The 72089-nt window shown below is 41.8% G+C and overlaps 3 protein-coding genes across 3 annotated transcripts; 2 read left to right on the plus strand and 1 right to left on the minus strand.

The window, feature by feature from the left end:
• Window positions 1–16220: 16220 nt before the first annotated feature.
• LOC311121784 (uncharacterized protein) lies at window positions 16221–27905 on the plus strand. The gene is made up of 9 exons (XM_084196234.1): window positions 16221–16485; window positions 17566–17729; window positions 23812–24142; window positions 24861–25009; window positions 25083–25144; window positions 25503–25658; window positions 25871–25953; window positions 26130–26256; window positions 26387–27905. Exons 1-9 carry the CDS (start codon window positions 16480–16482, stop codon window positions 27343–27345), a joined length of 2037 nt encoding a protein of 678 aa, XP_084052360.1. The 5' UTR covers window positions 16221–16479; the 3' UTR covers window positions 27346–27905.
• Window positions 27906–30335: 2430 nt separating this feature from the next.
• On the minus strand, window positions 30336–32341 carry LOC311121788 (GTPase IMAP family member 4-like). Its single transcript, XM_084196238.1, has 3 exons — window positions 32258–32341; window positions 31965–32036; window positions 30336–31461 (listed from the first exon to the last, which is right to left on the minus strand). The coding sequence occupies exons 1-3, from the start codon at window positions 32265–32267 to the stop codon at window positions 30506–30508; spliced, it is 1038 nt and encodes a 345-aa protein (XP_084052364.1). The 5' UTR covers window positions 32268–32341; the 3' UTR covers window positions 30336–30505.
• A 13598-nt stretch (window positions 32342–45939) lies between these two features.
• On the plus strand, window positions 45940–49478 carry LOC311121808 (GTPase IMAP family member 4-like; the record flags this gene model as incomplete). The annotated part of the gene is made up of 2 exons (XM_084196252.1): window positions 45940–45952; window positions 48523–49478. 2 exons carry the CDS (start codon window positions 45940–45942, stop codon window positions 49476–49478), a joined length of 969 nt encoding a protein of 322 aa, XP_084052378.1.
• Between the last annotated feature and the right edge of the window lie 22611 nt (window positions 49479–72089).

Genomic DNA, 72089 nt, shown 5'->3' on the forward strand with positions numbered 1-72089 from the left:
AGTATTCAGACCCCTTGACTATTTCCACATTTTATTACATTACAGCCTTATTCTATAATGGATTAAATCGTTTTTTCCCCCCTCAGCAATATACACACAATACCCCATAATGACGAAGCGAAAACAGTTTTTCATAATTTTTTGCTAATTAAAAATAAAATAAAAACAGAAATACCTTTTTTACATAAGTATTCAGACCCTTTGCTATGAGACTCAAAATTAAGCTCAGGTGCATCCTGTTTCCATTGATCATCCTTGAGATGTTTCTACAACTTGATTTGAGTCCAGTGGTGGTACGTTCAATTGATTGGACATGATTTGGAAAGGCACACACCTGTCTATATAAGGTTCCACAGTTGACAGTTTGAAGAAATTGTCCATAAAGCTCAGAGACAGGATTGTGTCGAGGCACAGATCTGTGGAAGGGTACCAAAAATTGTCTGCAGCATTGAAGGTCCCCAAGAACACAGTGGCCTCCATCAGTCTGAAATGGAAGAAGTTTGGAACCACCAAGATTCTTCCTAGAGTTGGCAGCCAAACTGAGCAATCGGGAGAGAAGGGCCTTGGTCAGGTAGGTGACCAAGAACCCGATGGTAACTCTGACAGAGCTCCAGAGTTTCTCTGTGGAGATGGGAGAAACTTCCAGAAGAACAACCATCTCTGCAGCACTCCACCAATCAGGCCTTTATGGTAGAGTGGCCAGACGGAAGCCAGTCCTCAGTAAAAGGCACATGACAGCCCGCTTGGAGTTTGCCAAAAGGCACCTAAAGGACTCTCAGACCATGAGAAACAAGATTCTCTGGACTTATGAAATCAAGATTGAACTCTTTGGCCTGAATGCCAAGCGTCACGTCTGGAGGAAACCTGTTACCATCTCTACGGTGAAGCATGGTGGTAGCAGCATCATGCTGTGGGGATCTTTTTCAGCGGCAGGGACTGGGATACTAGTCAGGATCGAGGGAGAGATGAACTGAGCAAAGTACAGAGAGATCCTTGATTAAAACCTGCTCCAGAGCGCTCAGGACCTCAGACTGGGGCGAAGGTTCACCTTCCAAAAGGACAACGACCCTAAGCACACAGCCAAGAAATTCGCAGGAGTGGCTTCAGGACAAGTCTCTGAATGACCTTGAGTGGCCCAGCCAGAGCCCGGACTTGAACCCAATCGAACATCTCTGGAGAGACTTGAAAATAGCTGTGCAGCAACGCTCCTCATCCAACCTGACAAAGCTTGAGAGGATCTGCAGAGAAGAATGGGAGAATCTCCACAAATACAGGTGTGCCAAGCTTGTAGCGTCATACCCAAGAAGACTTGAGGATGTAATTGCTGCCAAAGATGCTTCAACAAAGTACTGAGTAAAGTGTCTGAATACTTATGTAAATGTGAAATATACAGTGGGGAAAAAACGTATTTAGTCAGCCACCAATTGTGCATGTTCTCCCACTTAAAAAGATGAGAGAGGCCTGTAATTTTCATCATAGGTACACGTCAACTATGACAGACAAATTGAGGAAATAAATTCCAGAAAATCACATTGTAGGATTTTTAATGAATTTATTTGCAAATTATGGTGGAAAATAAGTATTTGGTCACCTACAAACAAGCAAGATTTCTGGCTCTCACAGACCTGTAACTTCTTCTTTAAGAGGCTCCTCTGTCCTCCACTCATTACCTGTATTAATGGCACCTGTTTGAACTTGTTATCAGTATAAAAGACACCTGTCCACAACCTCAAACAGTCACACTCCAAACTCCACTATGGCCAAGACCAAAGAGCTGTCAAAGGACACCAGAAACAAAATGGTAGACCTGCATGAGGCTGGGAAGACTGAATCTGCAATAGGTAAGCAGCTTGGTTTGAAGAAATCAACTGTGGGAGCAATTATTAGGAAATGGAAGACATACAAGACCATTGATAATCTCCCTCGATCTGGGGCTCCACGCAAGATCTCACCCCGTGGGGTCAAAATGATCACAAGAACGGTGAGCAAAAATCCCAGAACCACACGGGGGGACCTAGTGAATGACCTGCAGAGAGCTGGGACCAAAGTAACAAAGCCTACCATCAGTAACACACTACGCCGCCAGGGACTCAAATCCTGCAGTGCCAGACGTGTCCCCCTGCTTAAGCCAGTACATGTCCAGGCCCGTCTGAAGTTTGCTAGAGTGCATTTGGATGATCCAAAAGAGGATTGGGAGAATGTCATATGGTCAGATGAAACCAAAATATAACTTTTTGGTAAAAACTCAACTCGTCGTGTTTGGAGGACAAAGAATGCTGAGTTGCATCCAAAGAACACCATACCTACTGTGAAGCATGGGGGTGGAAACATCATGCTTTGGGGCTGTTTTTTCTGCAAAGGGACAAGGACGACTGATCCGTGTAAAGGAAAGAATGAATGGGGCCATGTATCGTGAGATTTTGAGTGAAAACCTCCTTCCATCAGCAAGGGCATTGAAGATGAAACGTGGCTGGGTCTTTCAGCATGACAATGATCCCAAACACACCGCCCGGGCAATGAAGGAGTGGCTTCGTAAGAAGCATTTCAAGGTCCTGGAGTGGCCTAGCCAGTCTCCAGATCTCAACCCCATAGAAAATCTTTGGAGGGAGTTGAAAGTCCGTGTTGCCCAGCGACAGCCCCAAAACATCACTGCTCTAGAGGAGATCTGCATGGAGGAATGGGCCAAAATACCAGCAACAGTGTGTGAAAACCTTGTGAAGACTTACAGAAAATGTTTGACCTGTGTCATTGCCAACAAAGGGTATATAACAAAGTATTGAGAAACTTTTGTTATTGACCAAATACTTATTTTCCACCATAATTTGCAAATAAATTCATAAAAAATCCTACAATGTGATTTTCTGGAGAAAAAAAATCTCATTTTGTCTGTCATAGTTGCCGTGTACCTATGATGAAAGTTACAGGCCTCTCTCATCTTTTTAAGTGGGAGAACTTGCACAATTGGTGGCTGACTAAATACTTTTTTCCCCCACTGTATATATTTTTATATTTTTATAAATTAGCAAAAAATTCTAAAAACGTATTTTTGCTTCGTCATTATGGGGTATTTTGTGTAGATTAATGAGGGGAAAAAACTATTTAATCCATTTTAGAATAAGGTTGTAACGTAACAAAATGTGGAAAAAGTAAATGGATCTGAATACTTTCCGAAGGCATGGTATAGGGTTGACGATTTCATCTTAAATCAGCCAAAAATCCCTTTGTGACAGGGGGAATAGATGCATAATGTGTGCAATTGATTTTTTAAATATAAAATTAGCATAATACTACAAAATCCCCATAAACATCTTCCTGTTTAAGCTAGAGATATCTGTTTCTCAGTACATGGCATCCACAGAGGAAGGTGGCAGAGCTACAGCCTCAAGATACCGACTGGGGTCATTTGAATTCCAGAGGCATATTAGTGATTAAAGGTGGTTTATTCAATTGTTCAAATTTTTCATGAGTTTGTCAATCAACTTGTTCTTAACAAATCTAAATCATTTTTTAGTGTTTCTGTATCAATATGGACTAACTCTGCCTATAGTCATTTGGTAAATAGGACCTTTATTTGACTCTAGGTTTTTTATGTGGAACATTTGTCAATATCAATATCTGTCAATATTTGCGATTATAGGCCAAAGGTGGTTTACTGAATTGTTAAAACTTCCATGACTTTGTCAACAAACTTGTTCTCAACAAATCTAAATAATTGTTTAGCGTTTCTGTATCAAAATTAAAGTCCAAACCAAAACACCTAATTCCGCCCATAGTAATTTGAGAAATAGGACCTTTATTTGAATCTAGGTTTCTCTGGAGACATAACGACTAGTTATCCATACCATCAGAGGGTGGAGGGGACCTGTATCAGTGATTTAGACCAGAGAGACAGATCATCTGCAGAGATATAGTTCCTCATGTACTCACCTAAGATTGTACTTTTCTATACCATGTATCAAATGACTGTGTACAAACAAAAATTACATGTACTCTAAGGTATCCCTCTACCCTCCCTCCCTGGTCTGTGTTCTCCCTCTACCCTCCCCTCCCTCTACCCTCCCTCCCTGGTCTGTGTTCTCCCTCTACCCTCCCCTCCCTCTATCCTCCCTCCCTGGTCTATGTTCTCCCTCTACCCTCCCCTCCCTCTGCCCTCCCTCTACCCTCCCTCTATCCTCCCTCCCTAGTCTATGTTCTCCCTCTATCCTCCCTCCCTGGTCTATGTTCTCCCTCTACCCTCCCTCTACCCTCCCCTCCCTCTGCCCTCCCTCTACCCTCCCTCTACCCTCCCTCTACGCTCCCTCTACGCTCCCTCTACCCTCCCTCTATCCTCCCTCCCTGGTCTATGTTCTCCCTCTACCCTCCCTCCCTGGTCTATGTTCTCCCTCTACCCTCCCTCTACCCTCCCTCCCTGGTCTATGTTCTCCCTCTACCCTCCCCCCTGGTCTATGTTCTCCCTCTACCCTCCCTCTATCCTCCCTCCCTGGCCTGTGTTCTCCCTCTACCCTCCCTCCCTGGTCTATGTTCTCCCTCTACCCTCCATCTACCCTCCCTCCCTGGTCTATGTTCTCCCTCTACCCTCCCTCCCTGGTCTATGTTCTCCCTCTACCCTCCCTCCCTGGTCTGTGTTCTCCCTCTACCCTCCCTCTATCCTCCCTCCCTGGTCTATGTTCTCCCTCTACCCTCCCTCCCTGGTCTGTGTTCTCCCTCTACCCTCCCTCTACCCTCCCTCCCTGGTCTGTGTTCTCCCTATACCCTCCCTCTACCCTCCCTCCCTGGTCTGTGTTCTCCCTCTACCCTCCCTCCCTGGTCTATGTTCTCCCTCTATCCTCCCTCCCTGGTCTGTGTACCCCCTCCCTCCAAACAGAAGATGGCACATCGACAGTACCGATGTTGCCAGTACTGCTTTGCGTATTGTTTATGGTATGTGGTATTATTTCATACTGCAATAAGTGTTTTATTGCATTGGTTGCACAAGTACTTTTGTAGAAGTGGTTTAATTGTTGTATTGGTAAACATAGTATTTTACATGCTTACGCTGCCACAGCGTGTTCCATAGTGGCCTTTATTAAGGTGTTTTATTGCGCTGCCTTGGGCGAGCTTCTAGAGTCATCCCAGAGGGTTCTTGGTGCTTGCTCATGCACAGAGTCATTTAAGGTTCTTTGGCGCCAGGGCAGATCTGAGAAGATCTCAGCCTGGCAGATTCTCACACAGGGCTGGAGAGAGAGGGCGCCATAAATCTTGACCCTTTGTCAATCCAAGTGATTAGTTTCTCTCTCTCTCCAAAAGGTGAATGTTTAAGTTTATGCTTATATTGATGCTGGGTTTATAGCCATTTATAGACATGTTGGAAGTGTGCTGCCATTTGCCATTTATTCATGTATATTGCATAGTTATAACCCTTAACTAATACTGTTTACATGTGTGCATATCTTTGTCTTATAGAACCACAACAATAAGATTCCAAGTCATTTGGATTACCAAAATCATATATAGACGTCTTCAAATGGAAACGGCTGTGTGTGTGTGTGTGTGTGTGTGTGTGTGTGTGTGTGTGTGTGTGTGTGTGGTGGAGACTATCAAGAGTACAGTGATGGGCCTGAACACCATGTTCTAACCAGACAGCACTATAGTGGCTCAGACAGGTGAGGGCATACCAGCCAACCGTTTTTACCAGTGGAGGCTCCTCAGAGGAGGAAGGGGAGGACCATCCTCCTCAGTGAATTTCATAAAAATAAAAATGGCAAAACATCTAAGAAGTTTTCCTTTTTAGATAAAACTATACTAAATATAATCACATCACCAAATAATTGATTAAAACACACTATTTTGCAAAGAAGGTATACAGTAGCCTCAACAGCACTCTGTTGGGTAGCACCATGGTGTAGCCGGAGGACCGCTAGCTTCAGTCCTCCTCTTGGTATATTGACTTCAATACAAAACCTAGGAGGCTCATGGTTCTCAACCGCTTCCGTAGACTTACACAGTAATTATGACAACTTCCGGAGGACGTCCTCCAACCTATCAGAGCTGACATGTTGTCCACCCAATCAAAGGATCAGAGAATTGATCTAGTACTGAAAGCATAAAATACAGCTAGCTAACACTACAGTGCATTAACTGTGGTGAGTAGTTGACTCACAGAGAGAGAAAACAATATTTGAACAGTTTTGAACACATTAATTTATTCCAAAATGAAGAAGCAAGAGAGAAATAGATTTTAACATTTTTTTTCACATTCAGTTTCACCTACTTAGCTAGCAAATGCAGCTAGCTAGTTTAGCCTACTGAAACACCCTGCTCAAACAGAGGGATGCTATGTTAGCTAGCTGGCTATGACTATCCAACACAACACTGGAACTCTTCCAAATCAAGGTAAGCTTTTGGTTTTACAAATGTATTGCCACCGAGGCCCGCCGGTGTAACTGCTTACTGACGGTACACTGTAATGTTACTGCATGATTGTAGGTTTACTAACATGTTCGATTAGCTATGCTGACTATGATGTTACTTTAGCTAATATGGTGACAACGATGTAGGCTGTGCGTAGCGGTTTGGCTTGGAAAGGGTTTTTCGCCTGGTCACATACAGCTGATGTGTTGTGCATTGAAGTCCACAAACGAAAGGAAAAGGTGAGAGGAGGAGAGCACATAGATACAAGAAGGAATACAACGTGGCTGCTATGAATGTGAACTGTGTATGAATTGTTTGGAACTGACAGTGATTTGTAGATAGTATTTCTATGCAGCAGTGATTTTTCTATGAACCAGTGGTTTGTAGATAGTATTTCTATGCACAGGAGGCACCATTCAACTCTTATAACTGAACAAGCTTCATCACTACTGATAACAGGCTATTGGAAATCCAAGGGAAAGTAATACATCATTTAATTTCAACATCATCTGCCATGCCTGAAAAATGCAATTAGATTTTATACAGTCAGTTCTAATACTTTAATAGAGGCCTCCTTCAAGGCAGGTAGACTAGCGATTAAGAGTGTTGGGCCAATAACCGAGAGGTCGCTGGTTGGAATCCCCGAGCAGACTAGCTGGAAAATCTGTAGGTGTGCCTTTGATCATGGCACTTAACCCAAATTGCTCCTGTAAGTCGCTCTGGAAAGAGCGTCTGCTAAATGACTGACCTGTAATATGATTAAAATTTATGTCAGATTAACGACTTCATGTTCTACCAAAACTTGAGTTAATCTTGGTTGAACTGGAATTCCCTCTGTGTTTGACACATGACACAAAGTGTATTTGGTTTTCGCCAGGCATAATGGGACCCATGTCGTCCAAAAAGTTGCCTCAAGTTTGCCAAAAAGCACCTGGAAGCACCTGGATGATCATCAAGACTCTTGGAAGAATGTTCTATGGACAGATGAGTCAAAAGTATAGCTTTTTGGACGAGATGGGTCCCATTGTGCCTGGCAAAAACCAAACACTGCATTCCACAGTAAGAACATCATACCAACAGTCAAGCATGGTGGTGGTGGTGTGATGGTTTGGGGATGCTTTGCTGCCTCAGGACCTGGACGACTTGCCTTAATAAAAGGAACCATGAATTCTGCTCTGTATCAGAGAATTCCTACAGGAGAATGTCAGGCCATCCGTCTGTGAGCTGAAGCTGAAGCGTAGCTGGGGCATGCAGCAAGACAATTATCCAAAACACACAATCAAGTTTACATGAAAATGGCTAAAAAGATGTTGTGGCAGGACTTGAAACGAGCAGTTCTCGCTTGAAAACCCACAAATGTCGCTGAGTTAAAGCAGTTCTGCATGGAAGAGTGGGCCATAATTCTTCCACAGTGACGTGAGAGACTGATCAACAACTACAGGAAGCATTTGGAGTCATTGCAGCTAAAGGTGGCACAACCAGTTATTGAGTGTAAGGGGGCAATTACTTTTTACTTTTCACACAGGGGCATTGGGTGTTGCATAACTTTGTTTATTAAATAAATGAAATAAGTATGTAATTGTTGTGTTATTTGTTCACTCAGATTCCCTTTATCTAATTTTAGGTTTTGGTTGAAGATCTGATAACATTCAGTATCAAAAATATGCAAAAGTCGAGAAAATTTGAAAGGGGGCAAATACTTTTTCCCGGCACTGTACCTCCTGTGAGTCCTGGCCATCACCAGCAGCTAAAATCAAACGCTCTGTGGTGTCACTCGACACGCTCTCTCCTCCTCCACTGACGATACTATCTGCGCCCATCCTGCCTAGCATATCTTTCCTCCGCGGTACACCTTGGAAGGAATCACTTACTAGAGAGAATGGGGTTGGTTAACAGTCAGTGTTAACATCTGAACAAAAATTAATAACAGGACAAATCTGAGGGGGAACGTGCCCTTGTGCCCCCCTATGGGCATGACGCCTCTGCTGGAATTCAAAATGTAAAAATGTTTAATTGGAAAGAGGTACGGAACTTAAGCAGAAAGTATTCTGTCACTAACAATGTCTGTGAAGTGTGAAACTATAAGTAATGTATTATTTGAATGTATTTGCAATAAGATCTTTTGGATGGATCTAGAACATTTATTCTTTAGATCAACTGGTGGCTAGGGTTCGGCTTGATGGTATGGATGTTTTACTTTTGTTTGATAATAGATCAGAGCAAAGTATATATAAAATGAATGTCTTCATTATGTATGGTAAATATTCTATACATAAAGTGGGCAAAAGAAAATACAAGATTCTTAATTTTTTTGTAACTTGAATTTTATTTGAAAATGCTGCATAATGCTGAAAAACGGTAACTCAAAGCGAACCCTAAATGCCTGTGAAGCACAGGAGGTTGGTGGCACCTTAATTGGGGAGGACAGGCTCGTGGTAATGGCTGGAGCAGAATAGGTGGAATGGAATCAAATACATCAAACACATGGTTTCCATTTGTTCCGTTCCAGTCATTATTATGAGCCGTCCTCCCCTCAGCAGCCTCCACTGCTGTGAAGCCTTATGTTTTTTGGTTGAAATGTGTATACCCCTGTGTATAAAGTTTGTCAGTGGTATTTGGTACACTGTTTTGGAAGATATGTTTGTATATTGTGTTTTATTTGCTGTCAAAACAAATGCCATCGACCTTTGATTGCACCTTGGCAATTCCTTATCAGCACATCTGAGAGATAAGTGGGGGAAGTTTCAAAGTTGTTGTTTTTAAAACAGATTTCACGTGAAATTTGATTAACAAAAACTTTAGAGATGGATTTCAGTATGTATCAATGCTTAGGATCAGTGTATTTCTCCACTATGTTGACAAGGACGTATTTTAATCTCTGATGTGTTTAAAAGGGATTGTTCACCCAAAAGGTCTGTGGAAAGTTTTTGTAAGTCTAAAAAACGTATTTCCCTCATTAAAATGCAAATCAATTCATAAAATGTTTTACATGCGTTTTTCTGGATTTTTTTGTTGTTATTCTGTCTCTCACTGTTCAAATAAACCTACCATTAAAATGATAGACTGATCATGTCTTTGTCAGTGGGCAAACGTACAAAATCAGCAGGGGATCAAATACTTTCCCCTCTGACTGTATTGTGTAAATCCTACTTCATACTGTACATGTTAGGGTTATTCTTAGTATTACTGTCTGACTCAGTTCATGTCTTCCAGCATTTATGTAGCTCAGTTGGTAGAACATGGTGTTTGCAACGCCAGGGTTGTGGGTTCGACTCCCACGGGGGGCCAGTATGATTTTTTAATTTTTATTTTATTTTAAATAATGTATGCACTCACTAACTGTAAGTCGCTCTGGATAAGAGCGTCTGCTAAATGACTAAAATGTAAATTTAAATTTAAAAGGTAAACATTCTGTTATTGCAGCAGGAGGAAAACCTTTGTACTGTTTTGTATTGGCAGGTTGGCATATATTGGGATGACTCATGTACTGGAGGAAGCTCTGCAGAGTGGTCACTAGCTGGCACAGCCACAAAGTCATAAAATCACATTTTAAACCTAACCCTAACCACATTGCTAACCCTAATGCCTAACCCTAGCCTTAAATTAGTACCAAAAAGCTTGCATGTCAACTTGCATTTTATTGATACCCTAACATGTTCTGAGACAACCTTTGATTGCTTATTGGAAGTTACTTATCACATCACCTGACACTGGTGAGTGGGGAATCTTTCAAAATTTCAAAATGATTGTTTAACTGATTTTGAGTCCATATTCAATGCAATAGTCTAACTTGCAGGGGAGACCTGACACAGAGAAGTATGGCACCTTCCTCAGTGAAGTCAGTTAACCCACTGGAGTCTTGGTGTTGTCCCTATGACAACTACTACCCTAACACATATCCTATCATAACTGAGTCTTGGTGTTGTCCCTATGACAACTACTACCCTAACACATATCCTAACATAACTGAGTCTTGGTGTTGTCCCTATGACAACTACTACCCTAACACATATCCTAACATAACTGAGTTTTGGTGTTGTCCCTATGACAACTACTACCCTAACACATATCCTAACATAACTGAATGTTGGTGTTGTCCCTATGACAACTACTACCCTAACACATATTATATATATTTAGGGCTGGTTATGCTGCTGTTGACATTAGTATTGTTGTTGGTATTGCATTTTGTACTGGTGCTCTTATCTTTTTTTACTTAGTCAGCAAGTAGTTAACTGCCAAGGAGCCCCATTGGTTCTGTTGTTGAAAGTGAAGGATCATGATGTATGCCATATAACTTTCCCTTGGATATCCACTGGCCTGTTATCAGTAGTGATGGATCTTGTTCACTTATAAGTTATATGATGCCATCTGCTGTAGTTGATGGGACTGTATCATCTTTCAAACCAGTCCTCAACCTTCCTTGTATATGTTTTTCTTTGTTTGATTTATTACTTTTAAAATATATTTATGTTTCATGAATCCAAAAAATCTAGTGTGTGTGTGCTAACAAATCATCAACAATTAGTTTATCTTGTAAGAATAATGTAATGTGTGTTTGTTGTGTTCAAACTATGATACAAATTCTACATGTTATTGTTATACTTGTGTTTGTGTTTTTCTAAATGAAATACGTTTTTTTTTACTATATCTCTTTAGTCACTGGGTCGAAGTTTAAAGGTCAATATCTAAAATAATAGATCACGTTAGTTAAAATCTGTTTTATTATTTGGTTTAATCAGCCCAGAAGATACTGACGTGTTGATGGCCAGAAACAAATCAGTTGAAGTGACACCTGCATTCAACTGATGGTCAATGGGTTACAAAAACATATTATTGAGTCAATGTTCAACTGATCAATAGGGCACTTACAATTATAAATCACACACATTGACAGAGTACGAGTAAAGTACGAGTACACACAGAGATGGCCAGAGATGGAAAGGGGATCTTGGTCACATTGAAATGGGATGAACAAATACAATCTTAGACTAAATAAATATATCCTACAATAAATCACTTTTTCCAAACGTTGTTTACAGTTTAGTCATTTAGCAGACGTTCTTATCCAGAGTGACTTACAAGAGCAATTAGGGTTAAGTGCCTTGCTCAAAGGCACATCGGCAGATTTTTCACCTAGTCGGCTTGGGGATTCAAACCAGCGACCTTTCAGTTACTGGCCCAACGCTCCCAACCGCTAGGCTACCTGCCGCCCCTTTTCATCAACAATGGACACACGCATTTTGGAAAAGTATTTTATTGCAATGTATAACAAATGTACATAACAACGTACAAATCAGTCATTCATTAATTAAATAGTTTTGCAGTTATTCAGTCAAGGTGCTTGTTCTAAAATGAAGGGACGTCCAATCGAACGTTATTTTCCAGTTTGTTGCTTTTCTCATGTACTCACTATCTCTTCTTGTGTTTGTTTGAGAGACCTGTAGTCACATGGTCTATTAATATAATTCTGTTTGAGAGACCTGTAGTCACATGGTCTATTAATATAATTATGTTTGAGAGCTCTGTAGTCACATGGTCTATTAATATAATTATGTTTGAGAGACCTGTAGTCACATGGTCTATTAATATAATTATGTTTGAGAGCTCTGTAGTCACATGGTCTATTAATATAATTATGTTTGAGAGACCTGTAGTCACATGGTATATTAATATCATTCTGTTTGAGAGACCTGTAGTCACATGGTCTATTAATATAATTCAGGAGCATTAGATGGGCGTGTCCTTACAGCTGTTTACCTGGTGTTGTCTTGACAACCGGCACAGGTGATTTTAGATATTGCAAAGGTTCAATTCCTGGAGGTAGGAGACCCAGAAGGGAGGGAGGGTGACATCACATACTTACTACGGCACAGGTCTAGGATGTGTGTTACTACATGTTTTGGTTGACCTTAGAGAGAGAAGGACTGGAGCACACAGCTATAGGAATATTAGGTGAGTGTTTAGTTGACTTGCTGCATGGCTTGCTGATTTACACACACACACACATACAAACGCTATGATCATAGTATTTTGGCAGTGGACACCAGAATTTGCGATTTCCTCATTCAGTAATATTTTTTTCCATAACTTCCTCAGTGTGGTGTGCTAACATTACTTGTTGTGAGAGTCTCCTTAACCCTGGCAGAGCTGAAATGGAAGTGCGTCAGAGAAACGTTTCTGAACTTTTCTTGACTTCCTTATTTCTTAATATTAAACATTACTAAAGATTGAGAAATCACTAAATATCCTGTTGTAGTGCATGCTCAGGCCAAACTCCAATGTGGAGAATGTTACCTAACAGAACAAAAGTCCAATGACTACATTTCCCACCTCATCAGCCAGTGCCACTGGGGAGAACCCAGAGGAGTATCAGCAAAGGATCGTGGGAGATAGAGTCCAGAGACAACTGCTGACTTCCTACAAAGAGGAGCTGGTCAGAGCTGCATAGAGTTCTCCTGTGTTTCAGAGACCTACAGTGGGTGAGTGACTCATCATAAAGCAACATACTCACTTCTATATTGGCCCCATATATAATAATAATAATATGCCATTTAGCAGACGCTTTTATCCAAAGCGACTTAGTCATGCGTGCATACATTTTTGTGTATGGGTGGTCCCAGGGATCGAACCCACTACCCTGGCGTTACAAGCGCCGTGCTCTACCAGCTGAGCTACAGAGGACCACAAATCTGTAAGATATGATTTAGCTATTTAATGGTTTGGTTAGTATTTAGTCAGGGTAATCTGATCCTGGGACAACCATTAGGACCTGTATTAAAGCGATACTGTAGTCCCACCTACCTCTGTGAAAGGCTATGTGGGCATTTCTACCCCTTGATGGCACCTATCCTATCCAATCCTGTCAGGGCTTATTTATAGGCCCAAAACACAAAGCTGACCTCAGATCAGTGTCTAGGGGCTACATCATCTTTCTCCATAGAAATAGCTCATTTTCAGTCTTTTAGTGAAAGCACTCCATCTAGTGGTGATTTGTGAAATACATTGATTAATGATCTGTGCCATTTACTTAATTATACTTATTCACAATAGTTGATAGTTATAATACAGTAGAATACAGTACAGTACAATACAATATAGCATTTAGGCGGTTATTTTTCATACACTTCCCTCAAAGAACATAGATCTATTCCACCTTGGTGACTGTTTTCCCCTGTGAGTAAAGAGGGGTGTGTCTTTCTCTTGGCAGTGCGGTCCAATGAGGTGGAGGAGAGGGAGCGCTACAGATTCCAGTGGAGGAAGGAGGACAGGCAAAGAATCGTCGGTGACAGATTGGAGCTCTTCGTCGCCATAGTGACGGGGTTGTTGATGGGGGTCCTGACAGGTGGTTTTGGGGGTGTTGTCATGGGAGGGTTGACGGGGGCAGTGATATGGTTTACAACAGGACTGGTCAGGAACTGGTGGAGCCCCTGATTCACTGGGAGGCACCATGTGTACTGCATCTTATGGAGGCTTCAAAAAGCATTCATATAGGCTTCATAAGCACTACATAAATCGGTCACAAATCATCTATAATCATTTTTCATGCTCTATAAAAGATGAATAAATGTGAACAAATACATTGATGGTTTTGTCACACAGCTATGCCACATTATGAATCTTTATAGAGCATGATGTACGGTTATAGATTATTTGTGAAGCATTTATGTAGTGCTTATGAAGCCTATATGAAGTCTTTATAAGATGCACTTCAAATAAAGTGGAAACCCTACTTTTAAAAACGATTCTAATGTATATAGATGGAAGGGCTTTGGTGATGGATCATGTTTCTTGATGCAGTTATCAAACTTTAATTATTAATCATTTGGAAATTAATAAAAGCCCAATAAATAAATAAAATATACAGAGCATATATTGATTCTTTTTTAAGATAGATGAAACCCTAATATTCATCACCAGTGCTAGCCTACTTCTGTTAAGTCAGTCCTGATATGGGTCTGAACCTGTTAGTCATCAAGGGATTAAAAGAGAGATTCATCAAGCAATATCTTTCCCTGATTTCATCTGACCAAGTATTCAGAAATTGTGCGACAGGAGTTCAAAATCAAATCAATTTTTATTTGTCACATGCGCCGAATACAACAGGTGTAGACCTTACAGTGAAATGCTTACTTACAACAACAATACATGACCAGTGTTTAAGTTGTAAATCGGGTGGTGACAAAATAATCACCTTTATAATAAAGCATTGCATGCACATCATGCCATTTGCGTAGTGGCATAGAGCAGTACAGTAGAGGATCTTACAGAAGTTGCACACATGGGGGGATTTTACTTGGGTCCGCAAAGAATTTGGCCTTATATAAACACATTTCATGCAATTCTACCTCATTTTATATGACTGGAGACTAGCAGAATCTTTTTTTATACCGCACATATGATCGAAATGACAGGCTACTTTGACACTGACAAACTGAGATCAATAAAACAGACTTGTCTTGAATCCATCAATAGCCCAGGCCTAGGTGTGTGGAGACACATATTGTACAATTACATTTACGTCATTTAGCAGATGCTCTTATCCAGAGTGCATACATATATATAAAAAAAAAAATCATACTGGCCCCACATGGGAATCGAACCCACAACCCTGGCGTTGCAAACACCATGCTCTACCAACTGAGCTACACAGGGCCTACAATATGAGGAGGAAATTATAGTTCTAGAAAACAGTGGAGGCTGCTCATTGGAGGACGGCTCATAATAATGGCTGGAATGGAGCAAATGGAATGGCATCAAACACCTGGAAACCATAGGTTTGATGTATTTGATACCGTTCCACTACTCTGCTCCAGCCATTACCACGAGGCCGTCCTCCCCATTTAAGGTGCCACCAACCTCCTGTGCTAGAAAAGCTTTCCACTTTCACTGACTCACCCAATGATGCACATCTCACTCACTGGTGATGGCCAATACTCTCGTGATGATGGCCAATACTCTCGTGGTGATGGCCAATACTCTCGTGGTGATGGCCAATACTCTCGTGGTGATGGCCAATACTCTCGTGGTGATGGCCAATACTCTCGTGATGATGGCCAATACTCTCGTGATGATGGCCAATACTCTCGTGGTGATGGCAAATACTCTCGTGGTGATGGCCAATACTCACCCAATACTCTCGTGGTGATGGCCAATACTCTCGTGGTGATGGCCAATACTCTCGTGCCCAAAAGCCTATCTCTTTTGTATCACATTGTAAAACAATGTTTGCTCAACAGGCCTATTTAGAAGTTTATACAATATTTTGGTAGCCTACAGTCAGATTAGAGTATTTTCTTTTAAGCAGGAGCCATTTGCTTTCCGACCTGTGTTTTCCTGCGATTGTAGCCTATTTGAAATATTGGGAAAGGCTTGTTCTGGCTGCATGCTGTTCACTGACGGATTTGTAGTTCTGAGAGAGATACAGGCGCGCTTCTCTCTCTCACCGCCCGCAGGAACCGTCACGCGTTGGTCTCAAACATAGTCTATAATGTTGCGCAAAACATAAACCCGGGCCGGCCCAACACGAATTCTAAGAATATCGGGCTGAAAGTCTACATTTTACAATTACGTTTTTTTTTGCAGGAGAATGAGGTAATCAGGAGACAACTCGAATGAACTCTGATAGCTTTTATTATAATTTGTATATTGCAAACAGTGATTTTCTTTCTCATGTAGATGTACGGATCCGGCTCAAATTAAGCACTGCACATGTCTAGATCAACCAAATATACACGATCAAAGAATAATTTGTGTACACAAAAATAGTGAGCCCCAACTGGGGCTCGAAGCCAGATCCAGCGACAACATCTATAGGCTAATATCAGGTCACTACAAATCTCAACAATGTTGTTATTGTTGTTGTCTTAATGTGTAACAGAATCAGTAAATCCTGCATAAATGATATTTAACCAGAAATGACGTAATAGTAAATGCATAAGAGTGGAAATCCCCACTACTCCCGGACACAGGGCAGCCAGACTCATTTTCAATAAACTATCAGTGAGTAATTCATGCTTCGCTACACTGAACCAAGAAGCCTACATCGAATTGCACACGATTGGCAAACAGTTTCAATAAATCACACCAATGCAGGTAGGTGGTTATGTTTCATAATGATTGCTAATAACATTTTCTATCGAGTAACATTTACATTATTCACGTCAAAGAAAATGTCAGATCCTGAAATGTAACTTCCGTATCTTTGTTTTGTACGCTAAGAATGAGTCTAACAGTTTGCATCGTCAAAGACATGAAAACGCGATCATATTAAGATAAATATTCAAACGTATAAGTGTTTCCGGGTTTACTTACCATATGCCGGGTTTCAACGTATTTGACAAAGACAGTACAGTATGGAGCGAGGCAGAAAATGATGACGTCATCGAGTCTAACGCGAGCTGCGCATGTGCAGGGCGTCAAATCAACGGCACTCCTTCGATATCAAGTTTTTTTTACGAAAATGAAAACGTTTCAGTTTGTCACTTTCAGAAGTTGGATTAATAACATGTTCAACTACTTAAAACATTGGCTCGAATCTAGGTTGTGCCTTTAGATTTCAAGAAAATGAATAACTACGGAAGAATCTTTCACTTCTCTAATTGACTTCTCAAACCACAAACCCCGGCCTGGTCTGTTTGTTTTGTTTCGCAAGCGTTCTCGGAAGTCAACTGATATTGCGCCTCTGGGTTTCGAAACTGTGTATTTGACTGCCAAGAAGAAGCGCGAAGCAGAAAAATACATCCGTTTAATTAGAACTACTAACATGAACTACAACTCCCACTAATGTCTCTCTTTCCAAAGTTTGCCGGTCTTAAACAACTCAATTTTTTTCATTTTCTAAATTTATATTCATTCAGACCCCCCCCTTGTGTAATCTAAAACACATAAAACCGTTGGTTGATGCATGCAACAACTGAGCAGGGGAACAAAATCTTTGCGACATGCTACTTCTGTAGCAAAAGGGTTTGTTAATTTCACAGGTTATTGACATACAAATCCCAACAAAGAGTTTAATTGCTTTGTTCATATAAACTAATTTGGCCAAATAACTGAGTTGCGTTAGTCTATTATCTACCTTTTGCGTAAACTCCATATCTTGACTGTAAATGTCTTCATGCAATTTTGATAAGTCTGAGTGAAAGTATTTAACATAAGTGTTTTTTTTAATGAAAGATGGAGCTGCCGCTACCCAGCAGCCCGGCACTGGAGTTGATTGGTAATGACAGTCTGCAGGACTGGGAAGTGATTGGTGGAGGGGGCTTTGGACAGATCCACAAGGCCAGGCATATAAAGTGGAGGTTTGATGTGGCCATCAAGTTGCTGCATTATGATGATGGGTAAATATATGACCATCCCACAGCCGTGCATAAGACAATACTTGAGAGTATGCATGTTGATTCTGTTTGCTCCAGTGCATTCAACATCTCTATTAGGCCCTGGCCAATATGAAAGGAAAACTAATTGAACCGCATTACAATATATACGTTTTTAATTATGTCCACCATTTTGATTAAAGGTGCAATCTGTAACTTTTATCTGGTTTAAAGTGCTGCCCCTACAGTCTTTGTTAAATATTTGTGTTGTTGTGGTTGCTCTTAGGTCAAATGTGTTTACGTCAATGTACCACTAGGGGGAGTAAAGGTTTCAGAATGCAACGTTAAGGCTCTAGTCTAGTCCACGCGTCAAACTCATTCCACGGAGGGCCGAGTGTCTGCGGGTTTTCGCTCCTCCCTTGTACTTGATTGATGAATTAAGGTCACTAATTAGTAAGGAACTCCCCTCACCTGATTGTCTAGGTCTTAATTGAAAGAAGAAGAAGAAAAAAAAACGTGGAGTAACTATGGCCTCCATAGAATGAGTTTGACACCCCTGCTCTAGTTCATGAGCCGGGGGGGGGGGGTCAGACCGGCTCATGTGGCGTGATGATGTCTCATAGTGATTTTTTTTTAAAGGTCTATTTCCCTAGAGTTTGAAAAGTTGTGATAGCAGTGCAGCAATGGAGCTTTCTCTGTGATATCACTCTTATCTTTCATCCCTCCATCACATAGATTTTACCCGAAGGGATTTTACCCCTATGACAAACAATGGCAGTATACAAGAAGTTATTGCTCACGTATACCCTCGTCATTGGAAAGCTAAGATTCACAGCTATCCGTCAGACACATTTTCGGGAATGTTCCGGTCAACAGAAATGTTACCTTTGACCTCTAGGGTACATATCAGAATTACCTGCTTTAAAAAGATAACCCTGATACATTTTAAACTTTGTTTGACAAGTGGTTCTAAAAAGTTAATGAAATTACCTTTCAAATGATATATAATATAACCAACTTTGAAAATACCAGCTACAACTATTTAAAAATTGCCCAAATTGTGCCATTTACATTAGAATGTTGGAAGCGTAGCCATGGCATTCCATGTAGTGGGGCAGCTATGTTTTTGGATTGTGACTTTGGTGATAGAGGCACCAAATTTCACACACACAGCTAGAACAAGGTTTTAAAAAGATTTGTAGATACAGGGCAGAAGGGTCATTCTAGAATATGAGGGAGGGGTGAACCTACACTCTTAGAAATAAGTGTTTGGTTAGGGTACAGTATTTTTCCCTGGGGTACAAAGATATCAAAATACACATATTGTACCTTCAGAGGTACACATATGATCTCACATGGTACTCACATGGTACCCTTTTAGGGTACATCTGCGGATAATCTAGTATAAAATCTAAATATCCAGTATACAACATTTTGAAGGTAATGTCACTCTCAATGTACGGTGAAGGTACATTTCAGTTTCTCAGGGTTCAAATGTATTTTGTGTGCCCTAAATTCTCGATGGTACTGATCTGTACCTTCAGAAAAGCTACAAATAGACAATGTATTGAATAGAGGTACATCTTTGTTCCCACCATAAGGTACAATGACACATTTTTACCACTTTAAAGGAACTAACGGCTTTGTCACTGTGGTGGTACTCTAAAAAGGCACATTTTTACCACAGTCATTATCATATTTCCCAGCATGCTCTACTGCAGGTTTATTTTTAAGAATCGTTTTTAATATCTGTGTTTTTGAATCTTTATTGATTGATTGATTAATATTATGCTACACAAAGATAAATACCTTACATTTTTCCTTAATCCGATCAGTTAGTTAGATTTATTGCACCCGTTAATGAAATGGTTGTTCCAGTTTAAATGGTTTAGGTAGTCTCCTTTATCAATGTTCCTAACCCTGGTTGTCATTCTGAATGCAGGTTGCGGGTGAGTAGAAATTCCAGCTGTTGGATATCTTATCTCTGTCTGTATTCCAATAGGAATTACACATCACTTTGCATGCCAGCATAATGTGACTTGCAAAGTGATGTGGCCTGTAAACCATGAGTTTCAGGCCACTGTATTAGGGTAAAACTAGGCCTCAGAATAAGGCCTTATGATATATGTAATGTATTCTCATAAAGAGTTTAACGTTCACCTAGTAATTCACTTGGTGAAGACCACAGGACTGAAATTGAACGAATTCAACATTCATGTCTAACAAAACACAGTCATGGGTGGTAACTCTATAATTCACTCGAAAAGTCAAGGCACACTGGGAAATTATTTTATTCTGTACAAGATGGCGGCGACAGACATGGTCGCCCTGTTTCTAGCTCCTAGCCAACTGCAGTACTTAGTTTTTTTGTGTGTTATTTCTTACATTATTTGCTCAGAACATTTCTTGCATTATTACCTACAGCCGGAAAAAACTTTTGGATATTAGATTTGAAGATCATGTAGGACCTCAGCCACCCGAGCCGCGGCCTGTTCATAAATTATGCAGACGGCTTATGAAAATGAGTTTATATTGATGTGTGTCAATCTAAATAACATAATACACAAATCCCCATCAAAATCTGTCAGTTTAAGCTAGAGATATCTGTCTCAATCCAACGCATCCACTGTCGGCTTTCCGCATCTTCGGTGGAAGTTGGGCGAGCTACAGCGGTGATTGTCAGACCATGAGACGTTACGAAAATTGGTCTTCTCACGAAAACGTCTTCTCACGAAAACGTCTCCAGCGTCCGAACGGTTTGGCCTATAAAACTATTATGACCACAAGTGTCACGGGAGTCGTCTGAAGGTAACCCATACAAACAAATTGAAGTATGGAGGTAGTTTTGTGCCCCCAAAAATAAGGGGTTAATTATGTGTCCCAAAAAAATAACACAATTGTCAAAGCATTGACAAACTAATGCCGTCATGAAGAACAAGCTGACAATGTATTGACGAAGCACTGACAAACTAATGCCCTTTTGTATACACTGCAAAACCATGAAACATGTGACACATTTATAACCTAAACGTAAGTGTTTAAATTTAAACATTAGGCATTTAGATTTGCCAATAAGAGTTCTCATCTTAAACACAGGCGTTTAGAATGCAAGATTAAACATGATAGTCAGGTTTTTCCCATCAGTTTCCAACCAGGAGAACACCTACAGTGAGGGAAAAAAGTATTTGATCCCCTGCTGATTTTGTACGGTTGCCCACTGACAAAGAAATGATCAGTCTATAATTTTAATGGTAGGTTTATTTGAACAGTGAGAGACAGAATAACAACAACAAAAAATCCAGAAAAACGCATGTCAAAAATGTTATAAATTGATTTGTATTATAATTAGGGAAATAAGTATTTGACCCCCTCTCAATCAGAAAGATTTCTCTCTCCCAGGTGTCTTTTATACAGGTAACGAGCTGAGATTAGGAACACACTCTTAAAGGGAGTGCTCCTAATCTCAGCTTGTTACCTGTATAAAAGACACCTGTCCACAGAAAAACTTACATTTTTCGAAACTAATCCAATCTGTAAAGGGTTGAATTTATTGCACCCGTTACTGAGAAGGTTGTTCCAGTTTAGATGGTGTAGGTTGTCTTTGTTTGTCTAGTCCTTCACCATAGCAGTCATTCTGAGTGCAGGTTGTGGGTCATAAAATATTGAAATAGCTGGATATCCTCCCTCTGGCTGGATTCTGATAGGAATTACTAATCACCACAAACCAGCATACTGTGACTTGCAGGTATGATGTGTCCCATGAGACAGGATTTTCAGCCAACGATGTCGAGGATAACTAGACCATAACTAAAGGCTGAGGATAACTAGGCCATAACTAAATGCTGAGGATAACTTGACCATAACTAAAGGCTGAGGATAACTAGGCCATAACTAAAGACTGAGGATAACTAGACCATAACTGAAGGCTGAGGATAACTAGGCCATAACTAAAGGCCTTGTGACGTGAAATGTGTGGTCATAAAGGGTTTACTTTTAATTGAAACACATTCACTTAGGCAGTCACTTGGTGAAGGCTTCAGCAATAGATGTTATTGAATGCAACAATCTTGTCTCTGTCACTAACAAACACAGTCATGGGTGGGTATCTCTCACATTCAGTCGAAAGGCATGCAGGGATATATGCAAAGACGGCTTTACACCATACAGTGTTAAAACAACATCCTCAGTGTTCAGTGTTTAAAACCTAAACGCTTTGTGCTGAATAAATGTGTTCATGCGTTTGAAAAGTGTTAGAGCGAATGAACATGTTCTGGTGTTTACAATCTAAACACTGTGACGCGTTTTCATTAATGCCTTGACGCGTTTAAAAAGTGTTACAGAAAAGAATTTAGTTGTGTTCAGATCCTAAACACTCAGTTTCACAGTGTAACTGCTAACAGTACAGTGGAACAGCTAACGAAGAGCTACTGAATAAAGTATTGCCGTCCTAAAGAAGTTCCATTTTAGTTTTCTTTGAGTCCACCTGGCCTTCATCCCAGGATTCACGTATTTACCCACAGAAGCCTTTTTCCAATATGGCCGCCAAACAACTGAATGGGGTCTTATTGGATCAACCACATGAAAATATAATACGGTGTACTGGTCCCATGCAGCTCAGTTGGTAGGGTTGTGAGTTTGATTCCCGCAGTGGACCAGTATGAAAATGTAAGTCACTCTGGATAAGAGTGTCTGCCAAATTACTAAAATGTACTATAGTATTCACTGTAGTGTTTTTGCAGAAAAAAAGTCTACATTGAATACTACAGTCAATACAGTAGTATTATACTACAGTAGTATTGACTGTTTCTGTAGAAAGGGTTCTAAATGGAACCCAAAAGTTTTCTACCTGGAACCAAAAAGGGTTCTTCAAAGGGTTCACCTATGGGGACAGCCGAAGAACCATTTAAGGTTCTAGATAGCATTTTTTTTTTTTAAGAGTGTAAACACGGTAGTAAAAGAAACATGTAGTATATACCATAGTAATTAATGTAGTGTTTTTTGCGGATTGTAGTATACTGTAGTATTTACTGGTGTTTTTGCAGACATTACCGTAGTAGTTACTATTTTTATTTTTTTATTTGACATGGAATTGCAGGCTTTCTACATGAGGAAACCGACTGGCACAATATTAAAGTAGCACATTTTCCAAAACCTGTAGGTAGGTAGGACTGGGGTCTGAACGGATAGTTCAGCGCTTCTGCTCTTTTCCATAACCTTTTATGAAAACAGTTAATAGGAAACATTGTATATCATTTGAATAAGCTCACATCCATGACTATTCACTTGTACATATCCATTTTAAATGTTTGAAGATAAAATATTCAGAAGTCAGCAATTCATAGAGCTTTTAGGGCACCTTGTTAACACAATTCTGTGATTAATGTAACATCTTTATACATCTGGGCCATGTGGTCGTGTGTTCTACATCACTATGAACATTTTACGATATTATTGGGCATACTACAATTATACTTCATTCAGGTAAGGTCATGCTAAATTAATCCAATAAGACCCCATTGAGTTGTTTGGCGGCCATATTGGAATAAGGCTTCGGTCGGGCTATCCTGTGATGGCCCTGTATTGGTAAATCCTGTGATGGCCCTGTATTGGTAAATCCTGTGATGGCCCTGTATCTAAAACATATTTTTAAAACCCTGTTCTAGCTGTGTGTGTGAAATTTGGTGCCTCTATCAACAAAGTTACAATCCAAAAACATAGCTTCCCCTCTTCATGGAATTCTATGGCTAAGCTTCCAACATTCTGATGTCAATGGCACAATATGGGTGGTTTTTAAACAATAGTTGTAGCTGGTGCTTTCAAAGATGGTTATCTTATATATAAATTGAAAGGTAATTTCATGACCTTTCAGTACCACTTGTCAAACAAAGTTTTAAAGCAATTTATACAGGTAATTCTAATATGTAACCTAGAGGTCAAAGGTCAAAGTTCTGTTGACCCGAACATTCCCGAAAATGAGTCTGATGGATAGCTGTAATCTTTCAAATTAAATATGATTAAAGGGTATACAGTATGTGAGCAATAACTTGTTGGTCTGTCTTTATCCCCCCCCCCCCGCACACACACACACACACACACCTCATTCCAGTTCTAGCACTTCCCTGCTTAAGGAGGTAAAAAATATGCAGAAGGGAGGGAGCCCCCATGTGCTGAGGATTCTGGGGGTGTACCAGGGGTGCCCTCCATCTCCAGGTAGAGGCCCCTCCACCCAGCTGGGTATTGTGATGGAGTTAATGAAGATAGGCTCACTGGCGACCCTCCAGGCAACCCTCTCTGGCCCCCCACCCTGGCCCCTGTCCTTCCGCCTGGCCCACCAGATCGCTCTGGGAATCAACTTCCTCCACAACCTCCCTCAGCCACTTCTGCATCGCGACCTGAAGCCCAATAACGTGCTGCTGGATGACAACCTTAATGCAAAGGCAAGTCCCAAGATCCTGAGTCTATACTAGTGGTGAGATCAATCTGAACTATATGCAGTCATCACTACCCACTGGCAGTGTAAATATTTACTCAACTGTCATTCTATGTGAATGACATGACTATTTCTTTTTAGTCTATGTGAAGCCCATCTCTCTCTCTCTCTCTCTCTCTCTCTCTCTCTCTCTCTCTCTCTCTTTCTTTTTTTCTCTTTCTCGCTGTCTCTCTCACTCTCGCTGTCTTTCAATTCAATTTAAGGGGCTTTATTGGTATGGGAAAAATATGTTTACATAGTCCCCTGTAGCTCAGTTGGTAGAGCATGGCGCTTGCAACGCCAGGGTTGTGGGTTTGTTTCCCACGGGGGGCCAGTATGAAAACATGTATGCACTCACTAACTGTAAGTCGCTCTGGATAAGAGCATCTGCTAAATGACTCAAATGTAAATTGCCAAAGCAAGTGAAATAGATAAAAAAAATGTACAGTAAACATTAGACTCACAAAAGTTCCAAAAGAATAAAGGCATTTCAAATGTCATATTATGTCTATATACAGTGTTGCAAGGATGTGCAAATGTCTCTCTCTCTCTCTCTCTCTCTCTCTCTCTCTCTCTCTCTCTCTCTCTCTCTCTCTCTCTCTCTCTCTCTCTCGCTCTCTCGCTCTCTCCCTCTCTCTTTCTCGCTGTCTCTCTCACTGTCTCTTTCTCTCTCTCTCTCTCTCTAGCTTACAGATTTTGGCCTTGCCGAAGTCTCCCATAGTGTTTTGAAGACATCCAGAGAGGAGCCTGGGGAGGAAGGAGGCACTCTTAGCTACATGCCCCCTGAGGCTTTTGGATCATCATATGAACCAACTCGAGCCACTGATATCTACAGGTACAACACTGAGAGACAGCAGTCAGAAAGTTCCGTGGACATTTGATTACTCTCTGTATTTCCTCTCTCTCAGCTATGGCATACTGCTGTGGTCCATCTTCACTGGAAAGGAGCCCTATTATGCAGATAACCCTTGTAAGTGGAAATTCAATGTCACTGTTAAGCACACACACACACACACACACACACACACACACACACACACACACACACACACACACACACACATTAACACATACACACACACACATTAACACACACACACACACACATTAACACATACACACACACACACACACACACACACATTAACACGCACACACACACTGACACACACACACATTAACGCACACGTTAACACAAACATCTACCTCTCCGTCTCTGTCATCCATCTCACCTGTCACTACTCACTATTATTTAGATTTCCTGTTGTCTTTATGTCACTCACCTTCTCACTCCCTCCCAAATTCCTCAACCTTTGTCTCTCCTGTAGATCTCCAGTCCAGAATGGTGAGGTTACGGGTCCCCATGGGCGACAGGCCTCCTCTGGAGGCAGTGGACAGGGACCAGGCTGGTGGGCTGGGGGAGATGGTTGACCTCATGGTAAAGTGCTGGGACCAACAGCCCTCTGAGAGACCCCATTTCCTGGGTGAGACTACAGGAAGGTTGTTTTATACTTTGCCCTGTCACTTTATGTGTAACAGGTGTCATTCATCAGATGATTGAACCTGTTTGTGTACCTTGGTATGTTGTTTGGTCGTTCATATTGGGGACCCAGGACCAACTGTTGATTGGACGTTTATGTCAGCAGTCTGTCACAAGGGACTATTTGGTGGTTAACTCTTTTTCCTTATTATTCAGATTGCCTCACTGTGACAGAGAGAACATATGAGAGGCACAAGCAATCAATAAACGAAGTTGTCCATCAAGTGCTCCTTAAACTGGTACTGTACAAGACACTCTGATTCAAAGCCTCTATATGTGTAACATTCACTTATAGCAACGTAACTGAAACACTCCTCATTTTAGCTCCCCATTTCCTCTCTCTCTCTCTCTCTCTCTCGCTCTCTCTCTCTCTCTCTCTCTCTCTCTCTCTCTGTCTCTCATACCATTTCTGTAGGAGGAGGAGAGAGAGAGACAGGAGGAGGAGAGAGAGAGACAGGAGGAGGAGAGAGAGAGACAGGAGGAGGAGAGAGAGAGACAGGAGGAGGAGAGAGAGAGACAGGAGGAGGAGAGAGAGAGACAGAGTAAGTACATTTTTGTTGTTATAATAATCATCAACATTACTATGTACTGTAAATTACATTATTTGAATAATTTACTTGATCATTTATTTAGCATATAATGGTGCCTCTATGTTCTTTTTGTTATTAACAGAAAGTGGTCTAGCTGATCTGAGAATAGTTCTGGTGGGGAAGACTGGAGCAGGGAAGAGCGCAACAGGAAACACCATCCTGGGCAGGGAGGGGTTTAAAGAAGACTCCTCCCCCGTGTCTGTGACTGCTCAGTGTGAGAAACAGAGTGGAGAGGTGGATGGAAGGAAGATCGATGTGATTGACACGCCAGGACTCTTTGACACAACAGTCACTATAGAGAAAATGAAATGTGAACTAGAAAGGTGCTTCTATATGTCAGTCCCAGGACCTCACGCCTTCCTGCTGGTGATCAGACTGGGGGTGAGGTTCACAGAGGAGGAGAGGAACACTGTGAAGTGGATCCAGGAGAACTTTGGAGAAGAGGCGTCAAAGTACACCATGGTGCTGTTCACCGGAGGAGACCAGCTGAGAAAAAAATCTGTTGAGCAGTTTGTAGGAGAAAGTGTTAACCTCCAGGATCTCATCAGCAAATGTGGAGGTGGATATCACTCTGTCATCAATGACAGTGACAGTAACACCAACCCTGACCAAGTACCAGAGCTGCTGAAGAAGATAGAGGAGATGGTGAAGAGGAATGGAGGACAACACTACACCAACGAGATGTACCAGGAGGTCCAGAGAAAGATCGAAGAGGAGGAGGAGAGGAAGAGAGAGGAGGAAAGGAAGAAACAAGAGGAGGCAATCAGGAAACAAGAGGAGGCAATCAGGAAACGGGAAGAGGAGGTGAGGAGAGAGGAGGAAATTAAGAGAGAGGAGGAGTTGAGGAAGATAGAAGAGGAGAGACAGGAGGAGAGGAGGAAGACGGAAGAGGAGAGACAGGAGGAGAGGAAGAAGACAGAAGAGGAGAGGAGGAAGATGGAAGAGGAGATGAGGAAGATGGAAGAGGAGAGGAGGAAGATGAAAGAGGAGAGGAGGAAGCGTAACAGGAGAAATTGGTTCCAGCGGGTTTTAAACCTTTAACCTTGCTGTGGCCAGCACCATGTTCTAACCCACCGAGCGGAACTGTGTGTAGTTTAATCTTTATATACAAATTAACCAGACTTTTAATGTCATAACATGTCATAATCAAACCAATCTTCAACTTTCCTTTCATATTAAATCCCTATTTTTCAATAAATATAAAAACATGCTGATTATTACTTTACTGGGTCATTGATTGTAGACTTTACTATCTGTAGGTAGGTAATTCACTCTGGATAAAAACATATGCTGTCTGTTTCTATGACTGTATATGGCTCAGCTAATGTTAAATACATCCCAACCCTCCCTTGAGCTTAAGTCACCAGCACCATCTCACACCTAAATTCATGTTTTTCTGTTCATTAGTGTCCCACTGTCCACCAATGTTATTAAAGTATGGTTCCCACCTTTTGGTTGATTTCCTGATTTCATGGCTACTTGTGCTTGTCTCCTTATGTTTGTTTGTCAACATCAGACGTGTTTTGTTGGTTTTTACATGTAAGATGTAATTCACTGTCTACCTGCTGACATAATAAGAAATAAAATCATCCATCATTCTATTGAGTTTTCCCCTCTTGTATTTATTGATACTCAGAGAACTACAGATGTACTAGAGATTCAGGACAGCTATGCCCTTTTAAACAACGGGGTGGGTCTAATCCTGAATGCTGATTGGTTAATACCGCATTCCAGCCGGTGTCTATTCCACAAGTTTGCCAGCTCTGAATACTGTCTGTGATTAAGGAATGATGACGCAGGAACATCACAGACAGCCTTTGCGTTTGAATTCATCTCACACACAAACTTCAGGTAGATTTGATTTGATGTTATTGATTTGATTATTAAGCGTCTTCAGAATGCCCAGCCCACATGGGCTTATAAAACACTGTATTCATCATTTGCAATTGCATTTATAGTGTTACTAATCTTGAAAATCCAGAACTAAAATATTGCCTGGTACTTGATTAAGTTCTGGAGGGAGAGGTATGAGAAAATGTAGCAGAAATATAGCTGTGAGCACCAGTGGGGTTTACAGGATCTTTTTGTCAAATATTAAAATCTCAGTTGGTATACTCCACATAAGCATTCCAACAGACAGTACTTCAATACACTCTCACAGCTGTAGTTACGTGACAGTATTTCTGGTCTGATGAAACCAAGATTGAACTCTTTGGCCTGAATGCCAAACGTCACGTCTGGAGGAAACCTGGCACCATCCCTACGGTGAAGCATTGTGGTGGTAGCATCATGCTGTTGGGATGTTTTTCAGCGGCAGGGACTGGGAGGCTATTCAGGATTGAGGTAAAGATGAACGGAGCAAAGTACAGCGAGATCCTTGACTGTGGGGCGAAGGTTCACCTTGCAACAGGACAACGACCCTAAGCACACAGCCAAGACAACGCAGGAGTGGCTTTGGGACAAATCTCTGAATGTCCTTGAGTGGCCCAGCCAGAGCCCGGACTTGAACCCGATCGAACATCTCTGGAGAGACCTGAAAATAGCTGTGCAGCAACTTTCCCCATCCAACCTGACAGAGCTTGAGATGATCTGCAGAGAAGAATGGGAGAAACTCACCAAATACAGGTGTGCCAAGCTTGTGGCGTCATACTCAAGAAGACTCGATGCTGTAATCGCTGCCAAAGGTGCTTCAACAAAGTACTGAGTAAAGGCTGTGAATTCTGATGTAAATCTGATATTTACGTTTTTAATAAATTAGCAAAAGATTCTAAAAACATATTTTTGCTTTGTCATTATATGGTATTGTGTGTAGATTGATGATGGGGAAAAACAATTTAATCAATTTTAGAATAAGACTGTAACACAACAAAATGTGGGAAAAGTCAAGGGGTCTGAATACTTTCCGAAGTCACTGTATATGTTGTGGTATCAATTCATTCCTCCTGCTCTACTCACAGCAGGCTTTATACAGTGCATTCGGAAAGTATTCAGACAACTTGACTTTTTCCACATTTTGTAACATTACAGCCTTTGTGAATACAGGCCCCGGAGTAAAGCTGTTGCCCAATACCTTGCACAGCAGTTGTTTCACCACAGGACCCTAGCGGTATTACAGTCAATGCTTATGAATTGAATACAAGTGAATTTCCATATCAATGACACTAACAAAAGGGTTGAATTGTTCAGCAACATGTGCAGTGAACATGGCTTTGGTAATGAAAGGTACTGTATTTTTAGTCATGCATTCTATAAATGTTGTTCTTTGTCTTTATGGCATGATAATGAATCAAATCATCATCACCTCAATAATAATAACTTATTTTTCTGATTCAGTCAGGACAGCAAGTGGATGTTTGTTTCTGTGTGGGTCTTGGCAGAGCTTGCCCTGGGTGGACCGTGGCTTACTGCTAGGCTATTATAATTCAGGATGTTGGCACCTTATTCCAAGAGAACAGAAAGAAAGTCACTCTGACATAATACTAGGATGTATTTACAGGGAGGAAACATGTTATAAAACATTTCAGAAAAATTTAATAAAAACAGTCAGACCATTTACTTCTCTTTATTAAGTTCATCAATGTTTTCACTTAACATATGATTCAATAAATAGATCACTGGACAGCCAGAAAAATAATTAAGGGATAGGTTTACAACAATGTTTTTATCAAAGTTCCCACGTATAAGGTAACAAAGTGTGAAAAAGGCCAATCAATCAATCAATAAAACCATCTATCTATCAATCAATCAATCATTCAATCCATGTTCCTGTTGTTTGGTCTTGTTCGGCTGCGTTTACATTTACATTTACATTTTAGTCATTTAGCAGACGCTCTTATCCAGAGCGACTTACAGGAGCAATTAGGGTTAAGTGCCTTGCTTAAGGGCACATCGACAGATTTTTCACCTAGTCGGCTCGGGGATTAGAACCAGCGACCTTTCGGTTACTGGCACAACGCTCTTACCCACTAAGCTACCTGCCGCCCTAGTTTACACGGGCAGCCAAATTCTGATCTTTACACAGGCAGCCAAATTCTGATCTTTACACAGGCAGACAAATTCTAATCTTTACACAGGCAGAAAAATTTTGATATTTTGCCCAATTATTGACAAGAGATCGGATTGATCAAAAGACCAATTAGTGGCAAAAGATCAGAATGGGGTTGCCTGTGTAAACACAGCCTTAATGAGGTAGATGTGATTGTTACACGGCTACGGAGACCGGTGTTTTAGCTCCACACCTTCCTCTCTTCAGGCAGACAGCCGTTATTCCACTGGCTGCTCCCAGCAGCAGTACCAGTGGAGCTAGAGCCAGGGCTACCGTAGTATCAGCAGCTGTTGCTATGATCACCCCTACTACTACACACACAGCTGTTACTGCTAATGAGATGTGGAGATTCCTCTTTTTATCCCCCTTTCCCCTTCTCTCTTCCTCCTTTTCCTTTTCTATCTCCACCTTCACCTCTTCTTTTAATTTTCTCTCCTCCTCCTCCTTCCTTCTCTTCTCCTCCTCCCTCCTCCGCTCCTCCGCCTCTCTGATCTTCCTCTGAGCCTTCTGGTACATCTCGTTGGTGTAGTGCTCTCCTCCGTTCAGCTCCACCATCTCTTTGATCTTGTCCAGCAGCTGTGCGACCTGGGTCGGGTCGTCTTTCGCGTCGTTGTTGAACGAGTGATACCCGCCACCTAAAGTGATGGAGAGTCTCCGTAGCTCTTTGCACATCTTCAGAGAATCTGCCACCTGTTTCCCCTTCAGCTGATCTTTACAGGTGAACAGCAAGATGGTGTACATGGAGGCGTCCTCGCCAAAATTCTCCTGGATCCACCTCACGGCGTTCCTCTCCTCCTCTGTGAACCTCACCCCCAGCCTGATCACCAGCAGGAACGCGTGGGGGCCCGGGACGGACATGTTAACGCACTCCTCTATTTTCTCTTTCACTTCTTCGCCCGACCTGGCTGTGTCGAAGAGGCCTGGTGTGTCAACCACATGCACCTTTGTCCCGTTGACCTCTCCACTCTGCCTCTCACACTGTCCGGTCACTGACGCAGGGGAAGAGTCGACTTTAAATACATTCTTCCCCAGGATGGTGTTTCCTGTTGCGCTCTTCCCTGCTCCAGTCTTCCCCAGCAACACAATCCTCAGGTCAGTGGTCAAACCTGACCCTGTAAAAACCACACAGATAAAGTCAATGTAGCTCCCAGTGATTATAACAACAACAACAAAACATTAAAAGTAATTCAACTATCACACTGTGAAATAGAGCTAATGTATGTTATTGATTATTTCAATTCATTCAATGATTCATTCAATGATTCATTCAAAGATTCATTCAATGATTCATTCAACGATTATTTGAACCATAACCATCCTGCTCAAAGTTACTAGTAAGTTAGTATTATAAGTTGCCCAGCTGTAATGTGTGGTGTGTCATGTTTTGACTCAACCATGAGAGACCATAATGTCACAGTCCAAACAGAGTACATACCATCATGATTTGACTCAACCATGAGAGACCATAACATCTCAGTCCAAACAGAGTACATACCATCATGATTTGATCCAACCATGAGAGACCATAACGTCTCAGTCCAAACAGAGTACATACCATCATGATTTGATCCAACCATGAGAGACCTTAACATCACAGTCCAAACAGAGTACATACCGTCATAATTTGTTGAACCACACCCATCAGACTCAGGCAGCAGTTTCAGCTCCGTCTCTCTGAGTGGTACAGCTGGTAGGATAACATAACAAGTATACTTCAGTTCAATGTAAAACCATTTTGTATTAGCTTAATTTTAACTACAGAATCATTGTGATAGCTACACATGTTCCAGGTTTACACGTGTTCCAGGTTTAATGAACAGTTCAGTCTGCAACATCCTTCTCAAACAGTAAACGTATATGGTATTTCATTATATAATATAAGATATTAAAACAAATATTTAGTTATACCTTCAGCCATGGTTCTGTCCCTCTTCGCCAATATATTGTTAAATATCACCACAAACAGCTCTTTCAGGTCCCCTGCCTGCGTTGAACCAGCAGTCTGAGTACGGAAGTTCTCTCACAAACAAAGGAAGGAATATCCTGTGCATCTGGCAGAATGAAGGGGTGGTTCTTGCTTCCCTGCATTGTGTACAGTTCTGGAAAACATGGGCAGCGTCCCAAATGTCACTCCATTCCCCATATAGTGCACTACTTTAGAACAGGGCCCTGGTCAAAAGTAGTGCACTATGTAGGAAACAGGCTGCCATTTGGGACGAAGCACGTGGACTGTTTCTAGAAACAATCCCTTAGCCCAGACATCTCCTAGCCCCAACTCCCAGGGACTAGATCTGGAAGGCTTGGGCAGGTATCAGCAATATGGCGGCCAGTTCTACCTAACCTATCAGAAGGCAAGGCAGAGCCACTACCATGTTGCTTGTTCCTGTCCAACTCCTCCAGATAGACATGATGTATTTAGGCTGTAGAGGCCAGGCTAGGGGTTGGTTGTAAAGGGGCCAGGCTGTAGGGGGCAGGCTAAGGGGCCAGGCTAGGAGTTGGTTGTAAAGGGGCCAGGCTGTAGGGGGCAGGCTAAGGGGCCAGGCTAGGAGTTGGTTGAATCTGGACCGGGCCTGGAGACCCAAGAGGGCAGGTAGTTATAATGTACGCCAAGTTCTGAAGAATGAATGAATGAATTGATTGATGAATGAATGAATTAGTTTTATTTGACACATTTTAAATACATATAGAGTTGCTTCCGTCGAGTACAACAATACATACAGGTGTAGGATCTTAATTTGATCCGTAGTTTGTTGCTGAGAATTTTCCTGCTTTGGGATTTACATAGATTACTGAAAACCAGCACTAACACACGGTCATATTAACAGTATTGCCCTTTTCACGAAGCCTACGGTACGTTTGTCCAGCTAATAGCCAAACCACCGATTAAACAACATTATCGACTAAACTTTCAAATCTTGTTGCCGCAGTGTTATGTTGCTACAACAATATTGGTCAAATAACCTGTAAGGGAAGTAGCTATACATGTGTTCTAAAACTCTCTCTCTCTCCCTCCCTTCCTCTCCCTCTCTCTCTGTCACACCCTGGCTCTGGGACTCTATATGTTGAGCCAGGGTGTGTTCATTCTATGTGTTGTGTTTCTATGTCGGGAGTTCTAGTTGTTGTATTTCTATGTTGGCCAGAGTGGCTCCCAATCAGAGGCAACGAGTGTAAAAAAAAATGCTTTTCTTTCGTAAACAAGGACATTTCTAAGTGACCCCAAACTTTTGAACGGTAATGTATATATGGAAACTGTTTAGTACAAAAAATAAACGGGTTAAATACACTTCAGAACAAACTTCCTTTAGATTTTTGGGGGGGACTTTCTGTTGTTCCATGTAGTGAATCTGTTTTTCAATGCGTTTGTATGGGCTAATAATTATTTATATTTTTTGGGGATACTTCAAGGGGTTAAAATTCAAAATCAAATAGCTAAATCATCCTGGGTATGAAAACATTTCCATATATCTTAGTAGAATCCAGTAGCGGTGCGTGGGTAAAATCACTGGGGAAACCAGAAAAAAGCCATATTACAACCTGGGTTGTAATAATTGCGTTGTTTACTCTATAACCTGTTAGTTCATATGCCTTGCCACCGTGATATATATACAGGCCTAAAGGCCGAGACAATAAGAATAAATTCAACCACACCTTTGTTTCATCCCAAAACCGGAGAGCAACCTCTGTCTGGTGAAGTCCACCAAGCATATTTATATGTAACAGGCAGTTACATGACCTACAGCATGGTCAAACAAGTTAATGTTTCCGACATATTCGGACCACTAAACAGCTATTGATTTAGAACCACAGAGAGTTACCGCAAGTCGCAAATAAAACAGGAGCTGCCTCCCTCCACTATTCCAGCACCATTTCAACTTCAACATTTCAACATCATCAAATCACCTATGCTTAGTCTAATACAGTGACAACCAAAAGATTCCAAAAACTATTTTAGTCCAATCAACGTAAGCTAAATATGATGTGGCTGTCCATGGTTCTGATTTCTGTGTGTGTGCGTGTGCGCGTGCATGCGCGTTCGTGTAAATAGAACAAATATGTTGACTCACCCTACTTATAGAGAAACGCCAATCCCATCCTCCTCTCTTTCATGTAGCCAAAACGCTCTATCACTCTGTCATACGGTACACACTTTTAGTTTTTGTATTCCTAGCCTACCTGGCTAAAATGTTTGCTCGCTAGCCTAACTTCCATTCATGGGCAACGTTAGCTAGTTAACATTAGCCTTCTACATCTAGCTGCATATTGAACTTCCACCCACTCAGGCCAGGGGCACAACAATGAATGAATTAATGGTTTGATCAGAATCGCCGTTATAATTATTGGCCAGTACGGAGAATTAAGTAAAACCACAAGTCCAAGTCCCTATCTCCATCCATGGCTAATTTAGGAAAGGGGCAATTTTAGCTAGCTAACTAGCCACCGGAGGACAACAACACAATTCAAGTTGTTTCTGTCAATGACGTACGTTCTCAATGCGATTTGATAGGAGTGACGCCAGAATCCAAGCTGGCTTGCCTTGACCCTTTTTTTTGGTGCGCCAGAATCATTCACAGTTCAGCTCACTCAGTTTAGCTCAACGCTGATTGGCTAATTTTGTATACTTTTTTTTATCAAGGGAGGCCAAATGCTCGCAGGCTTCCCTTGCATTCCATTCAATGCTACGGGCGGCAACAATGTCATACTCGTTTGGTCCAGACAGCATCAGATAGATGGCCTACACATAGAGAAACAGAGGGGCGCTGACCGATGTTGGCACAAGATGGAGGGAATGTTTGAACGAAATTACAGTCAATGGAAATGTACGCTTAATCCAGTATAAACGAATGTATAGAATTATTTATACAAGAGACACATTTCACAAATTCTACAGCACAACGACAGAGTCATGTCTTAAGTATAAAACTAACAACGACTCAATAATCCATGCCTTCTGGGAACGCTGTAAAGTCCAAAAGTTATCGGCGATGCTAGAAAGTTGCCTGTCAGAAGTATTACAATATAAACATCACTCATATTGAAAAAAGGTATGCAAAAAAACCTGGAAAAGAATTAATCAATTATTGAAATATTGAAATAGAATGGGTAACTGAGAAAAACGAATTGGTACAATTTAAGGCCAAGTGGCAAACAACAATGCAGGCAGTGGGGATGGAGGTGTGAGTATGCAGGTCAGGGCAGATGAGATGTAGTCATTGTTTGTGTACGTCTGTAAGTTGTTGATCGTACATATGTATGTTTTTAATTGGTTTGAACAAAAAATAACATGACAAAAAAAAGGAATACTACTGTTAGTATACTGTTATTATGAATAATACTGTTATTATACTGTTATTATGAATACTACTGTTATTATACTGTTATTATGAATAATACTGTTATTATACTGTTAATATGAATAATACTGTTATTATACTGTTATTATGAATACTACTGTTATTATACTGTTATTATGAATACTACTGTTATTATACTGTTATTATGAATACTACTGTTATTATACTGTTAATATGAATAATACTGTTATTATACTGTTATTATGAATAATACTGTTATTATACTGTTATTATGAATACTACTGTTATTATACTGTTATTATGAATACTACTGTTATTATACTGTTAATATGAATACTACTGTTATTATACTGTTATTATGAATACTACTGTTATTATGAATACTACTGTTATTATACTGTTAATATGAATAATACTGTTATTATACTGTTATTATGAATAATACTGTTATTATACTGTTATTATGAATACTACTGTTATTATACTGTTATTATGAATACTACTGTTATTATACTGTTAATATTAATAATACTGTTATTATACTGTTAATATGAATACTACTGTTATTATACTGTTAATATGAATACTACTGTTATTATACTGTTATTATGAATACTACTGTTATTATACTGTTAATATGAATAATACTGTTATTATACTGTTATTATGAATACTACTGTTATTATGAATACTACTGTTATTATACTGTTAATATGAATAATACTGTTATTATACTGTTAATATGAATACTACTGTTATTATACTGTTAATATGAATACTACTGTTATCATACTGTTATTATGAATACTACTGTTATTATACTGTTATTATGAATACTACTGTTATTATACTGTTAATATGAATAATACTGTTATTATACTGTTATTATGAATACTACTGTTATTATGAATACTACTGTTATTATACTGTTAATATGAATAATACTGTTATTATACTGTTATTATGAATACTACTGTTATTATACTGTTAATATGAATAATACTGTTATTATACTGTTATTATGAATACTACTGTTATTATGAATACTACTGTTATTATACTGTTAATATGAATAATACTGTTATTATACTGTTATTATGAATACTACTGTTATTATACTGTTAATATGAATAATACTGTTATTATACTGTTAATATGAATAATACTGTTATTATACTGTTATTATGAATACTACTGTTATTATGAATACTACTGTTATTATACTGTTATTATGAATACTACTGTTATTATACTGTTAATATGAATAATACTGTTATTATACTGTTATTATGAATACTACTGTTATTATACTGTTAATATGAATAATACTGTTATTATACTGTTATTATGAATACTACTGTTATTATACTGTTATTATGAATACTACTGTTATTATACTGTTAATATGAATACTACTGTTATTATACTGTTATTATGAATACTACTGTTATTATGAATACTACTGTTATTATACTGTTAATATGAATAATACTGTTATTATACTGTTATTATGAATAATACTGTTATTATACTGTTATTATGAATACTACTGTTATTATACTGTTATTATGAATACTACTGTTATTATACTGTTAATATTAATAATACTGTTATTATACTGTTAATATGAATACTACTGTTATTATACTGTTAATATGAATACTACTGTTATTATACTGTTATTATGAATACTACTGTTATTATACTGTTAATATGAATAATACTGTTATTATACTGTTATTATGAATACTACTGTTATTATGAATACTACTGTTATTATACTGTTAATATGAATAATACTGTTATTATACTGTTAATATGAATACTACTGTTATTATACTGTTAATATGAATACTACTGTTATCATACTGTTATTATGAATACTACTGTTATTATACTGTTATTATGAATACTACTGTTATTATACTGTTAATATGAATAATACTGTTATTATACTGTTATTATGAATACTACTGTTATTATGAATACTACTGTTATTATACTGTTAATATGAATAATACTGTTATTATACTGTTATTATGAATACTACTGTTATTATACTGTTAATATGAATAATACTGTTATTATACTGTTATTATGAATACTACTGTTATTATGAATACTACTGTTATTATACTGTTAATATGAATAATACTGTTATTATACTGTTATTATGAATACTACTGTTATTATACTGTTAATATGAATAATACTGTTATTATACTGTTAATATGAATAATACTGTTATTATACTGTTATTATGAATACTACTGTTATTATGAATACTACTGTTATTATACTGTTATTATGAATACTACTGTTATTATACTGTTAATATGAATAATACTGTTATTATACTGTTATTATGAATACTACTGTTATTATACTGTTAATATGAATAATACTGTTATTATACTGTTATTATGAATACTACTGTTATTATACTGTTATTATGAATACTACTGTTATTATACTGTTAATATGAATAATACTGTTATTATACTGTTATTATGAATACTACTGTTATTATGAATACTACTGTTATTATACTGTTAATATGAATAATACTGTTATTATACTGTTATTATGAATACTACTGTTATTATACTGTTAATATGAATAATACTGTTATTATACTGTTATTATGAATACTACTGTTATTATACTGTTATTATGAATACTACTGTTATTATACTGTTATTATGAATACTACTGTTATTATGAATACTACTGTTATTATGAATAATAGTGTTATTATACTGTTAATATGAATATTGGAGTTGCTACTTTTGTGAGAAGCAACATTGTTTATTAGGGGTATTGACTTTCAGCTTGTTGATGGGTTTTGGTTAATGGGTCTGGGTGATACATATACAGTATTTATGTAACAAAAACAACAATATAATGCTAATAGAATATAACATGAGAGAAATAATGTTTTTATGTCAAATTATTTTCTAATCACAATACTTCTACTATGGGGTTATTCATGTTTTCTATATTTTTTCACCAGAACCTTCTCTGTCATCAACCATTCTTTTGTGGGTTGAAAAGAACGATCAATCAATGATTATAAGAAATAAACAGTTTGATACATAATGTTGTCTCCAGTATTTTGTTGAGCATTCTGCACTTTAACACTGAGAGGTCAGGGGTCAGGGCCCTAAAGGTCAAAGGCTGAAATGGTCTTGATCACTGTCACTGGTCTCTCCTCATAGATAGTTAGTATCCTGACAGACAGTGGTCTCTCCTCATAGATAGTTAGTATCCAGACAGACAGTGGTCTCTCTCATAGATAGTATCCAGACAGACAGTGGTCTCTCCTCATAGATAGTTAGTGTCCAGACAGTCAGTGGTCTCTCTATCCTCATAGATAGTTAGTGTCCAGACAGTCAGTGGTCTCTCCTCATATATAGTTAGTATCCAGACAGACAGTGGTCTCTCCTTATAGATAGTTAGTATCCTGACAGACAGTGGTATTTCCTCTTAGATAGTATCCAGACAGACAGTGGTCTCTCCTCATGGATAGTATCCAGACAGACAGTGGTCTCTCCTCATGGATAGTATCCAGACAGACAGTGGTCTCTCCTCTAAGATAGTTAGTGTCCAGACAGTATTCTCTCCTCATAGATAGTTAGTGTCCAGACAGTCAGTGATCTCTCCTCATAGTTAGTTAGTATCCAGACAGACAGTGGTCTCTCCTCATAGATAGTTAGTATCCAGACAGACAGTGGTCTCCCCTCATAGATAGTTAGTATCCAGACAGTGGTCTCTCCTCATAGATAGTTAGTATCCAGACAGACAGTGGTCTCTCCTCATAGATAGTTAGTATCCTGACAGACAGTGGTCTCTCCTCATAGATAGTTAGTGTCCAGACAGTCAGTGGTCTCTCCTCATAGATAGATAGTATCCAGACAGACAGTGGTCTCTCCTCATATATAGTTAGTATCCAGACAGACAGTGGTCTCTCCTCATAGATAGTTAGTATCCTGACAGTGGTCTCTCCTCATAGATAGTTAGTATCCAGACAGACAGTGGTCTCTCCTCATAGATAGTTAGTATCCAGACATACAGTGGTCTCTCCTCATAGATAGTTAGTATCCAGACAGACAGTGGTCTCTCCTCATAGATAGTCTCCGGACAGACAGTGGTCTCTCCTCATAGATAGTATCCAGACAGACAGTGGTCTCTCCTCATAGATAGTTAGTGTCCAGACAGTCAGTGATCTCTCCTCATAGATAGTTAGTATCCAGACAGACAGTGATCTCTCCTCATAGTTAGTTAGTATCCAGACAGACAGTGGTCTCTCCTCATAGATAGTTAGTATCCAGACAGACAGTGGTCTCCCCTCATAGATAGTTAGTATCCAGACAGTGGTCTCTCCTAATAGATAGTTAGTATCCAGACAGACAGTGGTCTCTCCTCATAGATAGTTAGTATCCTGACAGACAGTGGTCTCTCCTCATAGATAGTTAGTGTCCAGACAGACAGTGGTCTCCCCTCATAGATAGTTAGTATCCAGACAGTGGTCTCTCCTAATAGATAGTTAGTATCCAGACAGACAGTGGTCTCTCCTCATAGATAGTTAGTATCCTGACAGACAGTGGTCTCTCCTCATAGATAGTTAGTATCCTGACAGACAGTGGTCTCTCCTCATAGATAGTTAGTGTCCAGACAGTCAGTGGTCTCTCCTCATAGATAGATAGTATCCAGACAGACAGTGGTCTCTCCTCATATATAGTTAGTATCCAGACAGACAGTGGTCTCTCCTCATAGATAGTTAGTATCCAGACAGACAGTGGTCTCTCCTCATAGAGAGTTAGTATCCTGACAGTGGTCTCTCCTCATAGATAGTTAGTATCCAGACAGACAGTGGTCTCTCCTCATAGATAGTTAGTATCCAGACAGACAGTGGTCTCCCCTCATAGATAGTTAGTATCCAGACAGTGGTCTCTCCTCATAGATAGTTAGTATCCAGACAGACAGTGGTCTCTCCTCATAGATAGTTAGTATCCTGACAGACAGTGGTCTCTCCTCATAGATAGTTAGTGTCCAGACAGTCAGTGGTCTCTCCTCATAGATAGATAGTATCCAGACAGACAGTGGTCTCTCCTCATATATAGTTAGTATCCAGACAGACAGTGGTCTCTCCTCATAGATAGTTAGTATCCTGACAGTGGTCTCTCCTCATAGATAGTTAGTATCCAGACAGACAGTGGTCTCTCCTCATAGATAGTTAGTATCCAGACATACAGTGGTCTCTCCTCATAGATAGTTAGTATCCAGACAGACAGTGGTCTCTCCTCATAGATAGTCTCCGGACAGACAGTGGTCTCTCCTCATAGATAGTATCCAGACAGACAGTGGTCTCTCCTCATAGATAGTTAGTGTCCAGACAGTCAGTGATCTCTCCTCATAGATAGTTAGTATCCAGACAGACAGTGGTCTCTCCTCATAGATAGTTAGTGTCCAGACAGTCAGTGATCTCTCCTCATAGATAGTTAGTATCCAGACAGACAGTGATCTCTCCTCATAGATAGTTAGTATCCAGACAGACAGTGATCTCTCCTCATAGTTAGTTAGTATCCAGACAGACAGTGGTCTCTCCTCATAGATAGTTAGTATCCAGACAGACAGTGGTCTCCCCTCATAGATAGTTAGTATCCAGACAGTGGTCTCTCCTAATAGATAGTTAGTATCCAGACAGACAGTGGTCTCTCCTCATAGATAGTTAGTATCCTGACAGACAGTGGTCTCTCCTCATAGATAGTTAGTGTCCAGACAGTCAGTGGTCTCTCCTCATAGATAGATAGTATCCAGACAGACAGTGGTCTCTCCTCATATATAGTTAGTATCCAGACAGACAGTGGTCTCTCCTCATAGATAGTTAGTATCCAGACAGACAGTGGTCTCTCCTCATAGAGAGTTAGTATCCTGACAGTGGTCTCTCCTCATAGATAGTTAGTATCCAGACAGACAGTGGTCTCTCCTCATAGATAGTCTCCGGACAGACAGTGGTCTCTCCTCATAGATAGTTAGTATCCAGACAGACAGTGGTCTCTCCTCATAGATAGTTAGTATCCAGACAGTGGTCTCTCCTCATAGTTAGTATCCAGACAGACAGTGGTCTCTCCTCATAGATAGTTAGTATCCAGACATACAGAGGTCTTTCCTCATAGATAGTTAGTATCCAGACAGACAGTGGTCTCTCCTCATAGATAGTTAGTATCCAGACATACAGAGGTCTTTCCTCATAGATAGTTAGTATCCAGACAGACAGTGGTCTCTCCTCATAGATAGTTAGTATCCAGACAGTGGTCTCTCCTCATAGTTAGTATCCAGACAGACAGTGGTCTCTCCTCATAGTTAGTATCCAGACAGACAGTGGTCTCTCCTCATAGATAGTTAGTATCCAGACAGTGGTCTCTCCTCATAGATAGTTAGTATCCTGACAGAGAGTGGTCTCTCCTCATACAGTGGGGGAAAAAAGTATTTAGTCAGCCACCAGTTGTGCAAGTTCTCCCACTTAAAAAGATGAGAGAGGCCTGTAATTTTCATCATAGGTACACATCAACTATGACAGACAAATTGAGATTTTTTTTCTCCAGAAAATCACATTGTAGGATTTTTAATGAATTTATTTGCAAATTATGGTGGAAAATAAGTATTTGGTCACCTACAAACAAGCAAGATTTCTGGCTCTCACAGACCTGTAACTTCTTCTTTAAGAGGCTCCTCTGTCCTCCACTCGTTACCTGTATTAATGGCACCTGTTTGAACTTGTTATCAGTATAAAAGACACCTGTCCACAACCTCAAACAGTCACACTCCAAACTCCACTATGGCTAAAACCAAAGAGCTGTCAAAGGACACCAGAAACAAAATTGTAGACCTGCACCAGGCTGGGAAGACTGAATCTGCAATAGGTAAGCAGCTTGGTTTGAAGAAATCAACTGTGGGAGCAATTATTAGGAAATGGAAGACATACAAGACCACTGATAATCTCCCTCGATCTGGGGCTCCACGCAAGATCTCACCCCGTGGGGTCAAAATGATCACAAGAACGGTGAGCAAAAATCCCAGAACCACACGGGGGGACCTAGTGAATGACCTGCAGAGAGCTGGGACCAAAGTAACAAAGCCTACCATCAGTAACACACTACGCCGCCAGGGACTCAAATCCTGCAGTGCCAGACATGTCCCCCTGCTTAAGCCAGTACATCCGTCTGAAGTTTGCTAGAGTGCATTTGGATGATCCAGAAGAGGATTGGGAGAATGTCATATGGTCAGATGAAACCAAAATAGAACTTTTTGGTAAAAACTCAACTCGTCGTGTTTAGAGGACAAAGAATGCTGAGTTGCATCCAAAGAACACCATACCTACTGTGAAGCATGGGGGTGGAAACATCATGCTTTGGGGCTGTTTTTCTGCAAAGGGACCAGGACGACTGATCAGTGTAAAGGAAAGAATGAATGGGGCCATGTATCGTGAGATTTTGAGTGAAAACCTCCTTCCATCAGCAAGGGCATTGAAGATGAAACGTGGCTGGGTCTTTCAGCATGACAATGATCCCAAACACACCGCCCGGGCAACGAAGGAGTGGCTTCGTAAGAAGCATTTCAAGGTCCTGGAGAGGCCTAGCCAGTCTCCAGATCTCAACCCCATAGAAAATCTTTGGAGGGAGTTAAAAGTCTGTGTTGCCCAGCGATAGCCCCAAAACATCTGCATGGAGGAATGGGCCAAAATACCAGCAACAGTGTGTGAAAACCTTGTGAAGACTTACAGAAAACGTTTGACCTGTGTCATTGCCAACAAAGGGTATATAACAAAGTATTGAGAAACTTTTGTTATTGACCAAATACTTATTTTCCACCATAATTTGCAAATCAATTCATTAAAAATCCTACAATGTGATTTTCTGGAAAAAAAATTCTCATTTTGTCTGTCATAATTGACGTGTACCTATGATGAAAATTACAGGCCTCTCTCATCTTTTTAAGTGTGAGAACTTGCACAATTGGTGGCTGACTAAATACTTTTTTCCCCCACTGTAGATCTGTCATTTTAATCACGTACTCATAGCCCTCCTTCTCAAAACCCACTGGATGAGAAGGTCAGAGGGGAGGGACCTGTAACCTTCTCATCCAATGGGTTTTTCTCCCTTAGCAGTGATGGAATTAGATTATCTGGCTCCGGTGGAAGGAGTTATCACCGGGTGAAAAGTGATTGATTGCATTTGTTTTGGAACCTTCCTCCTCTCTTCTCTTTCCCCTATTCTGTCCACCACCTCCCTCCTCCTCTCTTCTCTTTCCCCTATTCTGTCCACCACCTCCTTCCTCCTCCTCTTCTCTTCCTCCTATTCTGTCCACCACCTCCTTCCTCCTCCTCTTCTCTTCCTCCTATTCTGTCCACCACCTCCTTCCTCCTCCTCTTCTCTTCCTCCTATTCTGTCCACCACCTCCTCCCTCCTCCTCTTCTCTTCCTCCTATTCTGTCCACCACCTCCCTCCTCCTCTCTTCTCTTCTTCTGCATCACCACCATCTACAGGACAGTAAGTAATACTGCAGGGAAGTTATGTTTTCCTTTTCTATTATTGATTGTTGTAAAAAAAAAAATACAATGACGGTAGAACTATTCAATACAGCTTCATTTAACAACACTGTCAGTGTTGAATGTTGACAACACAAAAGGGAAACTACTCAGTGCTCTAGCAAGACGTGGTTGGCCACAGACACGTCTTGTTGAAGCATGTAGTATACCTCCCACTTCATAAACAAACACTGTTTATGACGTGTGAGTGAGACACGGTCGTGTACTTCAGCGTTACCTCAAACCTCTGAAATATTATCGTCATTCTACACAGACGAGGAATAAAGAAGCATTAAGAAAGAAAGACGATCAAAGTGAGCCACAATGACCTCATAAAGTAACGTTTTTTTCAAATTAAGTGTTTAACCCATAAGAGACTAGGCCCTGTCTAAGCTAGGGGGATTCTAGAGACTAGGCCCTGTCTAAACTGGGGAGGGGGGGGGGGGGGGGGGGGGGGTTCTAGAGACTAGGCCCTGTCTAAGCTGGGGGGGTTCTACTAGTGGGGGGGCGGTTCTAGAGACTAGGCCCTGTCTAAGCTGGGGGGGTTCTAGAGACTAGGCCCTGTCTAAACTGGGGGAGTTCTAGAGACTAGGCCCTGTCTAAGCCGGGAGGGTTCTACTAGTGGGGGGGGGCGGTTCTAGAGACTAGGCCCTGTCTAAGCTGGGGGGGTTCTAGAGACTAGGCCCTGTCTATGCTGGGGGGGTTCTAGAGACTAGGCCCTGTCTAAGCTGGGGGGATTCTAGAGACTAGGCCCTGTCTAAGCTGGGGGGGGGGGGGGGTTCTAGAGACTAGGCCCTGTCTAAGCTGGTGGGGGGTGGGTTCTAGAGACTAGGCCCTGTCTAAGCTGGTGGGGGGTGGGTTCTAGAGACTAGGCCCTCTCTAAGCTGGGGGGGGGTTCTACTAGTGGCTAGGCTTCCCTCCCCCAAAAATTAACAAGAACAAAATAAAAAGTAAACATAAAATAATTTATATTTAGTCTCTCTGTGTTTCATAATTGTCCTTCAATTCGCAAGAGGCTGAATGTATCTCACCGGAGAAAGCATCCGAGCGACCTAAACAGCGCCCCTCTGTCTCTCTATGTGTAGGCCATCTATCTGATGCTGTCTGTTTCAAACGAGTATGACATTGTTGCCGCCCGGAGCATTGAATGGAATGCAAGGGAAGCCTGCGAGCATTTGGCCTCCCTTGATTTAAAAAAAGTATAACAAATTAGACAATCAGCGTTGAGCTAAACTGAGCGAGCTCAACTGTGAATGGTCCTATCGCACCAAAAAAAAGGGTCAAGGCAAGCCAGCTTGGATTTTGGCGTCACTCCTATCAAATCGCATTGAGAGCATACATAATTTATACTAACAACTTGAATTGTTGCATCTCGTTGCATTGTTGTTCTCCGGTGGCTAGCTAGCTAAAATTGCCCCTTTCCTAAATTAGCCATGGATGGAGATAGGGATTTGGACTTGTTGTTTTACTTAATTCTCGGTACTGGCCAATAATTATGACAGCGATTCTGATCAAACCATTAATTCATACATTGTCCCCTGGCCTGAGAGGATGGATGTTCAATATGCAGCTAGATGTAGAAGGCTGATGTTAACTAGCTAACGTTGCCCATGAATGGAAGTTTGGCTGATCTGTACTCCCTGACCATCAAATCATGATGGTATGTACTCTCTTTGGACTGAGACGTAATGGTCTCTCATGGTTGGATCAAATCATGATGGTATGTACTCTGTTTGGACTGAGACGTAATGGTCTTTCATGGTTGGATCAAATCATGATGGTATGTACTCTGTTTGGACTGAGACGTAATTTTCTCTCATGGTTGGATCAAATCATGATGGTATGTACTCTGTTTGGACTGAGACGTAATGGTCTCTCATGGTTGAATCAAATCATGATGGTATGTACTCTGTTTGGACTGAGACGTAATGGTCTCTCATGGTTGAATCAAATCATGTTGGTATGTACTCTGTTTGGACTGAGACGTAATGGTCTCTCATGGTTCAGTCAAATCATGATGGTATGTACTCTGTTTGGACTGAGACGTAATGGTCTCTCATGGTTCAGTCAAATCATGATGGTATGTACTCTGTTTGGACTGAGATGTAATGGTCTCATTGTTGAATCAAATCATGATGGTATGTACTCTGTTTGGACTGAGACGTAATGGTCTCTCATGGTTCAGTCAAATAATGATGGTATGTACTCTGTTTGGACTGAGACATAATGGTCTCTCATGGTTGAATCAAATCATGATGGTATGTACTCTGTTTGGACTGAGACGTAATGGTCTCTCATGGTTCAGTCAAATCATGATGGAATCTACTCTGTTTGGACTGAGATGTAATGGTCTCTCATGGTTGAATCAAATCATGATGGTATGTACTCTGTTTGGACTGTGACATTATGGTCTCTCATGGTTGAGTCAAATCATGATGGTATGTACTCTGTTTGGACTGAGACGTTATGGTCTCTCATTGTTGAGTCAAAACATGACACACCACACATTACAGCTGGGCAACTTATAATACTAACTTACTAGTAACTTTGAGCAGGATGGTTATGGTTCAAATAATCGTTGAATGAATCATTGAATGAATCTTTGAACTAATCATTGAATTAATTAAATTAATCGATAACATACACTGCTCAAAAAAATAAAGGGAACACTAAAATAACACATCCTAGATCTGAATGAATGAAATAATCTTATTAAATACTTTTTTCTTTACATAGTTGAATGTGCTGACAACAAAATCACACAAAAATTATCAATGGAAATCAAATGTATCAACCCATGGAGGTCTGGATTTGGAGTCACCCTCAACATTAAAGTGGAAAACCACACTACAGGCTGATCCAACTTTGATGTAATGTCCTTAAAACAAGTCAAAATGAGGCTCAATAGTGTGTGTGGCCTTCACGTGCCTGTATGACCTCCCTACAACGCCTGGGCATGCTCCTGATGAGGTGGCGGATGGTCTCCTGAGGGATCTCCTCCCAGACCTGGACTAAAGCATCCGCCAACTCCTGGACAGTCTGTGGTGCAACGTGGCGTTGATGGATGGAGCGAGACATGATGTCCCAGATGTGCTCAATTGGATTCAGGTCTGGGGAACGGGCGGGCCAGTCCATAGCATCAATGCCTTCCTCTTGCAGGAACTGCTGACACACTCCAGCCACATGAGGTCTAGCATTGTCTTGCATTAGGAGGAACCCAGGGCCAACCGCACCAGCATATGGTCTCACAAGGGGTCTGAGGATCTCATCTCGGTACCTAATGGCAGTCAGGCTACCTCTGGCGAGCACATGAAGGGCTGTGCGGCCCCCCAAATAAATGCCACCCCACACCATGACTGACCCACTGCCAAACCGGTCATGCTGGAGGATGTTGCAGGCAGCAGAACGTTCTCCACGGCGTCTCCAGACTCTGTCACGTCTGTCACGTGCTCAGTGTGAACCTGCTTTCATCTGTGAAGAGCACAGGGCGCCAGTGGCGAATTTGCCAATATTGGTGTTCTCTGGCAAATGCCAAACGTCCTGCACGGTGTTGGGCTGTAAGCACAACCCCCACCTGTGGACGTCGGGCCCTCATACCACCCTCATGGAGTCTGTTTCTGATCGTTTGAGCAGACACATGCACATTTGTGGCCTGCTGGAGGTCATTTTGCAGGGCTCTGGCAGTGCTCCTCCTGCTCCTCCTTGCACAAAGGCGGAGGTAGCAGTCCTGCTGCTGGGTTGTTGCCCTCCTACGGCCTCCTCCACGTCTCCTGATGTACTGGCCTGTCTCCTGGTAGCGCCTCCATGCCATCCTGGATGAGCTGCACTACCTGAGCCACTTGTGTGGGTTGGTGACTCTGTCTCATGCTACCACTAGAGTGAAAGCACCGCCAACATTCAAAAGTGACCAAAACATCAGCCAGGAAGCATAGGAACTTAGAAGTGATCTGTGGTCACCACCTGCAGAACCACTCCTTTATTGGGGGTGTCTTGCTAATTGCCTATAATTTCCACCTGTTGTCTATTCCATTTGCACAACAGCATGTGAAATTAATTGTCAATCAGTGTTGCTTCCTAAGTGGACAGTTTGATTTCACAGAAGTGTGATTGACTTGGAGTTATATTGTGTTGTTTAAGTGTTCCCTTTATTTTTTTGAGCAGTGTATATTATCTCTATTTTACAATGTGATAGTTGAATTACTTTTAATGTTTTGTTGTTGTTGTTATAATCACTGGGAGCTACATTGACTTTATCTGTGTGGTTTTTACAGGGTCAGGTTTGACCACTGACCTGAGGATTGTGTTGCTGGGGAAGACTGGAGCAGGGAAGAGCGCAACAGGAAACACCATCCTGGGGAAGAATGTATTTAAAGTCGACTCTTCCCCTGCGTCAGTGACCGGACAGTGTGAGAGGCAGAGTGGAGTGGTCAACGGGACAAAGGTGTATGTGGTTGACACACCAGGCCTCTTCGACACAGCCAGGTCGGACGAAGAAGTGAAAGAGAAAATAGAGGAGTGCGTTAACATGTCCGTCCCGGGCCCCCACGCCTTCCTGCTGGTGATCAGGCTGGGGGTGAGGTTCACAGAGGAGGAGAGGAACGCCGTGAGGTGGATCCAGGAGAACTTTGGCGAGGACGCCTCCATGTACACCATCTTGCTGTTCACCTGTGAAGATCAGCTGAAGGGGAAACAGGTGGCAGATTCTCTGAAGATGTGCAAAGAGCTACGGAGAATCTCCATCACTTTAGGTTTCGGGTATCACTCGTTCAACAACGACGCGAAAGACGACCCGACCCAGGTCGCACAGCTGCTGGACAAGATCAAAGAGATGGTGGAGCTGAACGGAGGAGAGCACTACACCAACGAGATGTACCAGAAGGCTCAGAGGAAGATCAGAGAGGCGGAGGAGCGGAGGAGGGAGGAGGAGAAGAGAAGGAAGGAGGAGGAGGAGAGAAAATTAAAAGAAGAGGTGAAGGTAGAGATAGAAAAGGAAAAGGAGGAAGAGAGAAGGGGAAAGGGGGATAAAAAGAGGAATCTCCACATCTCATTAGCAGTAACAGCTGTGTGTGTAGTAGTAGGGGTGATCATAGCAACATCTGCTGATACTACGGTAGCCCTGGCTCTAGCTCCGCTGGTACTGCTGCTGGGAGCAGCCAGTGGAATAACGGCTGTCTGCCTGAAGAGAGGAAGGTGTGGAGCTAAAACACCGCTCTCCGTAGCTGTGTAACAATCACATCTACCTCATTAAGGCTGTGTTCACACAGGCAACCCCATTCTGATCTTTTGCCACTAATTGGTCTTTTGATCAATCCGATCTCTTGTCAATAATTGGGCAAAATATCAAAATGTGTCTGCCTATGTAAAGATTAGAATTTGTCTGCCTGTGTAAAGATCAGAATTTGGCTGCCTGTGTAAAGATCAGAATTAGGCTGCCTGTGTAAAGATCAGAATTAGGCTGCCTGTGTAAAGATCAGAATTAGGCTGCCTGTGTAAACGCAGCCGAACAAGACCAAACAACAGGAACATGGATTGAATGATTGATTGATTGATAGATAGATGGTTTCATTGATTTATTGATTGATTGATTGGCCTTTTTCACACTTTGTTACCTTATATGTGGGAACTGTGATTTAAAAAAAATAAAAAATCTATCCCTTAATTATTTTTCTGGCTGTCCAGTGATCTATTTATTGAATCATATGTTAAGTGAAAACATTTACGAACTTAATAAAGAGAAGTAAATGGTCTGACTGTTCTTATTACATTTTTCTGAAATGTTTTATAACATGTTTCCTCCCTGTAAATACATCCTAGTATTATGTCAGAGTGACTTTCTTTCTGTTCTCTTGGAATAACGTGCCTACATCCTGAATTATAATAGCCTACCAGTCAGCCACGGTCCACCTAGGGCAAGCTATGCCAAGACCCACATAGAAACAAACATCCACTTGCTGTCCTGACTGAATCAGAAAAATAAGTTATTATTATTGAGGTGATGAGGATTTTATTAATCATCATGCCATAAAGACAAAGAACAACATATATAGAATCCATGACTAAACATAGAGTACCTTTCAGTACCAAAGCCATCTTCACTGCACATGTTGCTGAACAATTCAACCTTTCTGTTAATGTCATTGATATGGAAATTCACATACAAATATTCAGTTCATAAGCATTGACTGTAATCCCGCTAGGGTCCTGTGGTGAAACAACTGCTGTGCAAGGTATTGGGCAACAGCTTTACTCCGGGGCCTGTATTCACAAAGGCTGTAATGTTACAAAATGTTTAATTTATTAAAAATTTAAAACTGAAATATCACATTTCATTTACATAAGTATTCAGACCCTTTACTCAGTACTTTGTTGAAGCACCTTTGGCAGCGATTACAGCCTTGAGTCTTCTTGGGTATGACGCTACAAGCTTGGCACACCTGTATTTGGTGAGTTTCTCCCATTCTCTCTGTCAGGTTGGATGGGGACAGTTGCTGCACAGCTATTTCCAGGTCTCTCCAGAGATGTTCGATCAGGTTCAAGTCCGGGCTCTGGCTGGGCCACTCAAGGACATTCAGAGACTTGTCCCGAAGCCACTCCTGCGTTGTCTTGTCTGTGTGCTTAGGGTTGTTGTCCTGTTGGAAGGTGAACCTTCGCCCCCAGTCAAGGATCTCTCTGTACTTTGCTCCATTCATCTTTACCTCAATCCTGAATAGTCTCCCAGTCCCTGCTGCTGAAAAACATCCCCACAGCATGATGCTGCCACCACCATGCTTCACTGTAGGGATGGTGCCAGGTTTCCTACAGATGTGATGTTTGGCATTCAGGCCAAAGAGTTCAATCCTGGTTTCATCAGACTAGAGAATCTTGTTTTTCGTGGTTTGAGAGTCTTTAGGTGCCTTTTGGCAAACTCCAAGCGGGCTGTCATGTGCCTTTTACTGAGGAGTGGTTTCCGTCTGGCCACTCTACCATAATGGCCTGATTGGTGGAGTGCTGCAGAGATGGTTGTCCTTCTGGAAGGTTCTTCCATCTCCACATAGGAACTCTAGAGCTCTGTCAGAGTGAACATTGGGTTCTTGGTCACCTCCCTGACCTAGGAAGAGTCTTGGTGGTTCCAAACTTCTTCCATTTAAGAATGATAGAGGCCACTGTGCTCTTGGGGACCTTCAATGCTGCAGACATTTTTGGTACCCTTCCCCAGATAAGTGGTCATCACAATCCTGTGTCGAAGCTTATATAGACAGGTGTGTGCCTTTCCAAATCATGTCCTATCAATTGAATTTACCACAGGTGGACTCCAATCAAGTTGTAGAAACATCCCAAGGGTGATCAATGGAAACAGGATGTACCTGAGCTCAATTTCGAGTCTCATAGCAAAGGCTCTGAATGCTTATGTAAATAAGGTATTTCTGTTATTTATTTTTAATACATTTGCAAAGATTTCTAAAAACCTGTTTTCGCTTTGTCATTATGGGGTATTGTGTGTAGATTGCTGAGGATTTGTTTTATTTAATCAATTTTAGAATAAGGCTGTAATGTAACAAAATGTGGAAAAAGTCAAGGGGTCTGAAAACTTCCCGAAGGCACTGCATAGCCTGCTATGAGTCCAACAGGAGGAATGAATGGATATCACAACATATACAGTGCCTTGCGAAAGTATTCATCCCCCTTGGCGTTTTTCCTATTTTGTTGCATTACAACCTGTAATTTAAATTGATTTTTATTTGGATTTAATGTAATGGACATACACAAAATTGTCCAAATTGGTGAAGTGAAATGAAAAAAATAACTTGTTTCAAAAAATTCTAAAAAATAAATAACGGAAAAGTGGTGCGTGCATATGTATTCACCCCCTTTGCTATGAAGCCCCTAAATAAGATCTGGTGCAACCAATTACCTTCAGAAGTCACATAATTAGTTAAATAAAGTCCACCTGTGTGCAATCTAAGTGTCACATGATCTGTCACATGATCTCAGTATATATTAAAGTACTGATCAGGTTTTTTGATGTGCTGCTTTAGAGTTCCAGAACACTCTCATGGGGATAGGGGGACGGACTGTCTGGGAGACTTTTACAGGAAGGAGAGAGCATGAGTTTGAGTGAGTACATTCAATCCAATCCACGAAAATGACGCGCACGCATCGATGTGGCCGGAAGAGGTGCGTTGTTGTGATTCTGAACGGTCATTAACAAACAACTGATGATGCAATATGAAAATAAATGGGTGGAGGAGATTAATCATAAACCCAAACCTTTTGTTTGATTAAGGGTGAATTGGTGTGTGAGATATATTATGTATAACCTACCTAAAAGCAAGAGATCACTATGTGCACAGGTAAGATCAGGGATATTGAACCTGTGTATTGAATCAGGTCGGTATTGTGGTGAAATGGAAGAGGAAAGGCTATGTAACTATGTAACTGTTACGAATGTTGTATTGTCAATTTATTTTCTACTGTATTTAAATGCCACTTTAAATGTGTACGTGATACTGCAACAAAATGTCCCCATGGGGACAATAAAGTCAGTAAAGTATGTAACCTCAGAGAGATAGAGAATGAAATACATTTTCTCCTCTACTGTCCTTTCTACCGCAATATACAATGTGAATTATCGTGATTAGTATATCTGTATAATCACATATTGTTTCCCTATTGTACAGTCTGAACATAGTGAAAAGTGGATCTTTTGGGGGACAATTTGAAACCAGAAGTCCTGCCGCTTGCGCACGTAACTACAGCTGTGAGAGTGTATTGAAGTACTGTCTGTTGGAATGCTTATGTGGAGTGTACCAACTGAGATTGTAATATTTGACAAAAATATCCTGTAAACCCCATTGGTGCTCACAGCTATATTTCTGCTACATTTTCTCATACCTCTCCCTCCACAACAAACGTTGTATAAAAGGGCATAGCTGTCCTGAATCTCTAGTACATCTGTAGTTTTCTGAGTCTCAATAAAGACAAGAGGGGAAAACTCAATAGAATGATGGATGATTTTATTTCCGGGCCGGACTGGGAACACGCACCACTGGCCTGGTGCGGGGTGCAGGAACGGGCCGGACTGGGCTGATGACGCGCACCACTGGCTTGGTGCGGGGAGCAGGAACGGGCCGGACTGGGCTGGGAACACCCACCACTGGCTTAGTGCGGGAATCAGGAACGGGCCGGACCGGACTGGCGACACGCACCACTTGATTGGTGCGAGAAGCGGGACTGGGTTCCTTCATTAACCCCCGCTCCTTCTGCTGCCTAACCAGCTCCTCTCGCCGTGCCTCTACACTTTCCTTCTGCTCCCTCTGCACCAATGACCCCCTTAATCTGGCGGCCTCCTCTGCTAAACGGCTGAACCGCTCTATCGCGGCCTCCTGCTGCCTCGTCGTCCACGCCGTGAGCCCCCCCCTAAAATTTTTTTGGGCTTGTCTCTCTTTAGGGTGATCATGGCCTCCATCCCTCTTGCCAGACTCTCGCTCATCTCCTCCCAAGTCCATCCTCTCTCCTCGTCACGCTGCTTGATCCAGGCTTGGTGGGATCTTCTGTCACGATCGTTCATTAACGAGAAGGACCAAGGCGCAGCGTGATATGCATTCATATTTATTTCCGTACTGAACACACGACAAACGAACAAACGAAACGTGAAGTCCAAGGTAGACAAATAACATACCTCTACGGAACAAGATCCCACAACTGACTGGTGCCAAAAGGCTGCCTAAGTATGGTCCCCGATCAGAGACAACGAGCTACAGCTGCCTCTGATTGGGAACCACCCTGGCCAACATAGATCTAAATGATCCAGAAACTAACATAGACAAACACAACATCGAAACTACACACCCTGGCTCAACATTTAAGAGTCCCCAGAGCCAGGGCGTGACACAAACATAAGGAGACAAGCACATGAAATCAGGAAATCAACCAGAAGGTGGGAACCATACTTTAATAACATTGGTGGACAGTGGACACTAATGAACAGAATAACATTAATTTAGGTGTGAGATGGTGCTGGTGACTTAAGCTAAAGGGAGGGTTAGGATGTACTTAACATTAGCTGAGCCATATACAGTCATAGAAACAGACAGCATATTTTTTTATCCAGAGTGAATTACCTACTGTAACACCCTGGCTCTGGGACTCTATATGTTGAGCCAGGGTGTGTTCTTTATATGTGGTGTATTTCTATGTTGGGAGTTCTAGTTTGTTTATTTCTATGTTGGCCTGAGTGACTCCCAATCAGAGGCAACGAGTGTCAGCTGTGGCTGGTTGTCTCTGATTGGGAGCCATATTTAAACTGTCTGTTTTTCCCTTTGTGTTTGAGGGTTCTTGTTCCGTGTTGGTCTATGTTACCTAGGACGTTACGAGTCGTTTTTGTTTACTGTCCGTGTTTATCGCTAATGATAAATAAACATGTTCGTTCATCACGCTGCGCCTTGGTCCTCCTCTCTTAACGACGATCGTGACACCTACCTGCAGCTAGTAAAGTCTACAATCAACGACCCAGTAAAGTAATAATCAGCATGTTTTTATATTTATTGAAAAATAGGGATTTAATATGCAAGGAAAATTGAAGATTGGTTTGATTATGACATGTTATGACGTTAAAAGTCTGGTTAATTTGTATATAAAGATTAAACTACACACAGTTCGGCTCGGTGGGTTAGAACATGGTGCTGGCCACAACAAGGTTAAAGGTTTAAAACCATCCATCCACCTCTCCACTCTGTTTCTCACAGTGAGCAGTCACAGACTCAGGGAAGAGGTCTTCTTTAAACACCTCTCTCCCCATGATGGTGTTTGCTGTTGCACTCTTCCTGCTCCAGTCTTCCACACCAGAATGATCCTCAGGTCAGAAACTGAAAGAGACAAAGTTACAGACAACAAGCTTTAAAATACACAATTGTATTATATTTAAATAAATAAAATATAGTAGCTACTAAATATAAACGTTTGGAAAAATAGGCATATCTAATTAATTTCCCTTGATTATCAGTGACGTTCACGCAATGAAAAATGCATTTTCCCTGACTGCAGACTTGTGTGTGTGCGTGAGTGAAAAGGAGAGAGCACTGCTTAATCCATACTTACTATTGGGAGGTTCTGACATGCTATCTCTCCTATGCCCTGTTGAAAATGTAAGCCAGTCTGTATAAGGTATAAAGAACAACAAGAAGAATAATTCAATAATTCAATTTCAATTCAGGGGGTTGAAACGTGCCCTATTATTATTATTTTAGTTTTATCTTTGAATGGGAATTTACCCCCAATCATAATAAATGACACCAATTAAAATGCAACATGGCAAATATACAGTTGATTCTCTAGTGACAAAACAAAAGACTGTTCTCTGATAGTTGTCAATGTTTTTTGGTTTGTTTTATAATATTTCTGATTTTGTTATTTCTGTAATGCACGATTGCCTGCTGAGATCTCTTACATAAACGGTTATTGGTAGCACTACTTTTAATAAAATAATAGTATGACGAATGCCCCAATTACTGTGCATGCTTTGGCCAAGGTGCTCCTAATTGATTGTTTGTTAATTAAGTGATAAATGTAATATTGTGATTGTCTCTGTGTGTTTTCCTGCCCGTTATCACACTTTGTTTGAGGTGTGTGAGAGAGGGAAGTTACTTTTGTTTGAGGTGTGGGAGAGAGGGAAGTTACTTTTGTTTGAGGTGTGGGAGAGAGGGAAGTTACTTTTGTTTGAGGTGTGGGAGAGAGGGAAGTTACTTTTGTTTGAGGTGTAGGAGAGAGGGAAGCTACTTTTGTTTGAGGTGTGTGAGAGGGGGAAGTTACTTTTGTTTGAAGCTGTGGCAGAGCTCCTTTGAAGCCTTGGTTTTGCAAAGATAATTATTAGCTTGAAGAAATTATGACATAAGTTCAAGTACAGTGGGGAAAAAAAGTATTTAGTCAGCCACCAATTGTGCAAGTTCTCCCACTTAAAAAGATGAGAGAGGCCTGTAATTTTCATCATAGGTACACGTCAACTATGACAGACAAAATGAGGGAAAAAAAATCCAGAAAATCACATTGTAGGATTTTTAATGAATTTATTTGCAAATTATGGTGGCCATGAAATGCTTTGAAAGGCAGGTCATGGCTCACATCAACATCATCATCCCAGACACCCTGGACCCACTCCAATTTGCATACCGCACAGATACACAGATGAGGCAATCTCTATTGCACTGCACATTGCCCTTTCCCACCTGGACAAAAGGAATGCCTTTCATTGAGTACAACTCAGCGTTCAACACCTTAGTGCCCTACAAGCTCATCACTAAGCTAAGGACTGGGATTAAACACCTCCCTCTGCAATTGGATACTGGACTTTCTGACAAAAAGTCCCCAGGTGGTGAGGGTAGGCAACAACACATCCGCCACGCTGACCCTCAACACCGAGGCCCCTCAGAGATGAGTGCTTAGTCCCTTCCGGTACTCCCTGTTCACCCACGACTACAACACCATAATTACATTTGCCAACTACACAACTGTGATAGGCCTGATCACCGACGACGATGAGACAGCCTACAGGGAGGAGGTCAGAGACCTGGCAGTGTGATGCCAGGACAACAACCTCTCACTCAACGTCAACAAGACAAAGAAGCTGATTGTGGACTACAGGAAACGGAGGGCCAAGCACGCCCCCATTCACATTGACAGGGCTGAAGTGGAGACGGTAGATAGCTTCAAGTTCCTCGGTGTCCACATCACTAAGGACTTATCATGGTCCAAACACACCAACACAGTCATGAAGAGGGCATGACAATGCCTCTTCCCCCTCAGAGGAGCCTGAAACTAATTGGCATGGGCCCTCATAACCTCAAAAAGTTATATAGATGCACCATCGAGAGCATCTTGACTGGCTGCATCACCGCTTGGTATGGCAACTGCTCGGCATCCGACAGCAAGGTGCTACAGAGGGTAGTGCGTACGGCCCAGTACATCACTGGGGTCAAACTCCCTGTCATCCAGGACCTCTATGGCAGGCGGTGTCAGAGGAAGGCCCTAAAAATTCGTTAAAGACTCCAGCCACCCAAGTCACAGTCTGTTCTCTCGGATACCGCACGGCAAGCGGTACCGGAGCGCCAAGTCCGGTACCAAAAGGCTCCTGAACAGCTTATACCCCAAAGCCATAAGACTGCTGAACAGTTCATTAAACGGCTACCAGGACTTTCTACTTTTCACCACTAGCTAAATGTACATAGTACTTCAATCAATCACCTAGGCTGCCGGCCCAGACGGCATCCCTAGCCGCGTCGTCAGAGCATGCGCAGACCAGCTGGGTGGTGTGTTTACGGACATATTAAATCTCTCCCTATCCCAGTCTGCTTTCCCCACATGCTTCAAGATGGCCACCATTGTTCCTGGACCCAAGAAAGCAAAGGTAACTGAACTAAATCACCCCGTAGCACTCACATCTGTCATCATGAAGTACTTTGAGAGAGACTAGTCAAGGATCATATCATCTCTACCTTACCTGTCACCCTTGACCCACTTCAATTTGCTTACCGTCCCAATAGATCCACAGACGATGCAATCGCCATCACACTGCCCTATCCCATCTGGACAAGAGGAACACCTATGTAAGAATGCTGTTCATGGACTATAGCTCAGCATTCAACACCATAGTACCCTCCAAGCTCATCATTAAGCTCGAGGCCCTGGGTCTGAACCCGCCCTGTGCAACTGGGTCCTGGACTTCCTGACGGGCCACCCCCAGGTGGTGAAGGTAGGAAACAACACCTGCACTTCGCTGATCCTCAACACTGGGGCCCCACAAGGGTGCGTCCTCAGCCCACTCCTGCACTCCGTGTTCACCCATGACTGCGTGGTCAAGCACGCCTCCAACTCAATCATCAAGTTTGCAGACAAGTTTACCAACAATGACGAGACAGCCTACAGGGAGGAGGTGAGGGCTCTTGGAGTGTGGTGCCAAGAAAATAACCTCTCACTCAACAAAGCAAAGGAGATGATCGTGGACTTTAGGAAACAGCAGAGAGTGCACCCCCCTATCCACATCAACGGGACCACTGTGGAGAAGGTAGAAAGCTTCAAGTTCCTTGGTGTACACATCACTGACAAACTGAAATGGTCCACCCACACACACAGAGTGGTGAAGAAGGCGCAATAGAGCCTCTTCAACCTCAGGAGGCTGAAGAAATTTGGCTTGGCACCTAAAACCCTCACAAACTTTAACAAATGCACAATTGAGAGGATCCTGTCGGGCTGTATCACCGCCTGGTACGGCAACTGCACCACCCGCAACTGCAGGGCTCTCCAGAGGGTAGTGCGGTCCACCCAACGCATTATCAGGGGCAAACTTCCAGCCCTCCAGGACACCTACAGCACCCAATGTCACAGGAAGGCCAAAAAGATCATCAAGGACAACAACCAACCGAGCCACTGCCTGTTCACCCCGCTATCATCCAGAAGGCGAGGTGAATGCAGGTGCATCAAAGCTGGGACTGAGAGAATGAAAAACAGCTTCTATCTCAAGGCCATCAGACTGTTAAATAGCCATCAGTAGCACATTAGAGGCTGCTGCCTATAGACATAGGCTAGAAATCACTGGCCACATTAAGAAATGGAACAATAGTCACTTTAATAATGTTTACATATCTTGCATTACTCATCTCATTTGTATATAATGTATTCTATACTATTCTACTGTATTTTAGTCCATGCCGCTCTGACATTGCTCGTCAATATACAATACCAGTCAAAAGTTTGGACACACCTACTCATTCCAGGCTTTTTCTTTATTTTTACTATTTTCTACATTGTAGAATAATAGTGAAGACATCAAAATGATGAAATAACACATATGGAATCATGTAGTAACCAAGAAAGTGTTAAACAAATCAAAATATATTTTATATTTGAGATTCTTAAAATAGCCACCCTTTGCCTTGATGACAGCTTTGCACACTCTTGGCATTCTCTCAACCAGCTTCATGAGGTAGTCACCTGGAATGAATTTCAATTAACAGGTGTGCCTTCTTAAAAGCTAATTTGTGGAATGTATTTTCTTCTTAATGCATTTGAGCCAATCAGTTGTGTTGTGACAAGGTAGCCCTATTTGGTAAAAGACCAAGTCCATATTATGTCAAGAACAGCTCAAATAAGCAAAGAGAAACGACAGTCCATCATTACTTTAAGACATGAAGGTCAGTCAATACGGAAAATGTCAAGAACTTTGAAAGTTTCTTCAAGTGCAGTCACAAAAACCATCAAGCGCTATGATGAAACTGGCTCTCATGAGGACCACGACAGGAATGGAAGACCCACTTGGTAATTTTGTAAATATATATATTATTTTCTGGAACTACTACATGTACCCATCTCATTGTTATTAAATTATTAGAGATACACAAATTGTTTTTTCACCCACCATGCGTCATGTCCGCAATGGTCATGTGAGGTGAAATGTGTATATTTTTGGTCATGTGAGGTGAAATGTGTATATTTTGGGAAGTGAGCACTCAGTTTGTTCGACCTGATGAAGATCCATTTCGGATCTAAACGTTGTCAACAAAGCGGTGAACTGGGAGCTTTAACAGTGCGGGCCTTCCTGTTCTACTCTAGTGTTCTTTATTAGCCCAGCACCTATGTTTTTAAGGATGTGCGTATGACCACAAACTTTTCTATAGATAATGAATGGAGTCAGGTGTGTTAGGCATAAGTATTATTGTGTTCCCCTGAACAGGTGTTGCCAATAGTTGCGTGCCACGTCATCAACTGTGCCGTTGGGCACCAGATTGCTATAACATATGATGTGGTTAGCTGATATATAAAATATCTATACAGGCGTTGTAAGATCTGTTATGCGTCAGCAATGCAGTCAGGTAGGAACGCACTCAACGTCACCAATCACGCCCCAGTTGACTGGAGTTGCCCATCCCTGCTGTACACTGTGGTATAATGGCCTGTCCCTCAGTACCAAGAAACCTGCAGGTGTCCCTCAGTACCAAGAAACCTGCTGGTGTGTCCCTCAGTACCAAGAAACATACAGGTGTGTCCCTCTCAGCAACCTGCTATGTGTTGACTCAAGATTGGCCCACTTCAATAAGACACAGTATAGGCTACTTAATATGGAACCCCGTTTGGGTCTTTGCGTGTAAAAAAAGATACACGTCAAATAACACTATTTGACGTGTCAAATAAGCTTGTTGACCAATCAGGACCTGAATATGACTGCACATCACATAATAATTTAACACGTTCATTAATTTTTTACATAGTTATTACACATTGATTACACTATCACTCGTATTTCATTTGTCACAACGATTCATCGATACGTATGCTATGATGCTGGTAAAGTTGTGTCTCGCGCACCTACAGTGCTGGTCATTAAAAAGCTAGCTAGCTGATGGATGCAAACAATGTTCTTCCCCAAAAGCATAGCAAAAACGACCAAATCTGTTTCAGTAGCTATAGTTAGCTAGCTAACTATCTATCTAGGTGTCATCATTTAAAATAACCCTAATTTATAAGACAGTTCTTATTTGATTAATGGTGGTCGGACCCATCTATGTGACGCTAGCCACAATAAGGATTAGCCACAATAGTGGAACTTTTGCGGTTAGCCTTCAAAATAAAAGTGTAATGTTGACAGGATGCAAATGAACACAAATAGTAGAATTATGCCATAATTGAATAGATAATGCTAAACGAGGTTGGAATGTTGTTATATAAAATCCACAAAATACAATAATTTGTTAATTTGACAAATCTGTTGTAATCACACTGGATGTATTAGACTTTAGAATTGCATTGGGGGCATACTTATTTCACTATACAGCCTTACCTATGGATTGTGGATCAATGACATGGGGTATCAGCAGGGCCGGCCCTCCCATTAGGCAAGATTAGGCGGTTGCCTACGGCGGCACTTGAATTTGGGGCGGCATTTGGAAATTGGCTGCCACCCTCTGTTGCCCCTGATCAGCTACTGCACCGACTGCCGCGCCCCAGCCACCAGATCAGCCGTTGATGCAGTTCCCGCCCCCACCCCATTCCCGCTTCTCCCCGAAATTCATTCCCACTATCATTGGTAGCTATGGTGATATGTGTGTGTTTTTACGGGATTATCCTATTGTGAAACATGAAGAAAAAAATCTGCGCACACCCAAACATTTTATGGGCCTAATCATAGAATTGCATATAGAATTGGAGCCTATTTATTCCTATGCAAAACGTGGTTGACAAACACAATTATGCTATCAATAGATGTAGGTATAGCCAAATCCTTAAATACCTCTGTGTCTGGGAAGGGTTTGGTGTGTTTGGACGTTTGGGCTCGAATTGAGTATCCCACACCCTTCGTTAAAGAAAATGGCAAAAAATATACCTATTGTTAGCTTTATATTTATATTTTGAAATAAATACATAAAAAGTATCCAGATTATATAAAGCGTTCTATAACAATACTTAACTCCGTGATGCCTTATGGAAGAAACAAGCTCTAAAATGCCTGCGAAAGACGTGACTCCGATGCATATGGGGATATATTGATTCCTCTCTATGACATTCTGAAGCTGAGCTGCACCCTATAATATTCAAGGAGACAAACAAATTGACTTTGCTATTCTGTCCCTATTAATTGAGATTTTCACTTTCTGAAAAGAGAAGATGTTTGTTTAAACCCAGGCAGCTTTTAGGGAAGCACTTCTGTTGTTGGGTTATGCAATGGAGGAGTAGCCAGCAGTTGAAGCTTACATTTTTCTGCTTCGGTAGAACGTCTGTCTGTGTTGGAAAGGTAACTTTTGAAAGTGCCATGCTTAGATTCACAAGGTTTAATTATTTGCAAACAGCTGTTGCAAACAAGACACTGGAAGGCACTGTGAATTGTCAAAGACTCCAGCCACCCTAGTCTTGGACTGTTCTCTCTGCTACCGAACGGCAAGCGGTACCGGAGCGCCAAGTCTAGGTCCAAAAGGCTTCTTAACAGCTTCTACCCCCAAGCCATAAGACTCCTGAACAGCTAATCATGGCTACCCATACTATTTGCACTGTCCTATTTTTTTTACTTCACTTATTTTTCTTAAAACTGCATTCTTGGTTAAGGGCTTGTAAGTACGCATTTCACTGTAAGGTCTACACCTGTTGTATTCGGCACATGTGGCAAATACAATTTGATTTGATTTTGATTTGACATTGGAAAAATATGGTAAGAATGCCTATTTCTCTGTCCATTCTTCCCTGAAACTTCTATTTCATTATCAACCTTGCTTTTGAGACTTTTTCAGCCCAACATTTTATTTTGATTGCAAGATGTTATTTCCCAATCAACACACATAGAAATATAAAAAACTAATTTAATAGAGACATTGGTGATTTTATCAATGTAATCAGATTGAAAATATTAGGCTATGTTATTGACGTTGTACTTATTATATAGCCTACTAACCAGATGTGTAATTTTTCATTTTTATTTGTAGCATAGGCATATGGATTGGGCTGCTATTATGTTCTGTTCCTCCAATTTTTTGCCGAGAAAAAAATTGGCCCAAGGCCAAACCTTTTGCCGACCCCTGCTGTACATAGTTTAGCGGGGATAGGAGGGGGGCGGCAGTTTGTTGTCTTGCTATCAGTCTACTCGGTGACACCCAGAGAACATTAGCGTTATAACTCTTATTGTGGGACTCTGAAACAACTGTGAATTGAGCCACATGTATTATCAACCTGCTATGTGTATTGAACACTATTCCAGAAGAAAAACATTCCAGCGTGGATATTTTGGAGTCTGATAACTCAGAGGAGGACGTTGGGAAAAAAGCACTTGGGTACTGAGTAGACTGATACCCCATTTTATTGATCCCCAATCCTTAGGTAAGTCTGTACAGTGCAATATTAATGTCAATACGTACAATAGGCTGACTGGAGAGGTGATTTCCCATGGTTACAGTCCCGCGATAAGAGCTACAACACTAATATTTGCGTAAACTCTTCACAGTTGTGTTCTGTGGGTGTCACCAAGTAGACTGATACCCCATTTCATTGCTCCACATTCCAACCTTGTCTAACATTATCTCGTCTAAATATGGCACCAATTGTAACCTTCTACATCACTTTCAAATCGGTACTTTTATTTTGAAGGCGATCCGCAAATTCCACTATTGTGCCTAATCCTTATTGTGGCTAGTTTCACAACATTAAACCCAGTCCGGTCGAGCCTCACTAGCCAGATGAAGCTAGCTGGTTGCTTATAACGTTAGCTTTGGGCAAAAGGGTTAAGTCGCTGGCTAGCTATTTATTTTCAAGAACTGGAGTTCAATTTCAATAGGCGAACAACAAGTGGTTACCTAGCTAATACTTACTCACAAGGATTCCTAATCATTGCTAAGATTATTGAAAATGACTGCAGTTTCTACTCGTCATTGTTTTCAGACTGGTTGCATTGGCGCTAGCGAGGTAGCTACCCCAGAAGTTGCGGTCGAACAAATAGCACCTTATTACCAACGCTGTATTGTAAACACATCGTTCGTGTGCGGTGTGTGCATATTTTTTTCTTTTTGTACAGCTTTGACAGTGCTACTGATCATAGTGGTGGCGCTTGGCTTGCACGTGCAAATTCAGCACACACAACATTCTATAATATAATTGTATTATTTAACGTGTGAGATGAAAAGCTTATTTAAGGCGTCAAATAGTGTTATTTGATGTGTACCTTTTTTGACACGCATAGACCCAACCGGCGTTCCATAACTTAACCCTTGAACTCTCTTAGGTAAATATCATATACATTTACATTTTTATCATTTAGCAGACGCTCTTATCCAGAGCGACTTACAGTTAGTGAGTGCATATATTTATATTTTTCATACTGGCCCCCCGTGGGAATCGAACCCACAACCCTGGCGTTGCAAACGCCATGCTCTACCAACTGAGCTACATCCCTGCCGGCCATTCCCTCCCCTACCCTGGACGACGCTGGGCCAATTGTACGCCGCCCCATGGGTCTATACCTGGACCTGTGCTACATTACCGTGTCCTAGACCCTCTAGTTTCTATTCAATTAAACAATATGAATGTTTCTGGTTGTCCTTTCATTGTTATACAATGTATATATGTCACACCTTAATCGTTCTAGTCCTCCCGGTTCTGACCATTCTGCCCGCCCTGAGCCTGCTAGCCGTTCTGTCCCTTATTCACGCTGCCTTGGATTACAGACCTCTGCCTGCACTTGACCTGCAGTTTGCCTGCCCCCTGTTTTGAAATAAATATCTGAGATTCAAACGGTCTGCCTCCTGTGTCTGCATCTGGGTCGTGTTAGTGTAACAGGTCAAAGAATTACAGATTTTTGCAACCGTTCATTTTCTATTTTTTATTTTATTTTGTGAGTTGATTTCACCAAAATATTGTATTGTTCAGCATTTCGTGTAGTCTACAGATATTGGGAGAGTTAGTTGTGTAAGTGCGCCCTCTAGAGTTGGTTTGGTTATATGCGGAGGGAGGTCATGCTTTTCTCAGTCTGCATTGTACTCGGCTGGGAGAGGTATGTATTCACTTCGGCGTGATATAAACTTGATATACCTGTTAAAACTAAAACGTTTCAGTGCACATAGTAACTTGTATGTATATTATATGATGAGTGTACGTACATTTAATCAAGCTGTGTCGTGAATTTAGCCATTTTTGAGAGTTGAGAAATTGCTAACTTAGCTAACCTCGTGTTCTGTTTAGCTGTAAGTTAGCAATCATCATTCTATCCTCTTGTATGAAGCTCACGTTGTTCTTTTTATGTTAGGCGGATTCTGGTCGAGGGTAGAGTTTTGAACATTTTCTCTCTTTGATGTTGAACAGGTATGTATTCCCTATATCAGGTTAAAAATATGTGTTCATTTAAAATGTTTTCATGTATTGATTAGTGTTTAATGGCACTGAAAAGCTCAAATGTGAAGGATGACATGTTGCTTCGTGCATATTACTGTATGTATTACCTATTTCAAAGATGGTTTATGTCATGTTGCACAGTATTAATGTAAAGGCTAAAAGCTCAGAGTTTTTGGCAGAGATAACATGAATATGACACATACATAAGATATACACCAGATGCAATGTTTATTTTCCAATGATGTTGTATTTTATTCCTTGTATTTTTGAATGTGATTATACTGAGTCTGCATTGTACTCGGCTGGGAGAGGCGGATTCTGGTCGAGGGTAGAGTTTTGAACATTTTCTCTCTTTGATGTTGAACAGATTGAGAGGGTTGTACACAATAAAGTGCCTTCAAGTACGCCAGTGTCTTGTCTTCAGTGCACCGGAACACAACGCAGTAGTCGGCAACGAGCAGACCGAGCCGGCTACATTGGTGCCGTGACCCGGATTATCTTCGCTTCAGATCATCGCCAGGGTGATCGCCGGTGGTTGCTGTGACGAGTAGGAACATCTTCGGAACGTTACAAGTATAAGGGCAAACATTAATGTGTAAATTGTAGCTCTTAATTGCTTACCTCAGCTACTTCTATCATTGTACAATTTTTTTTTCATATTCACATGTTCTGGTGATTCACATATCATTACCATAGTCTATTACAACTTTCTATTTAAAAAAAAAAAAAAAAAAAATGACTGATGGTAAGGATGCGCAGACACCATTTAGTGTTGGAGATGCTGCAGGGGTAAGCCTGGGGAGGGGCAGGTTTATGAGTATGGTGGAGAGCACGCCGGTTAGGGGTGCTGGTATACTAGGCAGACCTGTACTCTCGTCCACACGCTTACGCACTGATGAATATTCCCCCGCACCACACATGCGTAGCTTAGGAGATGCTCCAGACATTGCAAGCAGCGTTAGTTCAGTGGGCCGTCCTGCATTTTCATACACTCACACCCAAACGGATGAACATTCTCCACGTCAGCCAGTGTCTAGTTCACATGTGAGTTCTGCAGACCTAGGGAGTCTCATCACACAGTTAGCTCATGAAATAGGAAAGAACATTGCTAGCCAATTACAGAGATCTGTTGGTAGTGCAGATAACCAAACCACTCCTACGCCTAGCCTGAACTTAGGATATGGACAGTCTGATTTGAACATGACAGGAGTAAAGTTAGTCATGAAGACAGATGTCAAAGAGCCGCCGTACTTCAGGGGTGATGGAACAGACAAACACACAGTGCATGAGTGGGAAGAGATTATGAGCGTTTACCTGAATAAGAGGGGTGTACACCCGCAAGAGCACTCCCAGGAGATAATGTCAAGACTAATGGGAAAGGCTAGAGACATTGTTAAAGTTACCCTGCGCAGTATGCCATCGCTGCAGCCAGCTGAGAACTCCAAGCTCGTCTTTGATATTCTGAAACAACATTTCAGTGAGTTAACCTACTCCTCTATGCCTTTAGCAGATTTCTATAACACACTTCCTCTGGCTGGAGAAAGTCCCATGGACTATTGGATACGCTTGAACAAGGCTGTGGATGTCGCAGATGAGTGTCTGAGAAGGCAGGGGCGAAACATTGAGGACCCCTCTCACGAAGTCACAATGATGCTGGTGAAACACTGTCCCGACCCCGCTCTTGCAAGTGTCCTAAAGTGCAAAACAGCTGAAAAGTGGACAGCAAATGAGATTCATGAACACCTCGTTGAACATCAGAGAGAGGCTAGAACAATGTGTCAAGCCAAATCTTATCGGCCAAAGAACATTGGTGCACATGCTCAGGCATTAACCACAGAGACAGTCGCTGCTGAAAACCCAACAGACCTTACTGGTTACCCAAAGGCAATGGGGCTTCCATCCTCTCCTCAGACAGAGAGCATCTGCATGCAGTCTCTCATTGGCTTGCTGGACCGTGTGCTAGAGCAGACGGCACACACAACAGCAGTCGTGCCACCAAGCAGGGGGCCAGCAGCCATTGTTCAGAGTAGATGTAAAGTCTGTCAGTCTGCCGAACATTCAACTACTGCACACTGTAGACAGGCGAACCTCTGTATGGGCTGTTACAAGCCCGGCCACTGGAAGAGAGAATGCCAACAGCGCCGGCCAAGAATTAACGCTCAGCCACAGTTAGCGCACACACCACCTAACTCTGAGCAAGTTGGAGCCAGTTTAAACTAGATAGCTCACATACGGAAAGGGGATGTGTGAGCGTTGAAGATTCAACCCTTGAAGAAAGTGAAGAATTGAAGGAGATGTATGTCAATGTCTGTAAAGCAATGTCTGATAATTGCACGGTAATTGTTCAGAATATTCACAGAGTTGAGACGTTCAGTGAGTTATTTCACGCACCGGTGACAGTTAATGGCTGTGCTCAGTTGCAAGGGCTCCTCGATACAGGCTCAATGGCCTGCACGATAAGTGAAGAGGCAGAGCAGAGACTACTATCGGATAGCGTCTTGACCCCACATCAAGAACTCTCACAGCAAATCATCCTTGTTGGCTGTGGAGGAGTACAAGTGCGCCCCAAGTGCATGTATGACATGGAACTAAGTCTGTATGGGGTAAAGTGCATGGTCCCAGTTCTGGTGATCGCTGGTCAGAAAGACGACATAATAGTAGGCACCAACATGTTGAAACGTGTACTGCATCAGCTGAAAAACGAGAACAGTTATTGGACACTTATCTCGAGCAACACAAAAGGGTCTCCAGATGGCGAACAGTTTCTAGAAATGATGACCAGTCTCACAAGATGGAGGGGTGAAGATGTCCCAGGAAAAGTAGGGACAGTGAAGCTAACTCAGGCGGTGACTCTCCTTCCCAAACAAGAGTACCTGCTGTGGGGAAGACTGCCAAGTAATATACCCAAGTCACCTGGGAGTACAGTTATGGTGGAGCCTACAACCTCCAGGTGTGTGCCTCGGGGGATTATGGTGGGGAGAGTGGTAACACCGCTATGGGGAGATGGCTGGACTCCCATGAAAGTCACTAATATCTCAGACAACCCACTCACACTGAAAAGGAACAGCAAGCTTGCGGACGTCTCTACTTGTGTTGCAGCTGAAGATCTCACACTGTTCCAGGGTTCCTGTCAGAGTGATGCTGGCTCTGTTGGAGTGACTCATGTGAAACAGGACGACAACGGTGACCTGAAAGACAGACTGCAGAAGTCTGGTCTAGGAAATGTCGATATTGATCATTGTGAAGCGAGCCCCTCCACCAAGCTCCAACTTGTGACATTGCTGGAGAAATATCAGGATATATTTTCAAAGCATAATCTTGACTGTGGAGAAGCCAAGGGCTTTGCCCATAGGATCCGCCTCACTGACGACCGTCCCTTCCGTCTTCCATATCGCAGAGTGCCGCCAGCCCATTATCAAAAGCTGCGCCAAGTTCTCACCGAGATGGAGGAACAGGAAATCATACGGAAATCAATGAGTGAATATGCTTCTCCACTCGTGATGGTTTGGAAGAAAAATGGCGACCTCCGGATATGCACAGACTTTCGATGGCTGAATGCAAGAACTATCAAGGATGCTCATCCTTTGCCCCATCAATCGGACTGCTTGGCTGCCCTTGGCGGTAATGCTGTCTTCAGCACCATGGACCTCACGTCTGGATTTTATAACTTGCCCATGCATGAGGAGGACAAAAAGTATACCGCCTTCACAACACCATTAGGCCTGCACGAGTATAACAGAATGCCACAGGGGCTTTGCAACAGTCCAGCGTCCTTCATGAGGATGATGATGAGTATCTTTGGCGATCTTAACTTCAGCAGTCTCTTGTGCTACCTAGATGATCTCTTGATATTTGCCCCCAATGAACAGCAGGCCCTCAGCAGATTAGAGGTTGTTTTCCAGAGGCTACGGGAGCACAATCTGAAGTTGAGTCCAAAAAAATGCCATCTGTTGCGGAGATCTGTGAAGTTTCTCGGACACATCGTTGACAGTGACGGTGTTGCTGTTGACCCAGAGAAGGTCGAGGTCATCACCAAAATGTCAAAGAGGGACTTGATGGAAGATGATGGCTGCACTCCTTCAGTTCGCAGAGTGAAGTCGTTCCTGGGGATGGTATTTTATTACCAACACTACATACCAAATTGCTCCTCCATCGCAAAACCCCTGTTTGCTCTCACAGCTGGCCAGAAACGGAGAGGAAAGGCCGGGAAGTATAGTCAGAATGCGGGAGTCTACAGAAAGCTCAAACCTGCGGATTGGACCCTTGACTGCGATTCCGCTTTCGCCAGCCTTAAGGAGAAGCTCCTGAATTGTGTGGTCCTTAGCCATCCAGACTTTACTAAGCCCTTGGTTTTGTCCATTGATGCGTCTCTTGATGGCCTTGGGGCAGTTCTGTCCCAGATACCAGAAGGAGAAACGAAGGCACGCCCGATCGCCTTTGCCAGCAAGACCCTCACTGGCTCACAAAAGAGGTATCCTGCTCACCGACTGGAGTTCTTGGCGCTCAAATGGAGTGTTTGTGAAAAATTCAGCCACTGGTTGAAAGGCCACACTTTTACAGTGTGGACCGACAATAATCCTTTGACCTATATAATGACCAAACCAAAACTTGACGCTTGCGAACAGAGGTGGGTGGCAAAGCTTTCCCCCTACACCTTCAGTATCAAACACATTCCTGGGGTAAAGAACATTGTGGCAGATGCCCTGAGTAGAGATCCGTTTGCTAAATCAGTGAGCCAAAGGTTGATCAGTGAGCCCTATGGAAGTCTTTTGGCCGAGGCGGAGGGAACCAAAGAGGAGAAAGTCCAAGATCTCTTCCGGAGTAAGACCCAGTGTCTCCAGGCACTTGATGCAGGGTGCTGTGTAACTATGGACCCCACTCAAGACAGGCTGGCCAGCAGTCAAGAACCCTCTCATGTGAAATCTGCTTGTGAAGCTCATGTAGAGTGGGAAAGGGGAGCAGAGATAAGAGCAACACAGTTTCTCAATGTTCTTCCCCAGGCGGTGCCCTCAGAACAAGACATACTTCCAGCCCTCTCCATCGGCGAGCTGAGGCACAGCCAGGAAATAGATCCAGTTATCAGGGAAGTCCTGCCACTCATTCAGAGGGGTGAGCCACCACCTAGGCGAGGGAGGAGGAGGTTAGCTCTTACGACCCAGACACTGTGCAAGCAGTGGCATCATCTAAAAGTCCAGGACGGAGTCCTATATAGGGTAACCAAAGACCCATTAAGCAGAGAGAAGAGGTATCAGTTTGTGCTGCCTGCTAGCTTGAAGGCCAAAGCTCTCGCTGGTGTGCATGATTTCGCTGGGCATCAAGGGCAGGCTAGAACAGCACACCTCGCCCGACAGCGTTTCTTCTGGCCGCAAATGGGAAGAGACATCAAGGAATATGTGAAATGCTGCCAACGCTGTATCCTTGCAAAGACCCCTGAACCAGCTGCCCGAGCTCCCTTGGAGAGCATTCGCACTTCGGCACCCATGGAGCTGGTGTGCATTGATTTTTGGAGTGCTGAGGACTGTAAGCAAAGATCTGTCGATGTGTTAGTCATAACAGACCACTTTACAAAATTGGCTCATGCCTTTCCCTGCGTAAACCAAACTGCAAAGCAAATAGCAAAGAAGTTATGGGATAACGTATTCTGCATCTACGGTTTCCCAGAGCGAATACATTCTGATCAAGGGGCCAATTTTGAAAGCAAACTCATAGCTGAACTCCTCAGCCTCACAGGGATTAAGAAAACACACACAACAGCATACCATCCCATGGGAAATGGGCAAACCGAAAGGTTCAATAGGACACTTGGCAGTATGTTGCGTGCCCTACCCCTGACAGCTAAGCAACACTGGGCCCAACAGATACAGACTTTGACTTTTGCGTATAATGCCACCACTCATGAAACAACTGGATATCCTCCATTCTATTTGATGTATGGTCGAGTGCCCAGACTCCCAGTAGACATGGTCTTCAAACAAGTCTTGAGGGATCCAGTCGTGGTGAATTATAAGACCTATGCAGAGAAACTGATGGCGAACCTCCATGTGGCTGCCGACATAGCTCAGCAGCATGCGAGGAAAGGACAGCAACATCAAGCTGATGGCTACAACAAGAGAGTTCGTGGAACCCACTTGAACGTTGGCGACCGAGTTTTGTTAGCTAATAAAGCAGAGAGAGGGAAGAGGAAGTTAGCGGATAAGTGGGAAGCCACTATGTATACCATCATAGACCGGAACCCTCAGACTCACGTTTACAAAGTCAGAGACGAAAGTGGGAAAACAAAAGTTGTTCATCGGAATTTGATGTTGGACGTGAGCTTCTTGCCCATGCCAGAACTAAGCGATGAAGAGACGAATGGAGCTGCCTCGGATGTGGCCAGTGAGTTTCAGCCTCCTTCTGTTGATGCTTTGAGTGGCCTAGCAGTAGATGCTTCTGAGGACCGTACATGTTCGTGGTTAAACGCATCCTCTGACTCTGAGTCTATTGGAGAAGCTGATGAGTCTGAGATGGAGAATGAGATGCCCCACTCTCTGTCCAGGAAGTCTGTTCAACTGACACCCACTAGAGCCCAGTCTAAAGAGGTCAGAGGCCAAGGGGAAAATGAATACTCACCTGTGAGAGACTTGTCGGATTCCAGTGACCCCCCTGATTTGCACATGACTGACACTGACTCTGTTGCCCCAATTGATGTTCCTGACTTAGATGAGACAGGGTCTTCGGACGTCAATTCACCTGTTACACTGATTGATAGTCAGATACCCTCCCAAGTACAAGGGTTTGAAAGTCAGGTTGTCAGAACACGTACTGGCAGGGTTGTTAAGGCAGTCGATCGCTTGATAGAGAACATGGTGCAAAAACCACTCACCAAGGGTTTTGTTACAGGAGTCAGAAGGTCACTGTCTTTCCGTTCTTTATTTTAGATACATTTTTGAGATTGAGATATTTTTCTTTATTACCAGTAGTATGACCTGAGTCATGAGATGTTCATAATGGAGGGAAAGTGTTCCAA

This window comes from Coregonus lavaretus (assembly GCF_964263955.1).
Source record: "Coregonus lavaretus genome assembly, contig: HAP1_SCAFFOLD_171, whole genome shotgun sequence".
In the NCBI taxonomy this organism is placed as follows: domain Eukaryota; kingdom Metazoa; phylum Chordata; class Actinopteri; order Salmoniformes; family Salmonidae; genus Coregonus; species Coregonus lavaretus.

Excerpts from the sequence above, each read along its gene's own strand:
- LOC311121784 (XM_084196234.1), top strand. Across the intron at positions 25,010-25,082 it reads CGAGCCACTGATATCTACAG|CTATGGCATACTGCTGTGGT; the intron begins GTACAACACTGA and ends CCTCTCTCTCAG. Across the intron at positions 26,257-26,386 it reads GGAGGAGAGAGAGAGACAGA|AAAGTGGTCTAGCTGATCTG; the intron begins GTAAGTACATTT and ends TGTTATTAACAG.
- LOC311121788 (XM_084196238.1), bottom strand. Across the intron at positions 31,462-31,964 it reads TGGTTCAACAAATTATGACG|GGTCAGGTTTGACCACTGAC; the intron begins GTATGTACTCTG and ends TGGTTTTTACAG.